Below are 72,089 nucleotides of genomic sequence, written 5' to 3'. Positions count from 1 at the left end.
AAATGTGTTTTGTATAGAAATTGACAAGCTAATTATAAAATATTATGGAAATGCTAATGACTGGGAAAAGTCAAAAGAACATTGAACAAGAGCAAAGTTGGAGAACTTACTCTACTGCACTTGAGATTTTCTAGAATTCCAGTAATAGAAACTGACAGGTACTTGGCCTCCACCTGCGGCCCCGCCACCCTGGGTTCTAGTCCCAGTTGGGGCGCCAGATTCTGTCCTGGTTGCTCCTCTTCCAGGCCAGCTCTCTGCTATGGCCCGAGAGGGCAGTGGAGGATGGCCCAAGTGCTTGGGCCCTGCACCCACATGGGAGACCAGGAGGAAGCACCTGGCTCCTGGCTTCGGATCGGCGCGGTGCGCAGCGGTGGCCACTGGGGGGTGAACCAACAGAAAAGGAAGACCTTTCTCTCTCTCTCTCTCTCTCTCTCTCACTGTCCACTCTGTCTGTCAAAAATAAAAAAAAAAAAATTAGAATATTTGCCGTGACATCCATTTGGGTGGTGAACCAACGGAAGGAACACTTTTCTCTCCTCTGTCTGTCTGTCTGTCTCTCTCTCACTGTCTAACTCAGCCTGTCCGAAAAAAAAAAAAAAAAAAAAAAAAAAAAGAAACTGACAGGTACTGGCAAAGAGAGATCAACAGAACAGAGTCTCAAGATATAGACATACATGTACATTAGCTATCCACCAAAAGCAAAAGTGCAAGAGCAGTTGTTTGGGAAAATAAAACTGCTTCAAACTACCCTTCAGCATTGTTGTGGATGTAATACTTATCATTGTTGTGTCACAATTTATTCAAAAATTCTCAATTCCTAAGATGCATACATACAGGACTTGCTTAGCTGGAAACTCTTAGCTCAGGATTGCTCACAAAGTTATAGTGAAATTGTCAGCACAGTGTACAATCCTCTCATGGCTCAAGCAGGGCTGGAGAAGCCACTTAAAATGCACGTAATTTTTGAGAGGTCTCAGTCTCTTCAGCTGTAGATTGGAGGCTTCAGTTCCTTCCCTTGTATGCCTCACGCTAGGTCTGCTCATACATTGCAGCTTGCTTATCCCTTTTTTAGTGATGAGAAAGAGGAAGAAAAGCAGATATTTAAATACATGATAGATAAAGATAAAGTAATGGATAGATGGCAGATTGATAGAAGATAGATAGATGTAGCAGGGAGAATGAGAGAGAGAGAGAGAGAGAGAGAGAGAGGCAGAGAGAGCAAAATGGAATCCTCAGTCCTTAAAATCCTAATCATGGAAGTGCCGTAGGTTCGCTTTCTTTATGCTGCTGGTCAACCACAACAAACAGGAGATGAGGATCATTGATAACCATCTTAAAGACTGACTACCACATGGAGATATCGTAAATTAAATAGGAAAGCTAGTTAGAGCAGTTCCTGGGAAAAAAGAGGCAGTATACACACACCAGATCCATATTACAACTATGTAACACATTCTAGATCTTTCATTGTGTTTATGCTGTATTTGTAATTACGATCTTTCTTATGCCCAGTGAAGCGTGATTACTAGTTAGATCACTGAAACTCTGTTTCAAACACAGAGAAATTTTAGTTATTATGCAAAGTTCTTAGAGCATGATTTTTGTGTAAATATTGTGATTGTCATTCCTGTGTCGATGCAAATTCAATTATGAGAATTGCCCTCCTAAATTCAGCCTGACCCTGGTTGCATCATGTTCTATATTGAAACCTTATCCTTCAAGATTTTGACAGATAATGCCATGTGGCAGTTTCTAGTTTTAGTGTCAGCAAATAGAGCCAGTGTTCCAGGTGCAAGCTGAGATGATGTTTCTATGCACACAACTTGGATGCCAATGTTAGCGCTTTGCTTCCTCTGGGTCAGCTCATCTTTCTGACATTGAGCTGCTACTGGCTCAGTGCTCTGGTGATATGAGGTCAAAATAAATGAGAGTCATTGTGGATGATTCTTGCAGGACCCATATCTTTGTTCAAAAAGTTGTTAATTTTATTGCTGCTTAATATCTTCCTTTCAAAGTCAGGATCATAACCCTTGGAATTTTCATAGGTTCAATGAGTAGATTTATAGTATCTCAAAATTTAATAGGTCTACTTATAAAGTAAGGAATCATAAAACTTTAGACTTTAAATAGACAATGGTTTCAACGGTAAGTGAAGTGTGTTCCTCAGAATGATAGTTCCATAATATATTAATAGCCATTTCATGGAGTCATTGGTACTTAAAATTTTTTTTTGACCATCCATAATCTATTTTACACAATAATTTTGTGCAATTCATTTTCACAATAAGTTCACAAGTTCTCTTCTATAAATCACATTTTTCCCAAGCTGCATTTGCCTAGGCTTCCTATAAAGCAGAGACTGAGGCAAATTTTTATGTTAATATTTTATTGATGAATATCATTCAAATAAAGAAAACATGGCAGGGGAAGGAAATGAGGCAGAGAGGGAAGAAATGCAAATATAAGATAGTGCATTCCTGATCCCCAAGAAAACTCAAATGTTGCTTCAGTCATGCAGGACATCTTCTGAGAGCCAATCTGGAAGCAGTGGTCATTGAACCAATCTTATTTTCTGTTTCTCATTAGTGAAAGTCCAGCCTAAATGGTGTTAAATCATCCATACTTCTGAGTTACATGGACTAGCTCTTGGCGTCATCTGAAGAAAGACAAAAACTTCCTTTATATGGTCTTTTTTGTCACCACGATTTCTATGTTTGCCTCAGCGCTTCTTTTAATGGAGAACTATGGAGTTCATTTACTCACTCCTAGCATAGGCTAAGACAACTGAGTTGTGAAAGTGGCTTTAAGACTGGGATGGTGAGATGGTCAGGACTGTGAGATTGTAATGAGATGCTGCTTCCTGGGAAACAGAGTAATCATTTTAGGATAAGCCTAAAATGTCAACGGTTCTGGACCAGACTGCAGAAGGCATAAACGAGGTTCACATACAGATTTGTATTTGATGTGGGAGGTAAGGGTAGAGACTGCTCCCAGATTCAGAGCTTCCAGACCATCCCATGCCATAATCGTTGCTCCACTCAGTAGTAGTAACATAAACGGGGTGCTTTTCCACCTCTCAGGACTTGCCCAGGAAGTTTCAAAAACGCATGCAGCAGAGCCACGCCGTGGCTCAATAGGCTAATCCTCCACCTTGCGGCGCCGGCACACCGGATTCTGTCCCGGTTGCCCCTCTTCCAGGCCAGCTCTCTGCTATGGCCAGGGAGTGCAGTGGAGGATGGCCCAGGTGCTTGGGCCCTGCACCCCATGGGAGATCAGGAAAAGCACCTGGATCCTGGCTCCTGCCATCGGATCAGCGCGGTGCGCCGGCTGCAGCGGCGGCCATTGGAGGGTGAACCAACGGCAAAAGGAAGACCTTTCTCTCTGTCTCTCTCTCTCACTGTCCACTCTGCCTGTCAAAAATTAAAAAAAAAAAAACAAAAACAAACAAACAAAAAAAACGCATGCAGCAGCCTTTGGCTTTTTGACCACTTAAGGATATAAACACTCACAAGCTAACTTATAAATTTGCCATGTGGGGATCATACTTTAGCCTTACCTCATGTATAGTGATGAGATTTTAAAAATACCATTGGGAATTTGATACATGTTGTTGAAGTTTGGAAAGCTGGAGAACAGATGAACAAGTATTTACTTGGGAAAAAATAAAAGGCAGTCTATGGCAGCCAAGTAGTGTATTGTGGTGGTTTGTAAAACTCCAAATGACTTGTCTGAAGTCTACATTTTCCATAGGGTGATAGCAGGAGAGGAAGAGAGAATGAGAAAGAACAATGTGAGGGGAGGATCTATTTGGACCAGAAATTGACAAGGGAGTCACAAATATCCAGGTAAATCTTGCGGCACTTTGCACTGGAACTGCAGCTAAGAGGTCTTCATTTAAGAATTCATTTTTGGGGTTGATGTGGTGCAGGGGTTGAGCTGTGTTTGCGGTGTGAGCATCCCATATGGGCACTAGTTGGAGTGCCAGCTGCTCCACTTCAAATCCAGCTCCCTGTTAATGCTCCTGGGAAAGCAATGCAAGATGCCCAAGTGCTGGGGCCCCACATGGGAGACCTGGAAGAACCTTCTGGCTTTAGCCTGACTCACCCTGGACATTGCAAATATTTGGGGAGTGAACTAGTGAATACAAGAGCGCTCTCTCTCTCTCTCTGTAATTCTTTCAAATAAATAAATAAAAAATAAAAATTAAAAATAATTCATTTTCATTTATTTCTCCCTCACATTTCCATAATCCTAGTGTTGTTAGACATTGTACGAGGGGAAACTAGTCTAGCTGGAATACAGAATAAATTTAACCTTGAATTGATTTGACAGTTCTGACTATTACAACTGTTTGGGTACATTCATTATAGAGTGGGCCTGTTTCAGCGCTAATGTGAGCGGAGGAGTGTTGTTAACTTAGAGCAAACAGCTGTGAGTCCTGCCTGAATTTTAACCTAGATAGAGAGGAACTGGTCTCAAGGAGTGAATTTCCTGGGGCACTTATAATGCAAAGTACCAAGGCTCTTTAATAGTTTTATGATTGTTCCCAGTGTCTCTGTTCTTCCAGTGTTCTGATAATGTAATGCTCATTTTCTTTTTTTCTATTTTCAGAAATGAGTTAAGGAGCTTTCTTCTTTGTTATCCTTTAATTATAAGCCATCATTCTCAACCTTTTCATGCCTTTTTTTTTCCTGCTCCACTGTTTTTCATTAAAATCTCCTTTGAAAACTTATTTCTGAAATTAGAATAGCTTATTATTTATCATAAGGGAAGTTTAAAAAGATATGAAATCACTGTAAAAAGTAAACAGAAAGTAGCTCCAAAGTACTCTACACAGGAAGACCTCTATTATCATCTTATCTTTCAATAGATATGCTTGTAATACATTTTATATTTACTGTATTATTAAACTGATTTTTAAACATCGATTGTGTTCATTTCTCCCATAATCAGTTTTAAAGATTTTCTTATATTTCATTATATGGAAACCTCCATTTACTTAACATTTTCATAGTTCGCTACTTTTTAATATCCTATTTTTTAAAAACGCTGACTTGAATTCTCTTCAAGATATATTTTACTTTGATTTCTGCAGGATTTCCGTTCTGAAATTTAAATTCCTTGTTGTACTTGATGTTCAGATTTTTGGTGTTTATGTTTTTATTCTTTGTTCATATCTTTGCGGTGTCTTCTCTGCTACACCATTATTTCTGTGTTTTTCTTCTTCTGTATTCTTGGATAAGGTGAATTCTATTTGGTGTGGGTAGAGCTCTGCTGGGCCTGCAAAAATTTTACTTGAACACTTTGGCATTATCCTAATATTAGTCCTAGCAGGATTTGGCTTCCAGGAGAAGTTGCAGCTGGAACATTCCTAAAAGGAAAACTTGATTAATGTTTCATTACTAACTTGGTCTCACTTCTCTTCAAGGTATAGGTTTATGAGCTCCCTGTGCTTTGTCATTAATCAGGGTAACCAAGAAGACTTGGAAAATCCCATGTCACAGGAGGTCATATTTCCCACAAGCTTTCTGTCTCTGGATATGATTGATCCTACACCTCTTTGTGCTGTTGTGTCTAAGTGGTGCTCTTACACTGAGATAAGTGGGCTCTTAGCTGCTTTTGGTTATCACAGTTGGGTTCTAAGAAGCATAGAGAGAGAAGGGGGAAGAAAAATTTAAGCCTTTTTCAATTAAATGTTCCCTGGTAGTCCCTACTAGTCTTTTACATACCCTACCCTCTTTTATCTCAAATAAGTTGATTTGAATAGAACAAAATTACAGAATACTGGTTTTATATTGTTCTTATGATCATCTTGTATTACCTGTGTATTTACTTACCAAAAATGAAAATGGCCAGATACCCAACACAAACACCTTATACTTTTTTATTTTGGTGAAATATTCTAAAATTATCTGACCTCTTTTTACATGAATGAACACTTTTTCTAAAGATTGTACACATCTGTCTGGAAATAATCTTCATATAAGGGTTAGCACAATAATTGCCTTATCAGGAGCCTATTGAACAAACAAGACCAACAATCCCCCCAAAAAGATAAAGGCTTTATCTTTGCAATTCAGAACCTGAACTCCAGGGTTTGAATGTCTATTTTATTCCTCTGGAGCCCGACTGCATCCTTCCAGATAAAACTAGCAAACCAAGAAGAACCACTCACACTTTGTGTATAAGCAGAATCCTGAGTGGCATTACATATCTCTCATCTTCCTACATACTCCAATAAAATGTTTGGGTGAGGAACAACTTTCTCTTCTTTTCTCTTCCTCCTTTTTCCCCTCTGATTTTTATTATTGACATGATTGATTGTAATTTGACATTACTCTTGATGTGGATTACTATATTAAACATAAGGAATTTTGATAAATGTGTATTAACAAAAATTATGATTGAAATTCAAAATCTTTTGCACAAAAATAATTTATCTTTTAATTCAATTTCCCATAGATTTTTTTTGAAGTATCTTCTTATGCTGTGACCAATGAAGCCAAGTTACTGACAAATTGAAGAATTTATCAGCAGTTTAATTCACCTGATAGTAAATTCTGGAGCTGCCAAATCAAAGTGAAAGTGTTCACTTTTACCGGAGGAAGATGAGTTACTTGATGCTCAGCTATTGAAAAAAACTTGAACGTCACATAGATTCTATCATTACATGTATGACCAAGAATAGGGCATTTCTTCTATTTCTGTGTATATGCTCTAGGTTCTGTGGTTTCTCCTTCACAGTTTCCTTTGGGTGTCATAATAACCTGATGCCGTTTAGATAAATGTTTTGTTGTGAATGAGAGGTATTGAATAAAGGTTTGGAAGAGATGATAAATTGACTTTTAGGCCAGCGCCGCGGCTCACTGGGCTAATCCTCCGCCTGCGGCGCCGGCACACGGGGTTCTAGTACCGGTCGGGGCGCCGGATTCTGTCCCGGTTGCCCCTCTTCCAGGCCAGCTCTCTGCTGTGGCCCAGGTGTGCAGTGGAGGATGGCCCAAGCCCTTGGGTCCTGCACCCGCATGTGAGACCGGGAGAGACACATGGCTCCTGGCTTTGGATCAGCGCGATGTGCTGGCCGCAGCGCGCCAGCCGCAGCGACCATTGGAGGGTGAACCAACGGCAAAGGAGGACCTTTCTCTCTGTCTCTCTCACTGCCCACACTGCCTGTCAAAAAAAAAATTGACTTTTAGTCTTATCTATCATGTGAGTGTATGTGGATTACTTTAAAGCAGTTTGATTTTACATAATTTTGGAAAATTCCACTTCTGGACTGAAAATGAAACACAACAGAAATGAAAACCAATTCATAGTATCAACAGGATGTTTCAAATGGAATTACACATCTACAATAGGTAGATTAAGTTCAAGAGCATTGGATAATGAAATGCAAAAATTCAAAGTAATTATGCTGAAAGGGGAAAATCAAAATTACAGACATTGGTTGTTAATTCATTATACATTTTACTTGCCTAAACTCAATGTTTTTCTCATCAAAACTGCTTCATTAGCATAATTTTTAGTTAGTATAATAAATAAAATTAGTTATGTAGCTCTCTGCAATGGACATTGGTATCCTCCACCATCAATTTCTATGTGTTATCTTGTCTGGCATTTAATTTTCCTGTATGGAAGATTTTTTGTGATGAATAAAAATTTCAGAATTATTTCTAGAGAAGTAGTGTAAGTGGTCACTAAAATCGGAAGTATATTGTCAGTGATTTGAAAAAAAAATTTTATATAACATTTTAAATCTATATAATAGTCAAAGGCTTAAGGATTTACTAAATAAAGAGTCCAACAGACAGAAAGAAAAATGCAGCAGGTTAAATGGGCAATTTTGAATATAAGTGGTTAGGTGAAATAATTTCTATAAATTGTCGCTCCCCGTCTTCGTGGAGGAACGACACAGGACCCTGCGCTGTTCTTTCGTCTGCTCGGCCTTCCCCGGGTTTGCTGCTGGTTCTTCCCGGGTTGGCTACCGACCCTTCCACCTCTGTGGAAGGGCGGTTCCCCCTGCCACTTTCCCCACTTCCGCGGGGGAGCGGCACACCGCTGGCCGGCTCTCTTGGGGGCTGCACAGGTGTTCCCCTTAGATGTTTCCCCTTAGATGTTCCTGGTGCATGCCTTCTCTCTCCTCCTTTATAGTCCTCCTCCGCCAATCCCAACTCGGCTGCCCACACGCCGAGTATGCTGCTCTCCTCCAATCAGGAGCGGCTCTTGCAGCTTATCAAGTTGGCAAGAGGCAGCTGGGTAGAAGCTGTACGCTCCTCTCCCAGCGCCATATTGTGGGAGAGCAGATGCATAGAATAAGTCTTAATTCCAGTAACTCAGTCCAGTCCGGGTTGCTCCCCACAATAAATAATAAGTTACATAAATATAACCATACAAATTTGTAATTTGTAAAAGTCAGATTTTTTTATAATGAACAGTATTCATCAACTATACCAACATGAAATTGAGAGGCAGTTATTGAAAATAACCCAGAAAATTCAGAACATCTTTCCCTTGATTTTGAAAAAAGCTGTAATTAAATAGCTTTTGAAATATAATTGTGAAACAAGGCATTTTTCTATATGCATGAGAAGTTGACTCATAGCCCAATCACTTATCCTTAGCCATATGGTTGTGAATAGCTTGCAGCTGACTATGGATTTAATGTTACAATCAGTAAGAACACATTTTCAAAACTCTCAAGAGGAAATTTTGCTCATGATACATGATATGTTTAATTATGATTTATGTAAATCCATATTTAAGAAAACATTAGCTTTCATTATATTTCCAAATTCATATTTAAAGAAAGATAAATTGCTCATCATGTAAGTAATGCATGTGGTAACCTTCAAAATATCTAATCACTCAAGGTATAATATATTACTTACATGTGGATGATTAGGAGGAGTATCAAAAGAAACAAAGGGCATTTTAATGTGACTTAAACAATGAAATCCACAGAGATAACAACAAAAAGTTCTATTTAAAATACATATATATGTATCTTTATAAACATTATTATTATATATGTGTTGGTTTTTATTTTCCTAAGGTAGCTTTGAACAAAGCACTTCAAGTACGGTTGGGAAAAAATTATAGGTGTTTTCCTATTGAAGGAACAGTGTTGATAAATATGGTGTAGTTATTTGTTTTCCTCACTGTTTTATGGATCAATTGTGATCTAAAGAAATGCTTTAAGTCAAGATTGGATTGAAGAGACAGGTACAGGAAGAAAAGATTTGAAATACATGCTAGAAATGGACCGAAGATTTTCTCTGAAACTCAGACAATAAAGTACTATGGTTCTTTCTAAATCATTTCATCAACTAGTTATGTGTTTCCTTATTTATTTTACTTACCTCAAATTTAAAACATAATAATTTCTAGAATTTTGGAAATCTACCAAATAACTCAATAAATGATTTACAAAAGTAGTTAATAAAATATGTTAAGTACTTATGTTAGAAATAAAGTTAAAGAAACATCTAAGTATACTGAAAACTCTATGCTTCAGTAATCGTAATGCTGATTATAGTGTGATTATATGGCACTACTGCTAGTATTATTCTGAGACTGCAGTAAGTCTGTAACATAGGATAAAGCAAATGAATATGTTTGTGTCACTTAGAACAAGAATTGTTGAGATATAGAAATAAGAACTATGAGATTAGGGATGACTGTCTCTAGGGACAGGTTTTTACATCAGATGCCCGCATCCCACATGGGAGGGTCGGTGCCTGAGTCCCTGCTCTGCTCTTGTTTCCAGTCCTGCTGATGCTTACCCTTGGAGGCAGCAGTGATGGCTCAAGTAATTACCTTCCCTCTACTCCGGTGGGAGAGAAACCTGGACTGAGTTCTGCGTTCCCTGCTTTGGTTCCAACCCAGGCCTGGCTATGGCAGACAGTGAGGAGTGAACCAGCAGACAGATCTCTGTTTCTGTCTGTCTGTCTCTCTGTGTTCCTCTTTCTGTCTCTCAAATCAATAAATAAGTAAATATTGAATTGGACATTGAACTGGAAACACTTCTTCACATGTCCTAAAACTAAAGTGTGTACTGTGGCTGTGTCTTCTGACTCGTGGAAAACACAATGACGGTGGGGTTCCAGTGTTGGTGTCCGTCCTTCTGGGCTGTGCAGGGGGAAACTCAAGGAGGTCTGTGCATATTTTTGGTTTTGAAAGGGTATGGTGGTACTTCTGGGATGTCCTAGAAACTTCCGGAAGGGTAAACGGAACATGGGAACACAGAAATGAGTGACCAAATGGCAATCTTTGTCCTTGCTTCGTATTCCTTAAAAAACACACATAGGGGCAGGCTGCGGCAACACAGATGAATCTGGGGGTGGCGTAAACGGCTTCCCGGGGCTGCACGTGTTCTGTACATGATCTAGATGTTTTCTCACCTCTCAGGTAGCAGGAGTGGAGTTCAGGGGGCTTTCTGATCACAACGGTGCTAATATATCTATGGACCTACAAACACTGGAAATGGAATTTAGGGTGCCACAGTGCTCAGGGCTTTCTAGCCAGAGTCCATCCAGTGAGTGGGTTACAGCACAGTATCTGCAACCACATCTCAGCAGATGCCAGGCCAGGAGCTCCCGCGAAAACACTGTGCCGCAGAGACAAGTAAAGCCTGAAAAGGCGACGTGAGCAGATGGATGCTGAAACCTTGCCAAGGGCATGAGAAAAGGGGAAAGAACAACCAAGAGGGACCATTTAACCAGAAACAAATATTGCTTTAAAATGAAAACAGTGAAAGGACATCGATTAGTTAATTGATGAATTAAAGTTCCTGCCTGCATATCTCTTATACATATAAAAATTGGTAGCACTATGTGCCTTTAACTATATTCATTCTGCTTCTTCCAGAAGTTATTTGATTTAGGGCAGGCAAAAAGCTTTTCAAAATGAAAATCTACACATGCCACATACCCACTTACACTGCTTACAATTTCCCATTACTCTTGTTATAGATTTGCAAAATTCTCCACAAGGCCACATTGTGCCATTCGTCTAGTCCCGCTTTATTTCTATTTTCATATCTCACTGTTCTCCATATGTTCATGTCAGTCACATGGGCCTTTGTTCTAATCAAGCACATGCCATTCTTATACCTGACATCAGGTCTTTGACTGTGGGGTATCCTTGAAAATTGCATGCTCTTCCTTCATTGGCTACTCTGCCATCAAATCTTGATCTTTATCAGTTTAATTCTTCTGATACTCAAATTGTATTCATTCTAGTGTCATCATCTTAGTGCTTGACATGGCCATGCACTTTTGTGTAACAATTTCATGGATTGTTTTCCAGTACGTTTTAATATCTTTTGTTTTATACTTAAGCTCTCCCTCTTTGGGGCCAGCGTGTAGCAAGTTAAGCTGCCACCTGCAGTTCTGACTTCCCATATGGGTGCCGGTTTAAGTTCTGGCTGCTCCACTGCTAATGCACCTGGGAAGGCAGTGCAAGACGACCCAAATGTCTGGCCTCCTGCACTGACATAGGAGACCAGGAAAAATTCCTGGCTGCTAGCTTTATCCTGGCACAGCCCTGACTGCTGCAGCCAGTTGGGGAGTGAACCAGCAGATGGAAGATCTCTCTCTTTCTCTCTCTCTCTCTGTCTCTCTCTGTCTCACCTTTTCTTGCTCTGAAACTCTACCTTTCAAAGAAATAAATAAATCTTAAAAAAACTCCCTTTTAAATTAAATTGATTTTCTGTTAAAACATTTATTTCTGAAGGAACTCTTCAGTTATTATGAAAAGGAATACTACTCAAATAAATTCACTTTCCATGAAGAGATAGTTTCAAAAATAATTACTTGGTTATAAACACTGCATGGAAGTTCATGGAATAAACTGAAAAGAAAGTGGCCTCAGTTCTCCTCCCACAAATTTATCAATGCAAAACCCAAATAAGTCACCCAAGTCACCTGGTCCAGAAACCTTTTCAAGGTTACCTACTTTTATGATCCTACTCTTCTCTGAAATTTACCAATTGGCTTGCCCTACTCTTAAGGAAATTGTGTTAATATTGCACATTTCCCCTATTTTATTATACTTTATGAGGTTAGTGTTATATATGCCCCAAATTTAATTATGATACAGTGGTAGAAGACTATATATAATCTTTATTATTTTATTAAAAATAGCTTCTGCTCTCTTGAATCAAGAGATATTTTATTTAGAAAAATAAGAAGTCACTAATATTTCTCCATGTTTTATATCACCCTAGACAATTCACATCACCATGGGTAGAAAATCAAACTTAATGAATCAATGGCAATTCGTCCCTCATTTAAATGGACAATTTACATAATACTTGTCCCAATAACCAAAACAATTTCATGATAATCATGTCATGTTATTCAGGCAAAGAATGTTAAAAGGAGAAATGATATTTTGTGGAAGTAATTATAACCATGACAGTACTGATCTTACTGGTCTTCAAGTTTAGCTGTCTAAGTTTCTTAATTTTAATATCTTATTATACTGGTGAATGGATAATTGCCCTTTCATATAATCTAGTCACAATTTTAGTGATCAAGTAAATGCATTATTTTTAATAATAAATACATGTATATAATACCATTTAGTGAAATATTCTCTGGAGATTGATTTGTGAAAATTTAATGGTCTGGAAAATTCTGATAAATATATCACAATTTTTTTTCTTCTATCAGACCAAAAAATAGCCCCTAAGTATTTTAGTAATACCTAATGTTTCCTCAATTTTAACAAAAAAAAAAAAGTAAAATTAAATCCACCCTAGATGTAAGCATGAGTTAATAGATCAAGTGCACCTCCTTAAATCAGTTACTAAAATTAAACAGACCTCGGTACGAGCAGCATATGTTTCATCATTTTAAAAAGTTTATTTCATTATTTTTATGTATTTGAAAGGCAGAGTGACAGAGATTTCCCATCTACTAGTTCACTTCTCAAATGGCCACAGCAGCCAAAGCTAGGAGACTGGATGCAGGAATTCCATCTGTATCTCCTTTGTGGATGTCAAGGACCAAACACTTGAGCCCTCATCTACTGCCTCCCACAGTGCACATTAACAGAAGGCTGGGTCAGATGCAGGGCAGAACTTGACCCCCGGTGCTGTGATATAGGATGGAGGCATCCTGAGTATTAACCCACTGAGCCACAACACACCCTGAAGCAGTGTTTATTAAAAACCAACAGCATCACTTCAAGGCGTTGTTTACATTTTTATATTACATAATATCTAGTTATATAGTCTATGAATACATATTTATGGACATATTTACTTCAGGTAATTTTTTAAACCATTAAACAAAAGACTAAAAGAGATTTGTTTAACAAAATCTCGCTTTGATGGAAGTAAGGCATACAATTAAAAACTAAACACCTGTTCTTTCACTTACACCTGAAAATGCTGATTCTGAAATACTGCCCAATTTGACACAGCTATGACATTGGAAATAATCATTTATATAAATTCTATTCCTTTAAAAAAACAAATTTTAAATTGTTACTTCAGTAACTAAGAAGGTAAAATCATCTCAATAATAAAATTTTTCCTTACAAATTCTAAGATTTTTTAAGAATTTCGAAACTTACAGACAAGTTGCACATGCAATACAAAGGAATGTTTCCAATTTGATATGAAATTGCAAAGATGAGGGGCCAGCATTGGGCTTAGCAGATTAAGCTGCTTCCTACCATATCAGTGTCCTATATGGGAGCCAGTTTGAGTCCCAGCTGCTCCACTTCTGATCCAGCTCCCTGCTAATGCACCCAGAAAAGCAGTAGAAGATGGCCCAAGTGCTTGGACCCCCTGCATCCACATGAGAGACCCGATGAAGCTCATGGCTCCTGGCTTCGGACCAGCCTAGGTCAGGCCACTGCAGCCATTTGGAGAGTGAACCAGTGGATTAAAGACCTCTCTTCCTGTCTCTTCCTCTCTCTTTCTGTGACTCTGTCTTTCAAAAAAATCTTTAAAGAATTGCAGAGATGAAGGATTCTTAGCTCAGAATATGTTCTTGCAAATAACACTTTCATAAATATTTCATAACAATTAGAAATTAATGTTGACATACCATGTAAAACCCACCCTTTGTTTTTACCAAATGTCTCTAATGACTTTTGTAGCAAAAGGTCCAGGTCAGAATCACAAATTGGTTTTAATTATAATCATCATCTTTCTTTTTTCTCAATTTTGATTGATTCTTTAGTTTCTTCCTTAACTATTTTGACCTTGACATGCTTGAGAGAGACAAATCTACCATCCACTGGTTCACTTCCCAAATGCCTGCTTAGGGGGGTTTGGGCCAGACAAACCCGGGAGCCTGCAACTAAATCTGGGCCTGTCAAGTGAGTGACTGGCACTCAACTATTCAAATCATCATCTGCTGCCTCCCAGGGTTCACATTAGCAGGAAGCTGGAATTGGGACTAGAGCTGACAGTTGAAACCAAAGATGCCAATACAGGATATATGAGCATCCCAAGCATTATCTTGACCACTGCATCAAATACCCACCTCAAAAAGAGAATTTCTTGAAAACCTAGTGAATTGTCTTCTCTTGGATTCCAAAAGATAGCAAAGCCTGAGACCAAGAGTTGGGTGAAGGTAATTTGACTAGTAAAGTATTCCATGATAAAGGAGTGATGGACTTTGGAACTAGAGAGAGGTAGAAGGAAGAAAGCTACAAAAATTTGCAAAATCTAGTACTTGATTCTCTGGACCCTGATTAATAGATATGCACAATACATGTGACAATTGCCTGTCTTAAACCTGGAAACAAGAAAGGTTAATTCACTAGCTCCTTTGTACCATTGGTCATAGAGGTCCTCATGAAGTGTTTGTATCCTCATACTTGCAGTTCTTAATTATATACACTTGAGATCTAAGCTGGTTTCATGTGTTACAAACAGTTTTTTAAGGGAAATACAAAGGTACAATGCAAGAGTTAGCAATGTAGTTGTGTCAAGCTGTTATTACCATACACATGGGCACAGATGGTTGTAATAGCAATGATTATTAAAAGGTCAACCAAGTAGAAGTGAGGCAGGACAGATGCATTTAAAATAAAAATTATTCAGATTTTCTATTTCATATTGTGTCAGTTTTGCTAAAATATCACTAAAAGTAATGAACTTTAGTCAGGATGAAGAAAATATAATCCCAGATTGTGTGTTATCCCTGTTATAATTACCAGTTCATTAATAATCTGCTCATTAAAATGCCTTAATATTATTATATCTTGTACTCCATTTTCATTCTTCAAATTTCCCCCAAATTTTCAAAGCCAAATAATGTCATGCAATCAAGAAAAATAAAGATTATTGGAATAAATGGCTTTTAGAAATGATTTTATATACATAATAGTTTAGACATACAAATTCTTAAAATACAGAACTTGAAACAACTCTCCAAATTAGATAAAAATTTTTCAATTTTACTTTGCAAGCATAATTGTAGGTACCTTTCAATGTTTTAATATGTAAGCCTTATCAACTTGATAAATATCTACATACTGACATTGGTTTCTTTCTAAGAACTAATAGATTCAGGAACATATATCAATGAGATAATAAAAATTCAAACAACTGCTATACGATGTCTGTTTTATATAGTGCAAAAGCAGTGTATTATCAGATAAGAAAAATAACATTATATAAACAATAAAACATGATTATGAAGAAGAAATATTTCTCCAATACTTTTTACAGTAAGACTTATTGCAAAACTTTAAATAACTAACCCACTAAAATTATGGGATGGGAATATATATTTGGGAAGATCTATGCTTTCAGTAGTAGTTGTCTTCCAATATCTGAACAAGTTTAACACTACTCACTATTGAATAACTGAGTGGTAAGGCAAATCCCTGACCTCTTCCTGTTCCTTAAGTTTCTATTGCTTAGTGGCAGTGAAGGAGAAACTCAAATCAAACTCATCAGAAGGCAGTTTGGGATGATGAATTTTGTTTACAGAAAAACCAGTGAAGCTGCACGGGTCAGAAAATAAATCATCATCTAGTAAAAAAGTTAGTTGAAAGTACAATTTCTCTGTGGATATCATGCAGAACATCTTTCAATAATTTTAGCAGATTTTACAATTTCTGCCATCTGTTTAATGCTGATGTCTAACAAGCAAATGCACAGACATTTTTCACATGTAGATTTTCCTGAGTCATAAAATGTCTTTATCCAACATCATAGTGGTTCATTGACGATGGTCAGACATTGGGCTTCAAGAACAGTTCTCAGAAGAGAATTTGCTTGCTTGTGGTTAACATAACTGTTGTTTGCATAATATTCCCAATACTCAACTCCAACCGACTCATCTTCCAGACCCACAGTAGAATTGCACTCCTATCATTGTGCATGGAAGTGACTTAGTGCCTAGTTTTGATTAATGAGTCAAACATTTAATTGCTGAAGTCAGAACTTAGCACTTTCTAGCCAGAACAGGAACTTAGAGACTTCTGTATTCCTCTGACAGGGAGCCAACATGATGTGCAACAGTGGTCCCTTCATCATCCTAAGTCTCTGAGTGACTGCAATAAGCAAAGGCCCCATGACAGACATAGAACATGTATAAGAAATAAATTTTTGTTGTTTTAAGTCTGTGAAACACTGAAGGGTATTTGTTATTGCAGTAATCCTCAGCTCGAATCCACATCACCTATGATTTTCAAAGCGGGTTTCTGTCCCTAAGAGTATAGAACTTTGTTCTGTAGAGATTCAGTTGTTATATTATTTTGATGCAGAGATATGTTGTGTCAAGAACTCCAATTTTAGATGAATTTACTATCTAAAAAAGGACCTATCTGTCTTTATTCACATACGCCAGCTTCTTGTTTCCTACCCTCAAGACAGGTTATATTATTGAATGATAGGATTAGAGAAGTCTTTCTTTATGTGTGGTCTGCCATGAATACCATAATTAAGGAACCTGCTTATGAAAAAATGCAATTTCTCCCATATCTCACCATAGACCCGTTGTATCTGAGTTATCAGAAGGCTACAGGGCCGGTGCTGTGGCACACTAGGTTAATCCTCTGCTTGTGGTGCCGGCATCACATATGGACGCAGGTTCTAGTCCCGGTTGCTCCTCTTCCAGTTCAGCTCACTGCTGTGGCCTGGGATAGCAGTAGAAGATGGCCCAACTGCTTGGGCCCCTACACCCGCATGGGAGAACGGGAGAAAGCACCTGGCTTCTGGCTTCGGATCAGTGTAGCTCCAGCTTCCTTCAACAGAAGGAAGACCTCTCTCTCTGTCTCTCACTGTCTGTAACTCTACCTGTCAAATAAATAAATAAAATCTTAAAAAAAAAAAAAAGGCTGCAACTGTACAGAAAATCTAAATCTCAAACAAGTTTCTCCAGTCATTTCTAGCCCACAGAAATATTTGAGAATTGCAGATTACAGAATATATTATCCAAAAAATCATCATATTTATTTAGAACATTGTAGTATCTGCCAACTTGTGTAATTTCCATTACAAAGAGAACTGGTGATTTACAAACCTATAAATATTTGACAGTAAACAGTATTTTAGATGCTAAATTTGCCATTAGCTTTTTTAACAGTCATGAAAGCTTAGAGCAATTTTTGTCTGATTAAACTTTATGCTTGTAAACTGAATTATTAAACTATACCTCTGTGTGTTTCTGCATCAAAGGCTTCAGAATAGTGACCAAGCAGAGTTTACCTAAAAATGCTATCAAATCTGTTGTAGAGTGACAGATTCAGGTTTTCTTTACTTCAGAGTTTCAGAAAACTCAACAACCCTATTATTTTCTTTGTATTATAATACGTTGTATTATAATACGTTGCACCTGGAACCTATTTTCAGAAATATTTTAAGGACTACAGTGTGATGGGATCATCCAAACTAGTACTGTGTTGCTATTGTAATGTCAGAAGAATCATTTTCTTTCCCAATATAAATCAGGATAGATTTTATCAGAATTCTGTTACACACGTGCAGGCTCCACATTGCTGCCATATTAATGGCATCTTTTTCAAATCATCATTAACAAGGGAATGAGTGGCCAGTGAAATTTCCTCAGTGAGAAAATAGTTGTTTGTGCTGACGTATTTTTCCAATTTTGTTAGAACGCCATAATAGACACAAAAATATAGTTTTTAAATGTATATTATATGTGGCCATGCTAAGAAATTTCAAAACACAGTAATCAGCATTTACCTATCTACTTGAATAGAACTTGCAAACCACTCTACGTCAATGACAGTGCTCCTATAAATATCCCAGAATAACCTCCCTGATCTTTATGTCACTTTCTAGTGTAAGCATTTGGTAGTTAACAATATATTTTTAGTAGCAAGTACCCTGCATAAATTGTGTTATTTATCCCTTATCAAGATTCTTTGGGTATGTACTACCACCAGTTCTACTTTATACATGGGAAGACCAAGGATTTGAGAAGTTAAGCAAAATTTCCAGTTAGTTTATTTGCTCACTAATTAGTATAATGGGAAACTTTCATATTTTCAGACTGGACACTGAAAGAGAATTATTCAAGATGATTATTGATGATTTATATTTGCAGTTCTAATGCCACATTTTATACATAAGTGTACAAGTACAAAGAAAAATGGTACAACTATAGATACATTATGGATAAATGTAATTTTGGCTGTAACTTGAAGGAACATTGACCATTCAATACTAACTCATCTTTTGATTATTTATTGATTTATTCTTCCTAACATTAATCTAATATGTATCAACTGTCTGGTATAGAGATCTTTCCTCAGGGGTTTTATAATCCCAAGGGTTAGTAATCAGTGAAAGTAAACATTACCGTCAAACATAATTAATATCTATTGAATGTTGCATAGTGGTAGGAACTACAGAAAATGAGGAGCAGCTGTGGATTAGGCATACTATAGGTGAGTGGAAATAATGAAATTTAAATTACAGTGCTATGGAAGGTGCTGTTGAGGGTAAATAATATTGAACAAAGACTTAAAACAGATGAGGAAGAATTAGTTCCATGAAATTTTAAAATATCTGACCATGGATTGGTATTTGGCCTAGCAGTTAAGACACTGCTTAAAATGCCCAAATCCTAGATTGGAGTACCTAGGCTCAAAACCTAGCTCTGACTCCTGAGTTTAGCTTCGTGTCAATAAAGACCCTGAGGGTCAGTAGTGATTGTGCAACTAGGTGAGTTCCCTGCCACTCATGTGGGAGATCTCTATTGAGTTCCTGGTTTCCTGTTTCTACTAGGTCCAGTCCCAGCTGTTGAAGGCATTTAGGTAATAAACCAGCAGGTGAGACCTCTCTCTTTCTCTGCCACCAATAAATAAATAGCCCTATATAAGTAAGGAAAAATTTAGGGATAATACTAATTTCCTATTTCAATAATACTCATATGATTTTTCCCACTAAATCTCCCCAAAATAATGATGCATCTTGCAAAAAATCATTATAAGGATTATACCCTGTATAAATGTAAAGCTTTCTAGATTCTCTAGCATATGGTCAGGGATTTAACAATTACTGGCTGTGCTTCATGTCTCCCACAAGTCTTAAAAACAAAGTCTTGAATCCAACAGATTAAAATTATGTTCTTCCCAAGAGTATATTCATTTATACTAAAACATCACTTTATATAATGATTTTTTGATGATTTTGGAGAATTCCACAGAGAACTTTTCTTTTCTCTAATTTCTGATTTGGAATTTTGCATGTTACAAATTTCCTTTGGTACATTTAAAATTTTATGTTCATGTACCTTGCCCAAAATTAATTTTTTTAGGAAATTACTATGTCTTAGACAACTTACTAAATATGTTAGCATTTGAACTTCTTCCATTAACTAAGTGAAAATATATTTCCTTTATTTTTAATTTTTTTTCAGACAACATATTTAAAGTATACATAATAGTCAAAAACTTAATGGTTGCCCTAAATAAAGGATCTAACAAATAAAAAGCAAAAATATGCTAGTCCAGTAGGAAAGTAGGCAAGAAAAATCAATCATTCCTATTAGGAAATTCATAGACTTTACATAATAATTCAATGACATATTAGAAGTATGCTTTACACTGACCAGAACTACAATAAACTATTTTAAATGAATGGAATACTTAATTTGTAATTTCTACTGGAGATTAGTTTCTGGAACAAAAAGAATATTTTTTTTTTGACAGGCAGAGTGGACAGTGAGAGAGAGAGACAGAGAGAAAGGTCTTCTTTTGCCGTTGGTTCACCCTCCAATGGCCGCCGTGGCCGGTGCGCTGCGGCTGGCGCACCGCGCTGATCCGATGGCAGGAGCCAGGAGCCAGGTGCTTTTCCTGGTCTCCCATGGGGTGCAGGGCTCAAGCACCTGGGCCATCCTCCACTGCACTCCCTGGCCACAGCAGAGAGCTGGCCTGGAAGAGGGGCAACCGGGACAGAATCCAGCGCCCCGACCGGGACTAGAACCCGGTGTGCCGGCGCCGCTAGGCGGAGGATTAGCCTAGTGAGCCGCGGCGCCAGCCCAAGAATATTTTTTAAATACATATTTATTTTCAAGAAAGAGATATACATGGAGAGAGAGGGTGGTGAGGTAAGAATCCCCCATCCATTAGTTCACTCCCCAAATGGCCACAAAGGCTCTGACCAGGCTGGAGAAATTAAATCCTGGTCTTCCGCATGAATGGTAGAAACCCAACTACTTGAACTATATCACTGCTTCCCAGAATCTGCAAGGGCCAGAAACTGGAGTCAAGAGCCAGAGGGACCCACTCTCACAACTGCTATTCAATATAGATCTCGAAGTTTTAGCCAGAGCTATTAGGCAAGAAAAGGAAATTAAAGGGATACAAATTGGGAAGGAAGAACTCAAACTATCCCTCTTTGCAGATGATATGATTCTTTATTTAGGGAACCCAAAGAACTCTACTAAGAGACTATTGGAACTCATAGAATAGTTTGGCAAAGTAGCAGGATATAAAATCAATGCACAAAAATCAACAGCCTTTGTATACACAGGCAATGCCATGGCTGAGGAAGAACTTTTAAGATCAATCCTGTCGCTCCCCCTCTTCGTGGAGGAACGACACTAAGCCCTGCCTAGGCTTCATATCCGAGTCACGGCACCATTATGTCGCTCCCCCTCTTCGTGGAGGAGCAACACAGGACCCTGCGCTGTTCTTTCGTCTGCTCGGCCCTCCCCGGGTTTGCTGCTGGTTCTTCCCGGGTTGGCTACTATCCCTTCCACCTCCGTGGAAGGGCAGTTCCCCCTGGCCACATTCCCCACTTCCGCAGGGGAGCGGCACACCGCCGGCCGGCTTTCTCGGGGGCTGCACAGGTGTTCCTTCAGCTAGATGTTCCCCTTAGATGTTCCTGGTGCATGCCGTCTCTCTCCTCCTTTATAGTCCTCCTCCGCCAATCCTAACTCGGCTGCCCACACGCCGAGTACGCTGCTCTCCTCCAATCAGGAGCAAGTCCTACAGCTTGTCAAGTTGAACTGGAGGCAGCTGTGCGGAAGCTGTTTACTTCTCTCCCAGCGCCATATTGTGGGAGAGCAGATGCATAGAATAAGTCTTAATTCCAGTAACTTAGTCTAGTCCGGTTTGCTCCCCACAAATCCCATTCACAATAGCTACAAATACAATCAAATACCTTGGAATAAACTTAACCAAGGACGTTAAAGATCTCTACGATGATAAAGAAAGAAAGAAGAGGATACCAAAAAATGGAAAAATCTTCCATGTTCATGGATTGGAAGAATCAATATCATCAAAATGTCCATTCTCCCAAAAGCAATTTATACATTCAATGCAATACCAATCAAAATACCAAAGACATTCTTATCAGATCTGGAAAAAATGATGCTGAAATTCATATGGAGACACATGAGACCTCGAATAGCTAAAGCAATCTTGTACAACAAAAACAAAGCTGGAGGCATCACAATACCAGATTTCAGGACATACTACAGGGCAGTTGTAATCAAAACAGCATGGTACTGGTACAGAAACAGATGGATAGACCAATGGAACAGAATAGAAACACCAGAAATCAATCCAAACATCTACAGCCAACTTATATTTGATCAAGGATCCAAAACCAATCCCTGGAGTAAGGACAGTCTTTTCAATAAATGGTGCAGAGTCATGAAGCAAGACCCCTACCTTTCACCTTACACAAAAATCCACTCAACATGGATTAAAGACCTAAATCTATGACCTGACACCATCAAATTATTAGAGAACATTGGAGAAACCCTGTAAGATATAGGTACCGGCAGTGACTTCTTGGAATATACCCCAGAAGCATAGGCAGTCAAAGCCAAAATCAACTATTGGGATTGCATCAAGTTGAGAAGTTTCTGTACTGCAAAAGAAACAGTCAGGAGAGTGAAGAGACAACCAACAGAATGGGAAAAATATTTGCAAACTATGCAACTGATAAAGGGTTGATAACCAGAATCTACAAAGAGATCAAGAAACTCCACAACATCAAAACAAACAACCCACTTAAGAGATGGGCCAAGGACCTCAACAGACATTTTTCAAAAGAGGAAATCCAAATGGCCAACAGACACATGAAAAAATGTTCAAGGTCATCAGCAATCAGGGAAATGCAAATCAAAACCACAATGAGGTTTCACCTCACCCCGGTTAGAATGGCTCACATTCAGAAATCTACCAACAATAGATGCTGGAGAGGATGTGGGGAAAAAAGGACACTAACCCACTGTTGGTGGGAATGCAAACTGGTGAAGCCACTATGGAAGTTAGTCTGGAGACTCCTCAGAAACCTGAATATAACCCTACCATACAACCCAGCCATCCCACTCCTTGGAATTTACCCAAAGGAAATTAAATTGGCAAACAAACAAGCTGTCTGCACCTTAATGTTTATTGCAGCTCAATTCACAATAGCTAAGACCTGGAACCAACCCAAATGCCCATCAACAGTAGACTGGATAAAGAAATTATGGGACATGTACTCTATAGAATACTATACAGCAGTCAAAGACAATGAAACCCGGTCATTTGCAACAAGTTGGAGGAATCTGGAAAACAATATACTGAATGAATTAAGCCAGTCCCAAAGGGACAAATATATGTTCTCCCTGATTGGTGACAACTAACTGAGCACCAAAGGGGAAACTTTATCCATTTTAGTATTTTTTTTGTTCTAGTACTATTGATTGCACTCTGTAATTAACACACAATTATTCTTAGGTGTTTAAATTTTATCTGAAAAGTGATCCTGTTAAATATAAGAGTGGGAATAAGAGAGGGAAGAGATGTACAATTTGGGACATGCTCAATCGGACTTGTCCCAAATGGTGGAGTTAGAAACATGCCAAGGGATTCCAATACAATCCCATCAAGGTGGCATGTACCAATGCCATCTCACTAGTCCCAGTGATCAATTTCTGTTCACAATTGATCACACTGATAGGTCTAAGAGTCAAAGGGATCACACAAATAAGTCTAGTGTCTGCTAATACTAGCTGATAGAATAAAAAAGGGAGAGTACGATCCATCATGGGAAACGAGATACACAGCAGACTCATAGAATGGCAGATGTCCTAAATAGCACTCTGGCCTCAGAATCATCCCTTAAGGCATTCAGATATGGCTGAAGAGCCCGTGAGAGTATTTTAGGCATGGAAAGCCAAGACACTCTGGGAAAAAAAAAAAAAAAAAAAAAAGACCTAAATGAAAGAACTCTGCGAGTGAGATCCCAGTAGAAAGAACAGGGCCATCAAAGAAAGAGGTACCTTTCTCTGAAGGGAGGAGAGAACTTCCACTTTGTCTATGACCCTCTTGGAATAAGATCGAAGTCGGTGAACTCAAAAGGCTTCCATAGCCTTGGAACTCATGACTAGAGTCTAAGGTGATTACTGATGCCATAAACAAGAGTGTCAATTTGTTAAGCCAACAACAGGAGTCACTGTGTACTTACTTCTCATGTGGGATCTGTCCTTAATGTGTTGTCCAATGTGAAGTAATGCTATAACTAGTACTGAAACAGTATTTTACACTTTGTGTTTCTGTGTGGGTGCAAACTGATGAAATCTTTACTTAATATATACTGAATTGATCTTCTGTATATAAAGATAATTGAAAATGAATCTTGATGTTAATGGAATGGGAGAGGGAGCGGGAGATGGGAGGGGTGTAAGTGGGAGGGAAATTATGGGGGGTGAAAGCAATGTAATCCATAAACTGTACTTTGGAAATTTATATTTACTAAATAAAAGAAAGAAAAAATGTATGCATCCATGCATGTATGTGTATACAAATGCATATATGTATTTGAGAGGCATAGACATACAAAGAAAGATATAGACCATCTAATTGCTTCGTAAAAAAAAAAAAAGCCAGAGGGAAGTATGGCACCTAGCCACTCTGATATGGGACATGAGGATCCTAACATCTTAACCACTAGACCAAATATCCACTCACAAAAATTTTTTTTTGACAGGCAGAGTTAAACAGTGGCAGCGAGAGACAGAAAGAAAGGTCTTCCTTTTGTTGGTTCACCACCCGAATTGCCACTGTGGCCAGCGCATTGCATGGATCCGAAACCAGGAGCTGGGTGCTTCCTCCTGTTCTCCATGCTGGTGCAGAGCCCAAGGACCTGGGCCATCCTCCACTGCCTTCCCGGGCCACAGCACAGAGCTGGACTGGAAGAGGAGCAACCGGGACATAATCTGGCTCCTCAACCAGGACTAGAACCTGGGGTGCTGGCGCCCCAGGAAGAGGATTAGCCTAGTGAGCCGCGGCGCCAGCCAAAAATGGTTGTTTTTAATCTTAAATTTTAGCATGATATATATTTGGCTATTGATGAAAATGTCGCTTTTGGTTTCCTAATGTTAAGGTAGGAATTTCTGAGTCAGTGAATAAAAATAAAAGGCCATGAGTCATAAAAATCAACATTGAGGCAAATGTTTATAATACTTATCATATTTCCATAAGCAAAGACCTCAACATGACAGATGTGAAAGGACAGCTGTACTAGCGAATATTTCTTATAATGTTTCTTAAATTAAATACAAAACAAATTTTTCTGATATCTTACAAAATAGAAGTTTGATAACAGAGCATCTTACTACTTATAATTGTGTTCCTTACAATATTTTTCAAGAAAACAGCAGAGTTTTGGTTGCCTATTAGAAGTGCCATAAGTTAAATTCATAAAATGATGCCAGTGATGTCTATAAATGCACTCTGCATTATCTTATGAAACTGATTTGCAAATTATTAACTTACAAATTGAGATATGTTTGACTCTTTAAAAGATCTATCACAGGTTTTCTTTAGGGAGACTTTTTTTTCTTTCAACATTCAAATTAAATTCATTTCCTCTTCACTAACCACTTCAGTTTTTCTTCCTGTAACTGTTCATGAGTACAATGGTTTTTTGTCAATCAGATGCTAATACTTGAAGATATAGAAATAGAAATGGAGGCAAATATTCAGCACAACAGTTAAGCTGTCATTTGTGTTGCTGTGTTTCGCATCACTGTGCCTGAGTTCAAATTCCAACTCCACTTCCAATTCCAGCTTCCTGCAAACATGCAACTTCGGATGTGGCAGGTGATGGCTCAAGCACTTGAATACCTACCACTCACGTGGAACATGGATTTGGTTCTAGGCTTCTGGCTTTGGCCTGGGCCCACTACAGTTGTGGACATTTGGCGAGTGAAGTGGATGGAAAATCTCTCTCTGTCTGCCTCTGTTTATCTACAAGAAAGGAAGGAAGGAAGGAAGGAAGGAAAGAAGGAAGGAAGGAAGGAAGAAAGAGGGAGGGAGGGAGGAAGAAATAAATAAAATACAGTTAAGTACTAAATTAGAATATTGCCCAGCGCCGCGGCTCACTAGGTTAATCCTCCACCTTGCGGCACCGGCACACCGGTTCTAGCCCTGGTTGGGGCGCCGGATTCTGTCCCGGTTGCCCCTCTTCCAGGCTAGCTCTCTGCTGTGGCCAGGGAGTGCAGTGGAGGATGGCCCAAGTGCTTGGGCCCTGCACCCGCATGGGAGACCAGGAGAAGCACCTGGCTCCTGCCTTCGGATCAGCACGATGCGCTGGCCACAGTGCACTGGCTGTGGCGGCCATTGGAGGGTGAACCAACTGCAAAAGGAAGACCTTTCTCTCTGTCTCTTTCTCTCACTGTCCACTCTGTCTGTCAAAAATAAAAAAAAAATTAGAATATTTGTTTTTGTGTAGTATGCTTTATAAATAACAGCAGTAAAGATACAAGAGCCAAATTGTAAATCAAGTTATACCTGACATTGGTTGTCCTCAGTAAAAATGGTGTTGCTTTCCATTAATTTTTTGGATTAAGAGTTAATATAATTTTTAAAATTACTCAAAATAGAAATGAGTCCCCAAATTTTAATGATAATAAAACAATAATAGTGAAATATTACAGTTACTTTAAAAAAACTTCAAAGGAGGAACAATTTTTAAAAGAAAATTATGCTGTAAAGAAGACATATTGAGCTTTCTAGACTTTACTGTATGTCAATAGTATCTTTAGGCACTAGACTAGAATTCTTTGGAGGAATTCAAGGAACTTCTGAAAGAAAAATTTAGTGAAAAACTATAGGGAATTGCCAATGGCCTTGAAATAAGAACACATGAAGATACATTACCCTATTGTGATTATTCCAGATAGAATATTTGAGAGATAAATTCTAAGTGATATTTCTTTTTTTTAAAGATTTATTTATTTATTTGAAAGTCAGAGTTACACAGAAAAAGAAGGAGAGGCAGAGAAAGGACTTCCATCTGCTGGTTCACTACACAATTGGCCGCAACGGCCAGAGCTGTGCTGATCTGAAGCCAGGAGCCGGGAGTTTCTTCCAGGTCTCCCACGTGGGTAAAGGGGCCCACAGACTTGGGCCATCTTCCACTGCTTTCCCAAGCCATAGCAGAGAGCTGGATTGGAAGTGCCCATATGGGATGCCAGCACTGCAGGTGGTGGCTTTACCAGCTGCACCACAGCACTGGCCCCATAAGTGATATTTCAATGTGTGATAGAAATATATAACAATAACAATCATTATCTCATAGTCTATTTGTCTTATAGGCCTGGAACAATACAAATCTGAGCAAAAGCAATCTTTTTTATTTTTTAATAGTTTTTTAAATTTTTTTATTTAATGAAGACATTTTTATATAGATAGAACTTTAGGGATACAGTGGTTCTTTCCCTCATGCTCCCCACCCCGCTCCCTTCCCACCTCCCATTCCCTTTCCCATCTCCTTCTTCATTATGGGTCACTTTTAGTATGTCTTTATATACAGAGGACCACCCCTATGCTAATCATAGAATTCAACAATTTGCCCCCACACCCACTCACAATCTATAGAGTACAGTTTGGGCAGAGAATTTGCAGTCGATTCTCATATTGCAATGCAATAGGGACAGAAGTCCTACCTGGGGAGCAAGTGCACATTGACTACTTTTGTTCCTTTAACAATTAACACTTTTTTATTATGTCAGTGATCAACCGAGGCTCTCCTTGTGAGCTGCCAGGGTTATGGAGGCCTTTTGTGACCATAGACTCCATCGTTATTTGGACACAGCCATAAGCAAAGAGGATGTTCTCCCCTCCCTTCTGAGAGGAGTGTCTCCTTTGCAAAAGCAATCTTAATACCAGATATGTTATGATGTAAGAGGTTGAAATTATATACTGGAAGAATCAACTAAGAGAAATGAAACAACATTTCTGGTAGAATAAATGTTATTCCATTTCATACAGTTCTGAACACAATCTTGGATTGAAGTGGATGCCAAACTCTATACACTTTTTTGACAGTCAGAGTGGACAGTGAGAGAGAGAGACAGAGAGAAAGGTCTTCCTTTGCCGTTGGTTCACCCTCCAATGGCCGCCACGGCCAGCGCACTGCAGCCGGCGCACCGTGCTGATCCGATGGCAGGAGCCAGGAGCCAGGTGCTTTTCCTGGTCTCCCATGGGGTGCAGGGCCCAAGCACTTGGGCCATCCTCCACTGCACTCCTGGGCCACAGCAGAGAGCTGGCCTGGAAGAGGGGCAACCGGGACAGAATCCGGAGCCCCGACCGGGACTAGAACCCAGTGTGCCGCACCGCAAGGCGGAGGATTAGCCTAGTGAGCCGCGGCGCCGGCCCAAACTCTATACACATTTAAATGTTCTATGTGATGGAGTTAGTTGCCTCATTTATGGCTGTGCGAATTGCAAATAAAGCACTTTATTTTACCAAAATAAAATATTTGTATGGGTGGTAGTTCTTCCAGATCTTTAAAAAAATCTCACGTCAGAACAACACTGAAAGATTTCAGTTCAAATCCATGAGTTACAACTTCTTTTCCAGTACTGCGAGGGGTAAATGTGAAAAACGCCTATGCCATCTTTGAAAAGCAGTATCTATGAAAACGCGTTCCCCAATACCTATTGGTACAATAATTTGTTGTGTACACACAGCCTCCCAGATAGTATTATCGGGAGATTAGCTACTTGTTTTTAGTTTTATCAGAATTAACTCCATACTCATTTATGAATTGTCTGCTTAATAGAGCATGTTGATGTCCGGTCCTAAACTACATAAAAGAAAAGCAGAAAGTGCTCTGGTGCAGTCGGTTAAACCCCTACCTGCAGGCCAGCCTTCCAAGTGGGTGCCCATTTGAGTCCCTGCTGCTCCACTCTCCATGAAGTTCCCTGCTAATGCTCCTGGGAAAGCAACAGAAGATGGTCCAAGTGTTTGGGCCCTTTCACCCATGTGTGGACTCGATGAACCTTCTGGCTCCTGGCTTCTTTCTGGCCCAGGCCTGGCCCAGGCAGCCCTGTGGGGCGTGAACCAGCAGCTGGAAGATCTCTATATCCTTCTCTGTCTGTTCCCCTTTCTTCCCTTCTGTTTGTAACTCGGCTTTTCAAATAAATAAACAATAAATAAATAAAAAGAAAATAGTTTTCTGATAAGAATATTTTATGCAATTAAGAACAAATAAAAATAGGCATAAAATGCACAGATTGAGAATTTCAGAATAAGATAAGTCTGTGTATCTGTGTACTATAAGTAAGAAGTCGTATTGAGGCACTGGCTATTTAAAGGAAGCACGAACAAGATTTGGAAGATATGAATTTCCAAACAGGAAAGGATATAATCAATGAAACATAGGTAGGAGCAATTATTAAACAAAGTTAAATAATTAAAACATCATATAAATTTAGATAAATGGTAAACAGAGATTAATTTCAATATATATTATATGTTACATTGGGAGAAGCAATTCTTCTCTTTTCCTTTATATCTTTTCAATAGCTAACCATGGGTGATATTTATTATGATGGTGGTGACAGTAGAATGATATACTGATAGAATTTGTAATAAATTTGGAATTGAGAATGTGTTTACTTGGAATTCAAGGCACTAATAATTTGACAAATCAGGAACATTAAGAGACTATCACAGTGTTGTGAAGTTTAGCAATAATAAATGACATATGATTGTCACTTTACATTGGTTTGAAAGTGCTAATGTAAGTCTTGATATTTTCAGTACTACTTAAATTGTGTTTTAAAAAATGTCATTTTCAATAGACTAATTTCACCTCCCTTAGATTTAAACACAGTAATATGTAAAACACTAGAAGATAGGACTGTGAATGTTTTTATCATAAAGAAAAGTTTATTGTTTGAGAAGGCAGATATATTTACCCTGGTGGAACATCTCAATGCTCCAATGCAGACATGTACTAAAACATCACATGGTGTAGCTGGTGGTGTGGTGTACTGTGTAAGGGTGCCGCCTGCAGTGCCAGCATCCCATATGGGTGCCCGTTTGAGTCTTGGCTGCTCTACTTCCAATCTAGCTCTCTACTATGGCCTGGGAAAACAGTGGAAGATGGCACAGATCCTTAGGCCCATGTATCCATGAGGGAGACCCAGAAAAAGCTCCTGGTTCTTGGCTTCAGACTGGCCCATCTCCCATTGTTGCAGCCATTTGGGGAGTGAACCAATAGTTGGAAGACCTTTTGCTCTGTCTCTCCCTATCTCTGTGGCTATGCCTTTCAAATAAATAAATAAAATCTTAAAAAAAATCACACAGTATCCCATAACATATACAAAGTTTATGTGTGTTGTCATTCTTTATATTTAAAAATATTTCTTAATTCTGTGTAAAACTACCACCATGTGACAAAATAAATAATTTTTTTCATAAATAAAGAATCAATGGGCCGGCGCCATGGCTCACTAGGCTAATCCTCCACCTGCGGCGCCAGCACCCCAGGTAATAGTCCAGGCTGGGGCGCCGGATTCTGTCCTGGTTGCTTCTCTTCCAGTCCAGCTCTGTGCTGTGGCCCGGGAGGGCAGTGGAGGATGGTCCAAGCGCTTGGGCCCTGCACCAGCATGGGAGACCAGGAGGAAGCACCTGGCTCCTGGCTTCAGATTGGTGCAACGCGCCAGCCGTGGCGGCCATTTGGGTGGTGAACCCAAATGAAAGGAAGACCTTTCTCTCTGTCTGTCTCTCTCTCTAACTCTGCATGTCAAAAAATAAATAAATAAAAATAAAAAAAAGAATCAGTGAAAAATTATATGTCCAACTACCATAAGGAAAATATCCAAGAATGGGGTCTTATTAGATTAAAATAATTATTATGTGTGAATTATTAATGAAGTACTCTATATTTTCCACTTAATTTCTACAAAAAAAATCTGACTTCAAAACTTGTTTTCTAGAATGTGCTTGTTTAGAAAAAACAAATTATCTTATGAGAATAAATCATATTTATCAGTATAAAAATAGAACAATGTTAATAAAGAGGAAATCATTTTGTTTCTATAAGAATAGTATGGCAAATAATATTGCTCAGGAAATTATTTATTCTGGATATTTGCAACCATAGGTAAAGAAAAAAATTAATATCTAGATAAAGAAATGCACTTTCTTGAAGGAAGAAAAAATATCTGAAATGCACTGACAATGTGACAAAGAGAGGATCTGAGTTCCACTGCACTGAAATTGTATTTCTGGGGCTGGGGCCATGGTGTAGTAGGTTAATTCTCCACCTGCGGCACCAGCATCCTATATGGGTACCAGTTCTAGTCCTGGCTTCCCCTCTTCCAATTCAGCTCTCTGCTACTCTGCTGTGGCCTGCGAAAGCAGTGGAGGATGGCCCAAGTCCTTGGCCCCTGCATCCGAATGGGAGACCTGGAGAAAGCACCTGCCTCCTGGCTTAGGATCGGCACAGCTCTGATTGTTGCGGCCATCTGGGGAGTGAACCAACGGAAGGAAGACCTTTCTCTCTGTCTCTACCTCTCACTGTCTGTAACTCTATCTCTCAAATAAATAAAAAAAAAAATCTTTAAAAAAATTTGTATTTCTTGCAAGGCAAGGGTTTTATATAATCATTACTGAGATCATATGGGATGCCAGTGTAACAGGTGATAGCTTAATCTGCAAGCCACAATGCCAACTCCTCACCCAATTCATTATGGATACTTCTGAGTTTTCTTCCAGGATTGTACAATGTGTGGTCACAGCGCATAGGCTGTGGCTACTTTCCAGGCAGTGTGACAGTGACCCCTCGACCTCTGCAAGTTCCCTCTTCCATGGTCATTTTGTTTATTCGGTGTACATTTGGTGACATGAACTCAGTGTAAGACATTCTTCTAAGGAGCAAGTATTTCACAGCAGACAATCCCTGACTGTTGAGTGCATGGAGAGAGATGATGAACAAGAAAACACCTGGATGAGATAAGATAACATCATATTGACTTCTATTAAGACATTTACCTCTGTCTTTAGCAAGATTATAGGATATTGATCAAAAGATCAATGTGGTGTTGAAAGATGAATTTGCTATGACTGTGCCTTTCTGGTAGCAAATATTTGTTCCAGTAATATCCACCAAAAAGCAACCAAGAAAATGAACAAGAGAATGGGCTCGTTTCAGAAGATGGATACCAAGACCCAAAGGAGGAATGAACATAGTATATACAATATTTTTTAATATTTTTTGAGGCTTATCCATGGGAAAATCTTTAGTTCTGGGTAAACATTGTATTGTAAGAGAATAATTTTCTAGGTGAAGAAGTTATTCAATAAACCTGCTGGGACAATGAGGAACAAGAAATTATGAAACAGGCCATTTGTGGATGTCTTTCTCCCCTGCAGTATTTTATTCACACATACACACCTTCTTTCTGCTACTCATTATCATTGTTGCTGACATCTCTATCTTCTAGATGGAGCATTTACACAGATGTAGCACAGCACTGTGGAGTCCTCTTGGTAGGCTTAAATGCCATACAGAATCTCCTCTGAGAAACAGAAAATATTCGATCAGCTAAATTGCACTCAGCTACAAATTCATCCAGAGGAGTTGCTACTTCTTCATCTCTCCTTTGTTCATCTCCATTAACTTTTTCCTGCTTGCCTGATTTCCCGTGTTCAGATAGATTATTTTAGACTTCCAACAAGATGTTGACAAGGGCAGAAAGATGAAGTGCATTTCAAATCGTCACCCATTAAAAAGTAAAACTTCTAGAATCTCGATTAAAAGGTTACATTGGAAAAGAGAGTTATTTGCATAATGATATATGAGAAGCTTATTTTTGGGGTTCAAATAGATTATGCTATTTTTGACCCCAATTAACATAACTAATCAAGAGTGGACTGCATCCTTTTACATATCACATTTTCCTGACAGTCATAGTAAGTAGCCAGTGGACATAGGTCATTGCCAGTCACGTTTCTTTGGCCTTTAACAAGGCAATGCTCTTTTTCTATGGATTGAGTGTCATAAATTTTTCCTACAAGATTCAGGTGAATTTGCAGCTGTAACAACATTAGAGAGTCAAAATATACTGTTACATCACCGAATGCCAATAGATTCAAAAACAAGAGTATGAGCATTACAAATGGTATTTTAGTATTTTAAAAATATCTTCCATATTTGTACACATTTAAGATATATTATTGCATGGGAAAATATAAGTTTTCAGCTCTTAAATAGTTTATGTGTTTGATGTTTTTGTGAATCTAGTTAATTCAAGACTTATCTTAAATGATAATTAAATAAGCAATTAAATGACTACCTAGCATAACCGAATGATAATTAAATAAGCAATTAAATGACTACCTAGCATAACCAAATGATAATTAAATAAGCAATTAAATGACTACCTACCATAAACTTTAAGATAGTTAAACAAAATCAGCTTTATAAAAGATCAACATGTGCAAGTCAAAAAACTTCCTGCAAACACAAAAATTTCAGACATTTGTTATAAAATTTATATTATTTAGAATTTAAAAGGACAAGACTTTATGAAGAAAATGATTAAACTTTACTGGGAATTCATAACACACCACACACAAATAAATAACCTCATAAATATTGAAAGTGGCATTTCAAATCAGTGATAAAGCATGGAAGTTGTAATAAATGATGTAGAGTGATGCTTGACCCCTGGTCAAACCCTTTTTACTTGGCTGAGATCCAATGATTGATCAATCGCGACACCAAGCACTGCTGGCAGGCCACTTCAGCTTCAGATCTCTCTTCCAGGGGTTCAGTGAGACTGAGGAGACTGCATTGCAGCTCAGCTTCTTCCTTTGGTCAACCCAGCTTCCTTCCTGTCTGGTTTACAGGTGTTAGTCCCTGAGAAACTGATGCCTCGGGATCTGTTTCCCAGAAAATCTCATTTGCAACATGCCATAAACCAGACTTACATGACGTTAGGAATGTTTTCTTATCTCGAGAACAAGAAAGATACAGTATAAAAGGCATGTACAGTTGGGAAAGACTTGAATGTTTAATTATCTGACATAGCCCCACTTGTCTTAAACGACATAATAAGACTGTGAAGTCTGATGGAAAAAATCCCAGTGGCCAGTTCTTTGTTATCCTAAAAGTTCACTCCCTTGTAAACTCCTTCAAGAAGATATCTTGAATGGGCAAAACCACTTACAAAAATGATATTTGGTATTTTACTTATATCAAAAATTTTGCTAATCATTTGCATCCAATACTAATTGAATATTTTTCTTGACAAAATTAATTAACAAAGAACATTGGAATCAGTTGAAACATCAATGAGCAACTATATTATAAATATGAATAATTATTTCTTGGTTCTTGTTTTGTAGAGAAGAATTCTATTCTTTAGTACAGAATTAAAATATACTTGTAATTATCTAATGCCTAATCTTCTCCCACATACTTCTTCATTTGACAACAAGAAAGGTCAAAAATCATTCAAGAGAGTGCTTTTTTTTTTTTCACTTATTCTTTCTCTGTGACTACTTCTTTCCCAATATGTGAGTCACCACTCTGAAAAATTTAAATAACATGTACTTTTTAAATGTATACTCAAGAAATCTTTATTTAACACAAACTGCTCAGATATTTAAATTTTGCCACAAAATAACTTTTTTTTAAGCAATAGTGTACTTAATTCCCAGTGTAAGATTCCTTTTCCTAATCATCTTTGAGGTGTAGAATTTCTTATAACATATTATGTGAAAAACAACAGGAGTCACTGTGTACTTACTCCTCATGTAGGATCTCTGTCCTTAGTGTGCTGTACATTGTGATTTAATGCTATAACTAGTACTCAAACAGTATTTTTTCACTTTATGTTTCTGTGTGGGAGCAAACTGTTGAAATCTTTACTTAATGTATGCTAAACTGATCTTCTGTGTATAAAGGGAATTGAAAATGAATCTTGATGTGAATGGAAGGGGAGAGGGAGTGGGAAAGGGGAGTGTTGCGGGTGGGAGGGACGTTTTTTGGGGGGGAGCCAATGTAATCCGTAAGCTGTACTTTGGAAATTTATATTCATTAAATAAAAGTTAAAAAAAAAAACACAAAACTTTAAAGAATTGCCACATTTTTAATCAAGCAACATCCAGTACTCCGGCAGCCACAAGTTGCCGTGGGAGCCAGGGTAACCCTCCGCACAGCCGGAGTAGTGTGATATTGGGTGTACTGACTACTTCCTCTCAGTACAGAAATCTTAACAAGCTTCTTCCGAACCTCAAACCCAGGAGTAACAATCAATATGACCTGGATCTTGCAGGAGAGTTTTCAGCCGTCACGAATACGTTCAATAATCTTACACACTCCATTCAAGCATCACTTCTTGCAGAAGTTTGTGACTACTAACATCACGACACTGCTGCTTTATATCATGCTTCCCTATGAAAGAGCTCTAGATTTGGCATTCAGCCATCGGAATGTGTGCCCTGGACCGCCTGCTTACTAGATTGTGTAATTTTGTGTGACTTGTGGATTTCATACTTTATGTACTTAATTTCTCCTGATTCTGAAGGCTAGTCTTGGCGGCTTATAAAAATATGTACAAGGAAAATACAATAAACAATATATTTGTTTTAATTCCCTTAGAAAAATTACCAAATATATAAAATATTGATTACATCAGTATCTATATCATAAAGTTGTAGCAGGAATTAAGTTAAAAAACATCAAATTTTCAAACTGTTAATTAGTAATTGTTAGCTATTATTATTATAGAACCATAAGGGGAAGAGTTTATCTCTTTTGAAAAACCTATCCATTTATAATATTAAACAATCCCACCAACTCCCTTTACATTAAGGTTAAGGCAAAATGAAAGTAGAGTATATTTTAATACATACAAAAATTTTATTCAATACTCTTGTTATTGAACATGTACAATTATATCAATGAATTCATGACTTCTAAAAATGATAAAGCTGGAAAGATTTATTTCTTAGGTTTCTGTCATATTTTTAGATTGAAACTCTTACACAATATCTAAATGTCTATCTATGTCTCTCTCTCTCTCTCTGTCTCTCAATTTCTTTCTCTCTCTCTGCCTCTCTCTTGTGGAGGATGTGATAGAAAATGTTAAATGAATGAACAGCTCACTGTTCTTAAGATTCAATACAAAAAAAATGGAACAGGAAAAGTATTCAATTGTTCCACTAGAAAAAAATCATATCTCTTCTCCATTTTTATTGTATTTATCTATCTCAAGTCCAAATGAGCATGTTATTGGAATAAGTATAAGTGATCCAGTTTCTTTGTAACTTCCAGAAACTGAATTCTACTGGGACCGGAATAGTGGCATAGAGGGTAAAGCCACCTCCTGCAACTCTGGCATCCAGTGTAGGTTCCAGTTAGTATTGTTGCTCCTCTGTTTCCTATCCATCTCTCTGCTAATGGCCTGAGCAAATCAGTGGGAGATGGCCCAACTGTGTGTGCCCCTGCCACCCATGTGAGAGTCCTGAAAAATGCTCCTGGCCTCAGCCTGACTCAGCCCTGTCCGTTGTAGCCATCTGGGGGGTTAACCAGTGCATAGGAGATTCTCTCTCTCTCTCTCTCCTTCCCATCTCTCTGTAACTCTAACTTTCAAATAAATAATTTTTTACAAAAGAAATTAAATTCTGTCGTTCAATAAAAATGAACTATAGTCGGTTCATAATTAGGGAAACATGAATAACAGTAGCAATGTAAGTTTTTATTCACTATTAGGACTCCCCTGACCTCTTGTCTTTGTCTCTCTGTACCCATTGGTTCCCTCATCAGAGGATTTTCACAAACGATTTTGTATTAACACCCTGTAAACTGCAGGACAGATAATAAACATTTAGCACCATCTGCAGCAGGAAAAAATTCCCAAGTTGAACTCCTGCATTCCAGCTAGAGTCTTTATGCTTAATCACCTGTTCCTTGAGGTCTTCCGACTGTTGCAATGGCCATTTAGAGAGTCACTGAGCAACGTCTCCTATCATTTGATGTGGTGGTTGAACTAAGTTCCTTTAGGAATCAGGAAGGAAATGAGTGGCACATGCATGTGCTTCATTATCTGAACAGAGACACTGTTAGTGAAAATGTTGCCATTGAGTATAAATAAAGTGTGGTGATGTGAAGTGAGAAACAGGACTATACCAGACCAGCAGGGCTACATGGTCAGCCTATACATGACTGATACAAATGAGAATGATGATGGAAAAGTAGAAAAAAACATCTTATGGGCGTTCACTCAAAAGCAATAGTAGGGGCTCCTGTTGCTAGAACATATTTACCAAGAAAATCCAGAAATGTGAATTTTTATGTAAATTTATAATCTTTCTATCATTGTTAATTGATTCCATTTATTTTGTCAACATGGTGCTATGCTGCCAAATCTTTATTCAGCCTGTGAGCAAGCAGTTTGCCATCCTAGACTAATGAATCAGACAAAATTAGAATGTTGCACTTCCTCACTCATGAAAATATTTAAAATCCTGAGTACTCCCATCTATTTCTACCCTACATAAAATTTTATGTAAATCATAAGGGGATTATACACTGAGTTTATAGTTAGATGAATGTTAGAGATGTATTTTGTTGGAATGTTTTTGGATTTAAAATTTTGAATGATGACATGCCTTGTATGAATCAAATTGTTCCCATCAGGAAATCAGCACTGTATATGTAAAACGGTGCTTCAAAAGTTTGTGTAATATAGAATTCAATGATAAGTTTATTTTGGTGCAACAACTTGAAATCCATGCATAGTTATTTCATATATAGCTATATACTATATAACTATATATATAACTATATTTCATATGTTTTTTCATATTTTGAATTTCTCTTGTATATCCTAATATATGGATCTAGGCACATAAATCCATAATACAGACCAAAAAATGAGTGGAGTCTAAAGAAAAAAGAAGTGTCCCTTTTAGCCCAAGGAACTTGAAATCATACTGTGATCTCATCCATCTCTGATGATACCACAGCAAGAAATATATGAACAGAGTATTTAATAAAAGAGAACTGGCTCAATACATGCAAAGTTTTCCACAAGAATTATTTTAACTTTGCAACATTTTAAATAACACAGCCATGGAAGAACACTCTTTTTGTTCTGTACACAATGTGGATCTCAGAACAGAGCTTTTCACACTTCAAGCAGCTCCTACAATTTATCACTCTTAAATAATATATCTAGCTGACATACTATAAACTATTGTGGAAGAAAAGAGCTAAGGCCTGTGGATGGGTGATGAAGGGAGTTGGAAGCCAGGTGAACCACACACACACACACACACACACACACAGGGGCCATTTCATGAGTATTGGAGATAATTGCTAGAGACCTTTCCAAAGATCAGTTCCATCTCACACCCTGTGTTGTTCCCAACCCCACTCCCTGCATTTTTTGCCAGGTTTGGAAGCCAGTGGGCCAAACCTGACGAACCACTATGGAGAAACATCTCCACCTACTGGCTGCCCCACCTCCACCCCTAGCCCAGCCAAGATATGAAAGGGCCCAGCCTGCTGGGGTCTAGGCCTCTGCCAGGTGTTTGGTCTGTGAGCATGATGGCAGTTGGTCAACCTCTGTGAGTTTATTTTCTCTGAATAAATTCAATGTGGCCGTGAGTTCGTTTTCTGTCTCCTCTCCGTCTGCGCCTCTTTTTCCTAACGTTGATAAGACTGAAAACATAGAATGTTGAATCACAAATTTGTTCAGCATACAGGGTATAATATCTGCATATTAGCTTTTAAATTATGTCCTTTCTATATTTTTACAATATATCCTTTATGTATTTTCCAAAGTCAAAATTGTTGCCAATTACAAAAGATGTTGGTAGTCATCTATATTTATTCATAGCTCACCTGCTGGAAGCCTAAGTCACAACTGCTTATATAATGTGAAAATGTTAAAACCATGACAACTATCATTACTGCGCTGTAAAAGAATTAAAATAATTATATATTTTTAGTACTAGTAGTTTTTTTTATAATTTATCATATTTGACCCTTGTGTTTTTAGTTTTATGCAATATTCATGTTAAATATAGGCATTTAAATTTAATTTATATTAATTTGTCAATAGACACATGTTCTATATTTTTGTCATGTTTCTAAACCTATGGCTAATATTTGAGTACCAAATAGTTTTACTTGTATTAAAAATATGCTAGGGATGGGTATCGTGGAACAGTGGGTTAAGTCACCAGTTGGGCCACCTGGAGTGCTTGGAATAAGTCCCACCTCCACTTCTGACCCAGCTTTCTGCTAACATGAATCCTGGGAGTCATCAGATGATGCCCCATGCATTTTGGTTCCCTGCCACCCACAGGAGAGACCTGCGTACAGTTCCTGGCTCCTGGCTTTGGCCTGGCCCAGCCCCAACTATTACAGGCATTTGGGTAGTGAACCAGTTGGCAGAATCTGGCTTCCTCTCTCTGTTTCTCTCTCTCACTCTCAAAGAAGGAAAAAATTAACTTGAAGATTAATTAATTATAAAAATTGAAATAAAAATGCTAGTGTTAGAATTCTACATCGAGTTTCATAGATTTTGTCTCTTAGTTTGTGAAATAATTTGAATAAGAGAAATTTGTACACAACTGAAGCTTTTTAATGCAACACAATTTACTCTGTTATTCAGCAAAAGAAGAGTGATGCCTGGTGTACTTGGAGTTGTTTAACACAAATCCCCTAAGCCTGGGCCTTAGAGAAATTTCCACTGTCCAAATAGGAAACAGAAACAACTGGACACCTACTCCTCAAAGGTGGTGAAGCCTTGGACAAAGGGCCTTTTAGAAGCTTCAGGTGATAATGATCAGGCTGAGGACCTTTCTGATGTTTCTATTGTGATGTAAACTACAAAGACCTTTAAGCCATTGTGGCGATGGGTGCTGAAGACCATACAAGGCATTTTCAAATATTCATGGAAATGTGCAATATGGAAAGTTATATAGATATTCATGGAAATGTGTAATAGAGAAGAACCAAATCGATTTAAAAATCAAATTTTTGCACAAAAATAACATTATCTTTTAATCTCATTTTTCAACAAACTTTTTTGAAAAGCCCTCAAAATTGGAATTGAACCTCCACCCTTAAGGGATGTAAAAGTAACATGACAGTAGTCATTCACCCACGCTTATGATGTAAACATCATGCCTGTTCCAGTTCCAGGAACATCAAGTAAGCCGCAATTACTGTATTCAACTTTATAAATGCTACGAGCAACATAAATAGTATGGAGGATTATTATGTTCTTTTTTCCAAGAAGAATCATAGGCTTTTTGAATTGCTCTAACTTTAGAAGTGCAAGAAAGAATTCATGGATCAAGAAGTGAAATGGACACTATGGGAAACAGTGACTTGATCAGCATAGCCCTGACTGTTAATGAACAACTTAATACATTATCCCTCTTAGTATTTTTTTTTGTCTGTTCTACTTAATATGACTGGTTTAATTCTGTAATTAATACACAGTTATTCTTAAGTGTTGAAAATTAACTGAAATGTGATCCCTGTTAAACATAAGAGTGGGAATAAGAGAGGGAAGAGATGTATAATTTCGGACATGCTCAAGCTGACTTGCCCCAAATGGTAGAGTTAGAAACATACCAGGGGATTCCAATTCAATCCCATCAAGGTGTCATGTACCAATGCCATCTCACTAGTCCAAGTGATCAATTTCAGTTCACAATTGATCATAATGAAAGGACTAAGAGTCAAAGGGAGCACATAAACAAGTCTAGTACCTGCTAACACTAACCGATAGAATAAAGGGGAGAGTGATCCAACATGGGAAGTGTGATACTCAGCAGACTCATAGAATGGCAGATGTCCTAAATAGCACTCTGGCCTCAGAATCAGCCCTAAAGGCATTTGGATCTGGCTGAAAAGCCCATGAGAGTATTTCAGGCATGGAAAGCCAAGACACTCTGGCAAAAGATCTCTGTGAGTGAGATCCCAGTGGAAAGAACAGGTCTTCAAAGAAGGAGGTACCTTTCTCTGAAGGGAGGAGAGAACCTCCACTTTGACTATGACCTTGTCTAAACAAGATGAGAATTGGAGAACTCAGAGGGCTTCCATAGCCTTGGAAACTCATGACTGGAGCATAGGGAGATTACTGATGCCATAGACAGGAGTGTCAATTGGTAAAGTCAACAACAGGAGTCACTGTGCACTTACTCCTCATGTAGGATCTCTGTCCTTAATGTGCTGTGCATTGAGATTTAATGCTATAACGAGTACTCAAACAGTATATTTCACTTTGTGTTTCTATGGGGGTGCAAACAGTTGAAATCTTTACTTAATGCATAGTAAACTGATCCTCTGTAAAAAAAAAAAAAAAAAAAAAAAAAAAAAAAAGAGAAATTATCAACTCCCAACTTGACTCTCGCTGGGATTAAACATGACAATAGGTCTGATCTGATTTCATCATCATTTAAAAAAATCATCTATTATTTTTCACTTTATGTTTCTGTGTGGGAGCAAACTGTTGAAATCCTTACTTAATGTATACTAAGCTGATCTTCTGTATATTAAGATAATCGAAAATGAATCTTGATGTGAATGGAAGGGGAGAGGGAGTGGGAAAGGGGAGGGTTGTGGGTGGGAGGGACGGTATGGGGGGGAAGCCATTGTAATCCATAAAATGTACTTTGGAAATTTATATTCATTAAATAAAAGTTAAAAAAAAGTCAAATTTTCTAAACAAATTTTTCAAGTGAATACTTCAGTTTTAATTACTATTTCTGTTAGTAGGCAAGGTCAGCTCGTCTATCAGAAGCAGATCTTTAGTAGAGGCCTCTGGAGCATGGATAATATCCAAGGTGTTACCATGAACACTTGCAAATTGTATCAGTAACCACCTAAAATACAGTCAGTTTCACGAATATTTGCAAATTGTATCACTAACCATCCAAAATACAGTCAATTTCACAAATCAATGTCGTGGCATCCCTTATACAATCTTTGGTTTTGCATTGCAAGTGTTGTTAAAAGCTTAGAGTGAGCCTTATTTCTAAATAGAGGAATGAATAAAGAACTCCATTACCATTAACTGAAGTCATCCCAGCAATATGTAAGCTGTGCTGTGGTTTTAAAAGAAATTACAAAAAGGCTAACTGGGGTCCTTGAAAAAAGTAATGAGGAAAGAAGGGATAGAAAATAAAGATTTAACAGTATGAAAAATGAGGAGAGGTATTACAAACGCTTATTATACCTTTCAGGAATCATTATCTGATATAGTTGAAGGATATTCACTGTTATTAAGTTTCTTTCTATTTTACAGGTGTTTTGATCAGTATGATAAGACAAAAATTAAATAAATGGCATTAAGCATAGGAGGGAGAAAGTGGAGAGTTTTATCATATTTATCCCCAGACAATATGATTGTGTATGGAAAATCAATGAAATCTAAAAACATAAATAACTAAAACTAATAATTGAAATAAGCAAGGTCTCAGTACAAAAATTTAATTTCAACTGCATTTCATATAGAAGTAATAATTCAAAACAAATTGAACGTCATATCTATAATAGCAAAATAAGGACAGATGTAACATATTTCCACAGTGAAACTAGAAAACATTTTTGAAATAACTTTTAAAAGATCTAAATAGGGGCTGACACCGTGGCTCACTTGGTTAATCCTCTGTCTTAAGTGCTGGCATCCCATATGGGTGCCAGGTTCTAGTCCCGGTTGCTCCTCTTCCAGTCTAGCTCTCTGCTGTGGCCCTGGAGTGCAGTGGAGGATGGCCCAAGTCCTTGGGCCCCTGCACCCGCATTGGTGACCAGGAGGAAGCACCTGGCTCCTGGCTTCGGATGGGTGCAGCGCCAGCCATAGTGGACATTTGGGGAGTAAACCAATGGAAGGAAGACCTTTCTCTCTGTCTCTCTCTCTCATTGTCTATAACTCTACCTGTCAAATAAAATAAATTATGTAAAAAAGATCTAAATAAAAAGAGGTGTACATTATATTCATGACTGGAAAATTCAATATTATTAATCTGTCCTTCTACCACAAATTTGTCCAATAGAATCAGTACAATGCCAACCAAAAGCACATCAAACTCTACTCTAGAAAAAGGTAGGATGAATCTAAATTTATATGGAAATTATGCAAGAGCTAAAAACACCATGATAAGGAAGACAGGCTGAAAAGATGAAACTATATAATTTTGGTACTTACTATAAATATACAGTAATACAGGCCATATGGTATTGAAATGAGGATAGTCCAGCTCAATACGCTAATCCTCCACCTGTGGCACCAGCACACTGGGTTCTAGTCCCGGTCGGGGCGCTGGATTCTGTCTTGGTTGCTCCTCTTCCAGGCCAGCTCTCTGCTATGGCCCAGGAAGGCAGTGGAGGATGGCACAAGTGCTTGGGCCCTGCACCCCATGGGAGACCAGGAGAAGCACCTGACTCCTGCCATCGGATCAGTGAGGTGCGCTGGCTGCAGCATGCCAGCCGCAGCAGCCATTGGAGGGTGAACCACGGAAAAAGGAAGACCTTTCTCTCATCTCTCTCTTTCTCACTGTCCACTCTGCCTGTCAAAAAGAAAAAAAAAAAAGAAAGAAAGAAAGAAAAAAGAAAAGAAATGAGGATAAACACAACAATGGGGTACAGTAGACAGTCCAGAAATAAAATCACCCATATATGGTCAATTCATATTAGACAAAGACAACTCAATAATAAATACTTTTGGATTAAGTATATATGAGAAAAAAACTTGAAAAGTTAACCTCACATCATACTGAAGCATTATTTTGGGATGCATTGTATAACTAAATGATGAAAGATGAATTTAAATTTTCAGAGATAAATAAAGACCACTTTTGTAACCCAGGGTAGACAAAATTATCTTCAAGAGGAAGGAAAATCTCTGAGCATATTAAAAATTGGTGTTGGACTCCATGAAAATAAAACTTTTACCCTTTGGCAGACAACCTTTAGAAAATGAAGGCATGGATATTGTGTGTGTGAACGGATTTGTATATAGAATATACAATGAACTCCTGAACTAAAAAATACAAAGACAAACCAACAATAAAATGCACAAAAGAATTGAACAAACAATTCACAAAGACTTAGAAATAGCCAATGTGTGCATGAAATGCTATTACCACTAATGCATGTAGATTATCCGTTTCTTATAAAGTTAAACTTATACTCATATTTATTTTGTGACCATGATGTTTCTCTGATATATATTTAACCAAGAGAAAGAAAAATATTTATACACAAAAGAAACTATTCAAAAAATTTTAACACAGTTTTACTATTTCATCTCAAATCTGTAAACATCCCAAATGCCCATCAAGCAGAGACTGGACAAATTGGGAAGTGTTCATATAATTAGATATGATTTGATAACAAAACTTTATATAATTCTATGACATATAACAACACAGAAAATTATCAAAATCATTATTTTGGTAAAATGAGAAAACCCTATGGAGCACTTGTTGTATAGGTAGAAATGGGGACCGAGAATGGAGGAGCCTGAGGGGAATTTCTGGAGAATTACAAGAGCTAATTTTGAAAGATGTATGGATTAGAAGACTACATGCATATGCCTGAAATCATAGTAAACACAAGGGATATGCATGTTTTATTATATATACACTTTAATTCCATAAAAATACTCAATAGTAGATAATACAGTGGGTGTCACTATTCAGTTTTTCTTTTTTTTTTTCTTTTTTTTTTTCTTTTTTTTTTTTTTTGACAGGCAGAGTGGACAGTGAGAGAGACAGAGAGAAAGGTCTTCCTTTTTGCCATTGGTTTACCCTCCAATGGCTGCCGCGGCCGGCGCGCTGTGGCAGGCGCATCATGTTGATCCGAAGCCAGGAGCCAGGTGCTTCTCCTGGTCTCCCATGAGGGTGCAGGGTCCAAGCACTTGGGCCATCCTCCATTGCACTCCTGGGCCACAGCAGAGAGCTGGCCTGGAAGAGGGGCAATCGGGACAGAATCCGGCGCTCCGACTGGGATTAGAACCCGGTGTGCTGGTGCCGCAAGGCGGAGGATTAGCCTAGTGAGCCATGGTTCTGGCCCACTTTTCAGTTTTAATAGGTAATGACAATCAGATATAATATACCACTTAGTAAAAAAATAAAAAAGCATGTTACTCTGTTGACTTCAATAGTATTTTTCAAAATAAGTTCTAATTTACTTTAATTAATTTGAGAGGGGGAGAAGAAGAGAGAGAGAGCAAGTACTACCTTTCACTGGTTCACTCCCCCTACGGTTCACAAGGTACCCAGTGCAGCCAATTCAAAGGCAGGAGGTCCTCAGTGTGTCAGAGACCCACTTACCTGAGCCATCACCTGCTGCCTCCCAGGGTGTGTGTTGACAACAAAGTGGAATATAGAACAGAGTGGGAACTCGAATCCAGGTGCTGACCCTAAAAATAATTTCTATGTAAACATCTTAGTTAAATTTTGTCTCATTAAAACAAAAGACAAAAAGTATAGACACTTTTGTTCATATATTCACTGTATTTTCTATTTGCTGCATCAAAGATCATCAGCTGAACTTTAAAATGTATCCTTCAAAGAAAAAGAAACAAAATTCTAAGCTATATCTACACAATAATTTTGGTCATTAAAATCAACAATATTCTCAAGTAAAGAATGTACCACAGATTAATTTCCTAAATTTTTTTCTTTATATATGAACCTAAAATATTAAATAGTTTAGCTATTCCTCTCAAACATGTGGATTGAAATAAGAATATACTAAGATAACATCTTTAAAACTATCTCAAAGATGCCCGAATAGGGAAGGAGCGTATTGCTCTAGTCTAGGAGAAGATAGTTTTTCAAGTGAATAGAGTACAGTCTCAGGGAAGAGTTAGGGAAAAAATGGCAGAAGAAACCCCACACAAATTAGAGAGACACTGTGGACATATGTGGAGGGTGTGGACATGCACAACTCAGGACCCAGCGGCGGAGAACTTCAGCAGCACCTCCAGAATGAGGTGAGACCAGTCTGCAGCAGCCCAAGCCACTGGCGATAAAGCTTTGGAAAGAACCCGGTAGAGGGCAGGCACCATTTCAGACATACTTAACAAATGCGCCAGCTGGTGTCCACGAGCAACCAGCAGAGCAGAGATGCCTGTGACTGCTGGGGAGAACTGACAGGGGGCTGGGTGATGGTGACGGGACTGTGAAAACACTGAGGCTGTGTGGGAGGGCTCAGGGTCCGGCTGGGACCTTAGGCAGTCACTGTGGGATGCTCCAAATTCTCAGGGCTCCCTGATTCCCTGGTGAGGGTCATTGCTGCAGAATCTGTGTTTACACAGAGGACTGCACAGATCCATTGTGTGCTTGTAGCAGCACAGATGAACATTATACCCACTGGGGCTGGAGTGCAGGCACTGGTCTCCTTTGAGGAGACAAATTGAGCTGAGACTATACCAACAGAACAGAACAAATCTCCTCTCTAATTAAAAAAAAAAAATAAGAGATTTACAATGCCCTACCTGAATATCACCTTGGACACTCCCTTCATCCTGGAGCATTGAATAGATCTCTCTGGCCACATCCACCACATACCTCTAGGTATTCACTGAAAAAGCAGACACCCCACTAATCCACATAGGCATAGTCCAAAGATAAATGGTGCCACAGGGAAAAAAAGGATAAACCAAGGAATATCTCCACAAATGTCAAATAATAAATGCAATGATTCACGAAACAAGAATAAAGAAGACAACATGATAATTTGGCTTAGAATCTGAGTATAAATTTACCGAGGCATAATTGGCATACAATAAGCTATGCACATTTGAAGTATACAGCTTGATGGATTTTGACACATATGTACGCTTGAGCCATCACCATAACCAAGATAATGAACATATCCACCACCCCCAAAGTTTTCTCCTGCCGCTCTGTAATTGCTACCTCCCACTCCTCCCCACTGTTGCTTCCACTCTTCCATCATCCCTAGGCAGCCACTGCTCTGCTTTCTGTCATGATAGATTAGTTTAAATGATTCTGTTTGTGTAGAGAAAGTCACTGGGTATTACATTTTGGGAGAGGCGAGGGGGGTCTGGCATCTTTCATTCAGTGCTGTTATTTGAAATTAATCTATATTATTGTTTGTTGTTAACTGCCCATTCCTTTGAATTGCTAAATAATATTCCATTTTATAATATGACTTGCTTATTCTCTCATCTATTCGTTTGAAGATTTATTCTGTTTATTTGAAAGGCAGAGTGATAAAGATAGGGAGAGAGGGAGAGGGAAAGAGAGAGAGGGAGAAGGAGGGGGGATGGAGAGGGAGAGAGAGAGCTTCCATCCATTGCATTGCTTCACTCCCCAAAGGGCCCGAAAGGCCAGGGCAGGGCCTGGCTGAAATCAGAAGCATGGGACTCCATTTGGGTCTCCCACATGGGAGCAGGGACTCAAGTATTTGGGCCATCTTCTTTTTTTTCCCATGAATATCAACTGGGAGCTGGATTGGAAGCAGAGCAGGTGGGATCTGAATGAGTATGTCTGCGGCCACTGGGGTCTTCTTGTCCCTTGAACAGCGGGTCTCACTGTCAGTGGCTTAACCTATTGTGTCTCTGCAATGGTCCAAGCCATTTTTCTATTTATGGAAGAATGAACTGTTTTCCAGTTTGGATTATTACAAATAAACATTTGGGTGAATAACTCTGTAAATTAAAATTAGACCTCATGGTGATAGTTCAGTCTTTTGAATTCACAAGTATGGAAAATGCATGACAATTTTCACGAAGAAGTTTCTCAATTGCAGAGATAAAAAACAGCCAAAAGAGTGTATCAAATTGCACAATTGAATTGTTTTTATTGTATAATGAGTAAAGGCTAAGAATATATTTAATTTCTAAAAAAAAAAAATCAAGGAATCCTTATTCCTCATAAAAGCAGAAGAATTTACCCTGTTAAACCACAGTAAGTAAAATGATGATACATCATTGTTTTCCTAGAATTTCACATTGATATTACGATTTGCAAATTAAATTCACTGAAAGTCTGACAATGAAGTTAAAATAGTTAATGGCAAGAGGAAAATCAAAGAATGCTTAGTGAAAAGCTGTGATTTTCACAGCTTATATGTTTATAGTGATATTTAACAAAACTTTAATGTTTGTGTTGTCATCAGAGCATACTGGTATTACAGAAAGCTTTAATATTCTTCTTTGTAGGAACTGACCTATATAAGATCACACCTTGTCTTAGTCTAAATCCTTCTGTTGTGCTTTGAGTGATTTAAATTGAAGTCTAGAATATCTGAGCCTAACATTCAAATAAAACCCTGCATTGTTAAATATTGGCACACCAAGGAAAGGCTGGCAGACAACAACATGTTATATCATATTTGAAACATCAGTTTGGACTTCTCGTTACAATTGTTTTCACTATTCCATATTTGCAGTTGCTGAATGTTATAAAAGCAGTTTGTCCTTAGCAGCACCTGGATGACAAACCTCAAGGAGAGAGATTCCTCAAGGAGATCCTTTCTGTATATGCTGTAGCATATTCCTTTTTTTTTTTTAAAGGGTGAGTTGACTCATTTAATCTCTTGAATGCAAGTTACTGATTATATAATATAGACATTGTTCAATTGTTTTATTCTCTTAAAAGGACTTTAAAATATTGTTTAATTAGGCATAGAAAAAAACTTAGAAATGACTATTTTAAATATCTATGTAGAATCCCATCTTCAACAGTAGATATGTTATCCAGATATAAAATCATTTAGAAAACAGTAAACTTGTACAATGTAGACAAAATGGAGCTAGCAGACAGGTGCAGAATATTCCTTCCCATAGTAACAGAACAAACAGTTTTCAAGTACTCTTGAAACTTTCAAACTTTCGCTAGGCTGTTTCAAATCAAATCATAACAAATTAAATAAGACAGAAATTGTGTCAATATCTTTTCCAACCCCAATGGTATAAAACTAGAGATTGACGATGGGAGGAAAATTCATAAATATATGGAAATTATGCAAGACACCTCTGAACATCCTGAACATCTACTAAGTCAAAATGAAAACCAAAAAACTGAAAAGTGATCTTTGTTAAATATAAGAATGGGAATAAGAGAGGGAGGAGATACACAGTTCGGCACATGCTCACTCGAATTTACCTCCAATGGTAGAGCTAGAAATGTGCCAGGGGATTCCAATTGAATCTCATCAAGGAGGCATGTACCAATGCCATCTCACTTGTTGAAGTGATCAGTTTAAGTACATAATTGATCAAAAAGATAGGTTAAATGTCAAAGAGATTTTACAAACAAGACCAGTGTCTGCAAATAATGAAGGATAGAATTAAAAGGGAGAGAATGATCCTGCAGGGGAAGCAGGACACACAGCAGACTCATAGAATAGCAAATGCCTTAAACAGCACTCAGGCCTCAGAAACAACCCTTGGGGCATTCGGATCTGGCTAAAAGGCCCATGAGAGTCTCACAGGCATGGAAAGCCAAGACACTGTGGCAAAAACGGCCTGAATGGAAGATCCCGGTGAATGAGATCCCAGCAGAAAGAACTGGCCATCAAGGAAGGAGACACCTTTCTCTGAAGGGCCAAGGAACCTCCACTGTGAAAAGGCCTTGACTGAATAAGATCAGAGTTGGTGAACTCAGGAGGCATCCATAGCCTTGATAGCTCATGGCAAGAGCCTCAGGTGATTACTGACCTCATAAATAAGAGTGTCAATTGTTAAATCAACAATGGGTGTCACTATGCACCTGTTCCCCACGTAGGATCTCTGTCCTTAATGTGTTGTACTATGAGAATTAATGGTAAAACTACTAGTCGAACAGTACTCTATATATCTTGTGTTTACACAGTCTGTTGAAATCTTTACTTAGTATATACTAAGTTGATCATCTGTATATAAAGATAATTGAAAATGAATCTTGATGAAGAGTGGGATGGGAGAGGGAGTGGGAGATGGGATGGCTGCGGGAGGGAGGGTGGTTATGGGGGGAAAAGCTACAACAATGCAAAAGTTGTACTTTGTAAATTTATATTCATTAAATAAAAAAAGGAAAATGGGGACAGAACAAAGCAAATCTTATAGGATTTAGCAAAGGCAGTATATTTCTATGCCCTTCACATGTACTCACTCTTATGGTTAAGGATTTCTAAGAAGAAAAAAAGTGTTCTTTTGTAGTGTATCTCCTTTGCTTATGTAAGGAATACTGTGCTGTATTGATTTGTAGGAAACATTTCTTCAAGCAGTTATACTATGAAATTAAATTTCAAAATTCCCTTAGGCATTGAGATGATACAAAATGGATTAATTAGTTCATTTCAGATTGACTGATGGGTTTGAAAATTTAAACCAATAGGTTTTGGTCTGTTATTTCAAGGAGGAAATATTCAGAGAGGTCTATAACAGATGAAATTTTTATTTTCATATGTGTATTCCTCTATGTATGTTATATTCACATTTATAATCATATAACATATGAACACACATATGAATGTGTATGTGTCAATGTGTGTTAATATTTTGGGCACACACAATGTTGTATAGCTACATATATTAATACATAAAGCCATGTTGCCGCTATATAGTTCAAAGTCACCCAGATGCTAGTGAAGGCTTACTATTGTTCTCCTAGGAAATACGAGGTGGAAAATATTCCTCAGGGATTCTGTGAGTTCCTTCACAAAGGAGTTGTATCTTAGGGATTTGCTTTGACATTTTGTCCTTCCTTTGCATATGTTCTCGTAGACACATCTATAGCTCATAAGCTGGTACTATTTTTAGTCAGCCTTAGAAAAAAAATTAAATAGGCCAGTCTTCCAGGAAGTATTACGTGTGAAAAAATATTTTTGGATTAGTGCTTCTGATAACATACTTTTTAAGATGAGCTTTATGCCTGTCAACTTTTCAAGTTTATATATGGTCCTATATAGCTCTTTCTGCATTGATCTATGTTAAATTAAATGGAAATAAGGAATAAGTTTGATCTTTATTGCAATAACTATTTACTATGGTACTTCATTTGTATTTGTAGTTGTCAGTGAATTATTCAAAACTTTTTTTCCATGTCTCCATTTGTTAAATGATAACAGAATCTACTTCATGGGATTATGGTGAAGGTCAATTTTAACACATGGCAGGAATTGCAACAGTTCCTAGGACATAGTAGTCACTAGGTAAATGCTAATTATTATTGTTTAGTGTTTGTTACAAAAGCTAATATCAAGTACTTTGTCACAAACTATAATCAACTTCACAGCATCTACAGTATTTACTGAGTTATATCCTGTCAATTCTTCTTCAAGATTTTAACAACTATCCTAGACATTTATGTTTCCAAAGCCATTTACAATCTACTCTCTTTTTGTATAGACTGTACTATGCCTCTTAAGTATTTCTTTGTGTTTAACCTTTCCTGGAGAATCAATTAATTGTATTACTCTCTAAATTATTTTATAACATTTATATTTTCATTTTAACATTCTTGAAGATTGATATAGATTTTAATAATGATGTAATGCAGCATCCAGAATAGAGCACACAAAGTTTTTATTTGCCTGGTTTTGGATAAGTAATCAAATCTAAAATTTTATGCATCCTAGAAATCCTCTACACTAATCTAAAAGATAAAGAAAATAGTTTTATGGTTGAATAAGCTTTAAGCCAGACTGCGAAGTGCAGCACAGGAAGTCTCTTACACAGATTTTGTAGAAGGAAATTTCACAATTCATATAGCCAGAAGGATACAATGCATGAAATACACATTAATTGCTTCATTCAAACAAAATTACAGTTTTGTGTCTTTACAAGCAGAAAGTGGTTATAAGCACCTTGGCTAAACTCTCACAAAAACCTAGAGATAGGATATAATCTTTGTAGTCCTTTCAAAGGGACTTCAAGTACTCTTGGCATACAGAACTTGAAAGCTTTTCTTTTTAAGCTGGCAAATCATGATCTAATGCACTCTTATATACTTATGAGGCATGGCATGTATACATTGTGGAATGACTATATAAAGTAATCAAAATCAATTACCTCACATACTTTTTTTTTTGAGGTGAGAATATCTAAAATCTCCTCATTACTAGTTTAAATTATAGGATATCATTGACACAGTAGAAAACATTTGTGAGGTATATATCTGGTAGGGGATTAATATCCAAAATGTGTGAATTATTCAAACAAGTAAGTGACAACAAAATGAATGAAAACATTTTTAAAATGAACAAAAGTCTTAAATAGACAGTTCTCAGAAGACAGCCTTCAAATGACTAGGTATTTAAAGAAATGCTGTACCATCAATCATCAGAGAAATACAATTCAGAACTATAAACTGACATCACATCACACTTGCTAGAATGTTCTCACCTTACCCTCCCTCCTATCCACTCTATTACACTTCCTTCCTCTCATTCCTTCTCTTATTTTTTTTTATAATGATCTACTTTTAGTTTACTTTAAACTCAAAAGATTAACCCTACACTAAGTAAAGAGTTCAACAAATAGTATGATTAAAAATGCATTATTCTGCAACAGTAAAGACAAGGGCTATAAACAGTCATTAAATCTCAAAATGTCAATTTCACTCGCATACATTACATCTTTGGTATTCTTCTAGAATACCATACATGAGGGAAAACAGGGTATTTGTATTTTTGTGATTGACTTGTTTTATTAAGATGGTTTCCCTTTCTCTCCATTTTGTTGTGAAAGACAGAATTTCATTCTCTTTTATGGCTGAGTGAAAAGTACAGATAACTTGTTCATGTGCTGATTTCATTTTCTTTGGGTTAATTTCCAGGAGTGGGATTGCAGGGGCATATGGTAGATCTATTTTCAGCTATCTGAGGTACCTCATACTGTCTTCCATAACGTCAGTTATAGTTTTCTTTCAAACCAATTGTGGATTAGAGTATTTTTTCCCTCACAGGGATTGATTTTAGCTCCTTTGTCAAACATTAGTTGGTTGTAGATGCATGGGTTGATTTCTGGAGTTTCTATTCTGTTCCATTTATTTACATGTCCATTTTTATGCCAATACCAGGCTGTTTTGATTATAACTGTCCTGTAGTATGTCTTCAATCCAGTATTGTGATGTCCCTGGCTTTGTTTTTATTGTTTGAGATTGCTTTAGCTATTTGGGGTCTCTTGTGTTTCCATATGAATTTTAGCATCATTTCTTAGATCTGAGAATATCCTTGGCATTTTAATTGAGATTGCATTGAACCTGTTAATTGCTTTTGGTAGTAAGGGTATTTTGATGATATTAATTCTGCCAATCCACAATCATGGAAGATTTTTCCATTTTTTTGTGTCTTCTTTTATTTTGTTCTTTAATGTTTTGTAATTTTCATCATAGAGATCTTTCATCTGCTTTGTTAAATTTATTACTGCAGCAATTGTGAATGGGATTGACCTTAGAAGTCATGACATTTTCTCTGTATACAAAGGCTATTAATTTTTAAATGTTAATTATGTATCCTGCAAACTCTTTTATGAGTTTTAGTAGTCTCTCAGTGGAGTCTTTTGGATTCCTTATATATAGAATCATGTCCTCTGCAAAAAGGGATAATTTGACTTCCTCCTTTCCAATTTATATCCCTTTGATTTCTTTTTCTTGCCAAATGGCTCTGGCTAAAACTTCTAGGACTATATTGAATAGCATGGTGAAAGTGGGAATCCTTGTCTGGTTCCAGATCTTAGTGGAAATTCTTCCAACTTTTCCCCATTCAATAAGATACTGGCTTTCGGTTTGTCATAATTGGCTTGATTGTGTTGAGGAATGTTCCTTCTATACCAATTTGCTTAAGGTTTTCAACATGAAAGGATGTCATATTTTGTCAGATGCTTTGTCCTCATCTATTGAGATCCTCACATGGATTTTACACTTCAGTTTGTTAATGCATCACATTTGTTGATTTGCCTAGGTTGAACCATCCCTGCATGACAGGGATAAATCCCATTTGGTCCAGGTGAATGATCTTTCTGAGGTGTTGTTGGATTTGATTAGCTAGTATTTTATTGAGGAATTTAAAAATATGTTCATCATGGATATTGATCTATTGTTTTCTTTCTCTGTTGTATCTTTTTCTGGTTTAGGAATTAAGGTAATGCTATCCTCATAGAAGGAGTTTGGGAAGATTCTCTCATTTTCGATTTTTTTGAATTGCTTGAGAAGAATTGGAATTAGTTTTGCTTTAAATGTCTAGTAGAATTCAGCAATGAAGCCATCCAGTTCTGGGCTTTTCTTTGTTTGGAGGGTCTTTATTTCTTATCCAAGCTCCATCTTGGTTATTGGTCTGTTTAGCTTTTTTATTTCTTTATGACTCAGTTTTGGTAGATTGTATGTGTCCATAAGTGTATCCATTTCTTCTAAACTTTTTAATTTGTTGGAATACAACTCTTTGTAATAATTCCTGATGATTTTTTTATTTCTATGGTATCGGTTGTTACATTTCAATTTTCAATTTGGTTTTATTTATTTGGGTCTTCTCCCTCTTTTGTATTTTATTTTTGTTTAGTTGGGCCATTGGTATATCAATGTTATTTATTTTTTCAAAAAACTAGCTGTTCTTTTCATTGATCTTTTGTATTTTTTGTTTCAATTTTGTTTATTTCTTTTTAAATTTTAGTTATTGCTTTTATCCTACTAGTTTTAGGTTTGGTTTGTTATTGTTTCTCAAGGACCTTGCATTAATAGATCATTTATTTGGTACCTTTCCAATTTCTTGATATAGACACCAATTGCCATAAACTTTCTTTTTAACACTTCTTTTTCTGTATCCCATAAGTTTTGATATGCTCTACTGTCATCTTCATTTGTTTTTAGAATTTTTTTGATTCCCTGTTGATTACTTCTATGATCCACTATTCATTCAGGAGTATGTCATTCAGTCTCCATGTATTTGTATATTTTTTAGGAATTTTTGAGTTGTTAATTTCCAGCTTCATTTAATTTCAGTCCAAAAAGATGCATGATATGATTTCAATTTTTTTTTTTAATTTTCTGGGGCTTGCTATATGGCTGAGAATTTGTTCTATCCTAGAGAAAGTATCATGCAGTGATGAAAAGAATCTGATTTTTGCAACTGTGTAATGAAATGTTCTGTAGATACCAGTTAGGTCCATTTGAATCAAAGCAACAGAGGATGGACCAAATGCTTGGCCCCTATCACCCACATGGGAGACCTGGATGAAGCTAGTGGTTTTGGCCTGGCTCTTTCCTGGCCATTATGGCCATTCAGGGAGTGAACCAGCAGATGGAAGGCCTCTCTCATTCTCTGTATGTCCCTCTCTCTAGCTCTTTCAAATAAATAAAAAGTCTTTTAAAAAAATCAAGTAAAATATATAATCTACTAGAAGGAAATAATTCTAACATATCTGCCCATTTCATGTTTATTTTAAAAATATATGTTTGATGGATTTTTTACCAAAGAATATTGGGTGCTCATGACTTCTTGAGCTTAATGTAAACAGGTACCTAAGAAACATAAATTTTAATACTCTTATTTTTCCTGTGGAGCTCACAATGCACAAGGTATGTAGCTTGGCATGGAAGAATAATATATACACAGTTTGCCTGACAACATTCTACTAAATCTCCATAATTTGGAGGAGGAGTGAGAGTTATGAATCTGTATCATCGGTTAGCATAAGATCAGAAACAGCTGCTTCTGATCCCTGTGGTGCCCTTCAACTTCCTTACTTCAGGAGCTTCATAAACATGGTAAGATGAATGAGGTAGGGACTTAGAGTCTCCCATCTTTAGTGAGGCATTATAAAAATTGTCTCATAGATTATGATAAATGTCCTAGCAATTCACTCTGCAGCATAATCAACTACATTCTAGCTGAGTGGTGCAGTTGAGTGTATCTCTCTTTGACTTTTCTGAGCCGATATTTGAAAGTGAATAGTCGTCTATCCCATCTTTCCCTTCAACTTTGCCTCATATCACATTGAATCAGCAAATTGAGAATAAACCCCATATTTAATTTCCTAATAATAAGATTATGTTACTTTGATAATGTACTTCAGTTTGCAGTGATCTATGAGAACCTTAAAAACTTTTTTTAAAATCTTTCTGGATATTTTTAGGCATTGGTTTTGAAATGTCTAATGGCATATGTATTGCTATGTATTTTTTTCTGATGAACAAAATGAAGACTTTATCTTAAAATGCTTTCATACAACATCAAAACAACTGAAAATACAGCGATAGCAATGGTGCCTAATATTTCAATTATGTGAACCAGAGAATACTTATACTAGAATGAATTACAGAAAGTCATGCACAATTTTCCCACCAATTAGCTACATAATGAAGAAATAGAAAAAGGAATCCACATAAAGCTGGGTAATTGGAAAAGTGTTGTGGGAAGGTAAGTAGGGTTCACAGAGTTCGGTGAAAGTGGTTCCAAGTACTGGGACTGCTTGCCCTTGAATATATTGAAGGTTATTCTTGGCGCATTCACACTTTCTCATCTGAGAAAACTTGTCTCCAAGATTGGTAGGGAGCTTGTAAGTAACATCTTTAGGAATTAAGGTGATGCTGGCTTCATAGAAAGAATTTGGGAGGATTCCCTCTCTTTCAATTGTTCTGAATAGCTTGAGAAGAATTGGAGTTAGTTCTTTTTTTTCCCAACATTTATTTAATAAATACAAATTTCCGAAATACAACTTTTGGATTATGGTGGGGGTTTTCCTACCATAACCTCCCTCCCACACACAACCATCCCATCTCCCACTCCCTCTCCAATCCATTTTTTCATCAAGATTCATTTTCAATCATCTTAATTTTTTTAACTTTTATTTAATGCACATAAATTTCCAAAGTACAGCTTTTGGAATACATTGGCTTCCCCCTACACACAACTTCCCTCCCACCCACAACCCTCCCCTCTCCCGCTCCCTTTCCCCTTGCATTCACATCAAGATTCATTTTCAATTCTCTTTATATACAGAAGATCAGTTTAGTATAAATTAAGTAAAGATTTCAACAGTTTGCACCCACACAGAAACACAAAGTGAAAAATACTGTTTGAGTACTAGTTATAGCATTAAATCACAAAGTACAGCACATTAAGGACAGAGATCCTACATGAGGAGTAAGTGCACAGTGACTCCTGTTGTTGACTTAACAAATTGACACTCTTGTTTATAGTGTCAGTAATCACCCTAGGCTCTACTCATGAGTTTCCAAGGCTATGGAAGCCTTTTGAGTTTGCGGACTCTGATCATATTTAGACAACGTCATTGTCAAAGTGGAAGACATGTACAGTTTGGGACATGCTCAAGCTGACTTGCCCCAAATGGTAGAGTTAGAAACATGCCAGGGGATTCCAACTCAATCCCATCAAGGTGGTATGTACCAATGATCAATTTCTGTTCACAATTGACCATAATGATAGGACTAAGAGTCAAAGGGATCACATAAACAAGACTAGTGTCTGCAAATACTAACTGATAGAATCAAAAAGGGAGAGAACGATCCAACATGGGAAGTGAGATACTCAGCAGACTCATAGAATGGCAGATGTCCTAAACAGCACTCTGGCCTCAGAATGAGCCCTTAAGGCATTTGGATCTGGTTGAAATCTCATGAGATTATTTCAGGCATGGAAAGCCAAGATACTCTGGCCAAAAAAAAAAAAAAAAATGACCTAAATGAAAGATCTCTGTGAGTGAGGTCCCAGTGGAAAGAACAGGTCATCAAAGAAGGAGGTACCTTTCTCTGAAGGGAGGAGAGAACTTGCATTTTCAATCATCTTTAAATACAGAAGATCAACTTAGTATATACTAAGTAAAGATTTCAACAGTTTGCACCCACACAGATACTCAAAATATAAAGTACTGTTTGAGCAGTAGTTGTACCGTTAATTCTCATAGTACAACACATTAAGGACAGAGGTCCTACATGTGGAGTAGGTGTACAGTGACTCCTGTTGTTGATTTAACAATTGACACTCTTATTTATGACAGCAATAATCATCTGAGGCTCTTGTCATGAGCTGTCAAGGCTATGGAAACCTCTTTCTTTTTTGCCAGGCAGAGTTAGACAGTGAGAGAGAGAGAGAGACAGAGACAGAGTTATAGACAGTTAGAGAGAGACAGCGAGAAAGGTCTTCCTTCCGTTGGTTCACTCCCCTAATGGCCGCCACGGCCGGTGCTACACCAATCCGAAGCCAGGAGCCGGGTACTTCCTCCTGGTCTTCCAAGTGGGTGCAGGGCCCAAGGACCTGGGCCATCCTCCACTGCACTCCCGGGCCACAGTTGAGAGCTGGACTGGAAGAGGAACAAACGGGACTAGTACCCCGGGGTGCCGGGTTCACAGGCGGAGGATTAGCCAAGTGAGCCACGGCGCAGTCCCTGGAAACCTCTTGAGTTCACAAGAAGTTAGTTCTTCATAAATGTCTGGTAGAATCCAGAGTTGAATCCATCTGGTCCTGGGTTTTTCTTTGATGGGAGGGCCTTTATTGTTGATTCAATTTCTGACTTGGTTATGGGTCTGTTTAGGTTTTCTATGTCTTTTTGGTTCAATTTAGGTTTGTTGTATGTGTCCAGGAATCTATCCATTTCTGATAGATTTCCCCGTTTGCTGGCATATAACTCTTTGTAGTAATTTCTGATGACTCTTTTTTATTTCTGTGGTGTCTGTTGTTACATTCCCAACACCCAGAATATTTTAAGATCCTAACCAACTTATTTCCATTTTCCTCTTGGTCTAAACTACCTGCTAGGAATGTATCTAATGAAAAGTAGATTTATTCATAGCAAATAAGTACCTGAGATACAAAGATTATTATATTGCTAATTAATTAAATGGTAACTTTTTATATACACATACAGTAAACCAATTTTTGAAATTCAATTCTGACATTGAAGCTATGTTTCATCTTTACAATAACAGTAAAACACGAAGAAGATAATCATATTCACTTTGTAGCATTATTGAGTGTATCAAATAAACTAATACAAGAATATTGTGAAAATTTCACAGAAAATTCAAATTAAAAGATAAATTCATTTTGTTGTAAGATATTTTGAAATGCAGGCACACAGGATCATCAGAAATTTCATGGAAAATCCATTTTGTGAAAAACTATATGCATTTAAAAATTGTTTGTACCAGAATAAATTTCTCTGTTTCCATTTGCTATGAACTTTCAAAATTACCTTATCTTTTTTTTTTTTTTTAAAAAAAAGCGCTGCATATAGAAATCACCCCATAAGGGATTCTTTTAAATAGATTGCTAGGGTTGTTGATAATGATGATAATGTTATATCTCTCACTACCTAATACTGAATAGAGCATATTATACCTTATTTTACACTGTTTACTCTTAGAAGGGAGAAAATATTTCTTTATGTAGGAACAACTTTATTTATTTATTAAAGCACATCAACAGTTTATTTCCAGATCCTGTCTTCTTTTTTGTTTTCATGTGAACATACACAATGACTCTCTTCCCAATAGATCAGAGTTAGTCTAATTACCAAATTTACAGGCAAACATTTCACTTGTAACTTTAAATTGAGGAAAAATCATGTGTGTGTGTTCAGTATCGGTTTCATGCTGCTGGCAAAGCTGCTAATGTTTAATTGAGTGTTGGGAGGGAATGCTATTTATACAATTGCACTAATAATGATTCCACTGAAACCAAATGAGTCCTCATGTCATATTAACCTCGCCAAATGAAACCTTCCATCGCTTAGCATCTCTCCTTCCTTCCTAGACCTTTAATCATATCATATAATATGTGTCTCCATGGAAACAAAAGCCATCTCCCTTGAAGACAAGAGGTGAGTGAGTCCTGCCTAATCCTATCATTATTCTTCAGAGACTGCTTCATTTTATTACAAGTGAAAAAGCTGCAACAGCAATCTGTACTTTGCAATTAAGAACAGGGCACTTTAATCCTTGCAATAAGGCTGAACCAACAGCAGCTAAGAACTATTTTATTAACTTCCTAGAAGATTTGTGGCTATACAACATGAAAAAGTGCCTCATAGTAAATGGAGCTCCTATGGGAAGAATAGTAAGCTCCAACGGTTCGAGAAAGGTCAGAAAAGACCCCTGAGGGATATTTGAGGTATTTGGCCTTCTTAAGTACTCATCAACAGAGTGACAGCATATCATACCTGTTTCTGCTACAGGCTGCCTGTACCAACTCTTATTTGTTTAAGATTGATTTTTTTTTAAATAATAATAAAGACTCCTGGTGATGACTTACAGCTTCTGGTTGATCTGTGCATGAAATTGGCTTATTGCGGGCCACTGTCTCTCCTAAAATGCAGCTGAGATACAGTCATAATAATTTCATTACTCTTTCTGTGTATTGCATAATAAGTGTATATAAATACATTTATAATGGTTTAAAATACAAAATCTTAAATTACTTCATCGGTATCCCTTCAAAACTATCACATAAAAGATCATCTCTCACCCGTGTGTTATTTCCTATTTTCTCCTTCAGATAAATATGTGAATAGGTACGTGGCATTTCTTTTGCAGTAAATGTGAGAAATTTAAAACATCCAATTAAAAGGAAACCCAGAATGACAATAAGAGCACTTCCTGTAGACAGCTGTCAAAAACATTGCAAATTGGAATGCTAGACAATTGGAGTTTTGAGAAGGTGCAAATGTCTTTTAAGAGAAGTAATATGTATGTTCTGTGTTTGCATGATGTATATGTATGTACATACATGCATATGGATGTCGCAATGTTGGTGTATAATTAATTAAGCCCTAGCTCCAGCCCTAACCCCTAACCCTTAAATGATAAATACATGCATTTTTATAACCTGATTAATATCAATCAAAATTAGTAGGAAAAATACAAGGAAAAAAATGTGATTTTTTTCCAATGTGGTCATTAACAATTTAACCCTTACATTTTCACATTGATAAAGTCAGTTAATTGTGTCACATTTCTTTTCTTTTATTATTATTATTATTATTTTGACAAGCAGAGTTATTCAGAGAGAGAGAGAAAGAGAGAAAGATCCTCCTTTTCCCTTGGTTCACCCCCCAAATGGCCACCACGGCCGGCACGCTGTGGCCAGTGCACTGCGCTGATCCGAAGCCAGGGCCAGGAGTCAGGCCCCCGTCCCCCTCCCCATCCCCCCTCCAGTCTCCCATGCAGGTGCAGGGGCCCAAGCACTTGGGCCATCCTCCACTATTTTTCCAGACCATAGCAGAGAGCCAGCTCGGAATAGGAGCAGCTGGGACTCGAAACGGCACCCACATGGGATGCTGGCTTTGCAGGCGTAGTGTTAGCCTAGCTATGCCACAGCTTCAGACCTTTCTTTTCTAAGAATGTCAATTTTCTGGTAACTACTACTAGTTTTTATTTTTTTCAAAAACAAAGCTAAAGTCAAAATATAATGTATAGGAGCAAAATTGATTTTTTGAGATTTGATGATTGTTTACAGTCCTTGTTTCTACTATTGAGGAACAGTGTTTTTTTCTTCATACTGTTTGTTGAACTCTTTACTTAGTGTAGGGGTAATCATACGAGTATAAAGCTGTGGGGAGCAACTCAGACTAGACTAAGTTACTGGACTTAAGACTTATTCTATGCATCTGCTCTCCCACAATATGGCGCTGGGAGAGGAGGAAACAGCTTCTACACAGCTGCCTCCAGTTCAACCAATAAACTGTAGGACCTGCTCCTGATTGGAGGAGAGCAGCGTACTCGGCGTGTGGGTAGCAGAGTTGGGATTGGTGGAAGAGGACTATAAAGGAGGAGAGAGACAACATGCACCAGGAACATCTATCCGAATAACACCTGAGCAGCCCCCAAGAGAGCCGGCCGGTGGTGTGCCGCTCCCCTGCGGAAGTGGGGAAAGTGGCAGGGGGCCCGCCCCTCCACGGAGGTGGAGGGACGGTAGCCAACCCGGGAAGAACCAGCAGCAAACCTGGGGAGGGACGAAAGAACAACGCAGGGTCCTGTGTTGTTCCTCCACGAAGAGTGGGAGTGACATAATGGTGCTGTGACTCGGATAGGAAACCTAGGAGGGAAGAAACGGGAAGAAGTGGGAAAATACCGGAGAGAGAGACTAGCAAAGAGCCTAGGGAAAAGCCGGACAGAAAAGGTGCTGGAAGAAGCTATTGAAAGCCTAGGCATAGACTCGGATACGGACTACGGGGGGGAAGCTGGGAGAAATCTCTAAGATTGAAAGCGAAAGTGAAAGCTAGAACAAACAGACTCGTACACGGACTGTGGGGAGAAGCCAGGAGAAATGAGAGGGGAATATTGTTGGAAAAAAACTTAGGGAAACATACCGGGTAGAGAAAAATGTTAGGGAAATTGAAGCCGCGGGGGCAGGCTGAGGCGGAGACGTAAGCTATGCTGGAATTCTTCAAGTCAGCCCGGGGAACAAAAGGCGAAAAGCTAAAACCAGAGGCGGAGACGCGTGAGCCAGGTTGGAATCCATCAGATTAGCCCGGGGAGCAAAAGACGGGAAGCCAAACTGAAAGGCGCAGTCGTGAGCTAGGTTGAATTCGCCAGGTTAGCCCGGGGAACTTAGACTGAATACCGGTGGCGGAAACATGAGCTAGGCTGTGTGATTCGCGGAAGCTGCCGCGCACAGAGAGAGCGCGCGGGGCACGAACGGGGAGAGCGCACGGGGCGCTAATAGAGAGAACGCGGGGCTGGCGCAAAGGCCGTGGTGCGGGCGCAAAGGGCGTGGAGACCGTGGAGCGCGCAGAGCTGGGAAGCCACCGCGGGATGAGGCTCCGAGAAGCAGCCTCGGGGCGGGCGCCGGGAAGCTGTGGGGATAAGAGAAACAAGTTTAGAAGTAAAATGAGAGAAATAGGAATGCTGGCAGATAGAAGTAAAATAGGAGAGATAGGAATGCCGGGAGATAGAGAAATAGAGAAAAATAAGGCCTCCCCACAACACGGCAATGAGAGAGCTTGGATTCTGTCTGCCTGATTAGTAAGACGATACGTACCTGTGGGCGGCTGCAGGTCACCGAAGACAGGCACGTTATCAACACCAATAAGTCTCCCCACAATACTGCAATGAGAGGGTTTGGATTCGGTTTGCCTGATTGGTAGGGCTTGTAAGCACCTGCAGGCAGTTCTAGCAGAGCAGAGCATGCGCTGCAGGGCACCGAACACAGGCACGCATCTTCGCCTAAAAACCTCCTCACAACACGCGAAGAGAGGACCCGGATTCGGTTTGCCTGATTGGTAGGGCTTTTAAGCACCTGTGGGCAACTCTAGCAAGCAGAGCAGAGTGTGTGCCGCGGGGCACCGAAGACAGGTACGTATCAATGCCAAAAAAATAAAAAGAAAGGGGGATCTGTGGGGAGCAACTTGGACTAGACTAAGTTACTGGAATTAAGACTTATTCTATGCATCTGCTCTCCCACAATATGGCGCTGGGAGAGGAGGAAACAGCTTCTACACAGCTGCCTCCAGTTCAACCAATAAACTGTAGGACCTGCTCCTGATTGGAGGAGAGCAGCGTACTCGGCATGTGGGTAGCAGAGTTGGGATTGGTGGAAGAGGACTATAAAGGAGGAGAGAGACAACATGCACCAGGAACATCTATCCGAATAACACCTGAGCAGCCCCCAAGAGAGCCGGCCGGTGGTGTGCCGCTCCCCTGCGGAAGTGGGGAAAGTGGCAGGGGGCCCGCCCCTCCATGGAGGTGGAGGGACGGTAGCCAACCCGGGAAGAACCAGCAGCAAACCCAGGGAGGGCCGAGCAGACGAAAGAACAACGCAGGGTCCTGTGTTGTTCCTCCACGAAGGGGGGGAGGGGCGACATAAAGCAAATAGAAAATAGTTCTTTGTAAAAATTAAGAGTGAATATAGGAGAGGGAGAAGGAAGAAGTGTGGGAGCATGGGCGAGAGGGAGGGTAGGGTGGGAATATCACTATGCTCCTACGTCTATATATATGAAATACATGAAATTTGTGTACATTAAATACAATTTTAAAAAAGATTGAAACTGGTTTCTTTTTCTTATAACCATTTTCAATCTTTTTTAAAATTGTAGAGCAAGTAGATTTGAGTAAACCCCTAAAAATTGCCAAGGAGTAAATTAAAAGTGGGCAGAATTTTTGACATACTGATAACCACTCTGTCTCAGTTCACTTATTCTTATTTTCTGCTACAGCAGCTGACCTTGTGTTCTCATTACTGCAGAACATAGCCTTATGTATGTGACTGTAAATATTCATTCACCCAACTAACACTTATTGAGTGCCAACTAAATGCCCACATTAGATACTTTCACAGTAATTGCTTTCTTGTATGATATGCAGTTACTTAACAAATACAATATAAATAAATATGAATTTAAAAATAGATTGTAATAAAATAGGGTTATTCATGCAAGTAGTTTCTCAATGTAACACCATAAAACTGAAGTTTAGGGAAGGTACAAATGCCTTGAATTACAGAAAATAGAAATGTAGATAGAAGTATATAAATTAGATAACAACATAGCATATGAAAGGGATAAAGTATTGAAGATACAACACATTCAGAAAAGATAATCAAGTGCAAAATAACTGAAGGTCACTCAAACATCTCAAATTAGTTTAATAACTTTCTTGTGGAACAGGAGACATTCTCATTAGGGAACATTTTTTAAATGCAAACAAATGAATATAAAAGATATATTTTCAGAAAAATGTATAATAATAGGCCAACTTAAATGTTAGATTACTTTTTTATTTTTAATAGAAAACTTTTATTTAATGAATATAAATTTTGAAAGTTCAGCTTCTGGATTATAGCGGTTCTTCCCCTTATAACCACCCTTCCACCCGCAAACCATCCCATCTCCTACTCCCTCTCCCATCCTATTCTTCATTAAGATTCATTTTTAATTATCTTTATATACAGAACATCAACTCTATACTAAGTAAAGATTTCAACGGATTGCACCCACACAGACACACAAAGTATAAAGTATTGTTTGAAGACTAGTTTTACCGTTAATTCTAATAGTACAACACATTAGTACTTAATGTGTTGCACTATGAGAACTGTTAGATTACTTTAAAACATAATACAGGAGCCAGCACTGTGGCGTAGTGGGTAAAGCCTCGGCTCAAGTCCCAGCTGTGCGACTTCCCATCCATATCTCTGCTAATGTGCCTGAAAAAGCAGCAGAGGATGGCCCAAGTCATTGGGACCCTGCATCTGCATCAGAGACCTGGAAGAAGCTCCTAGCTCCTGGCTGTGGCCTAGAGTCACAGCTTCTGGCAGTCCTAGCCGTTGTGGCCATTTGGGGAGTGAACAGAGTACAGAAGACCTTTCTCTTTCTGTCTCCCTCTCTCTCTCTCTGTAACTCTGCCTTTCAAATAACATAAATAAGTCTTTAAAAATGCAATACAATATTACTTTTATGAAAATTTTTCTTTAAAATACAGCTTAAGCCGGCGCCGTGGCTCAATAGGCTAATCCTCCACCTTGCGGCGCCGGCACACCGGGTTCTAGTCCCGGTTGGGGCGCCGGATTCTGTCCCGGTTGCCCCTCTTCCAGGCCAGCTCTCTGCTATGGCCAGGGAGTGCAGTGGAGGATGGCCCAGGTGCTTGGGCCCTGCACCCCATGGGAGACCAGGAAAAGCACCTGGCTCCTGGCTCCTGCCAGGATCAGCGCGGTGCGCCGGCTGCAGCGGCGGCCATTGGAGGGTGAACCAGCGGCAAAGGAAGACCTTTCTCTCTCTGTCTCTCTCTCTCACTGTCCACTCTGCCTGTCAAAAAAAAAAAAAAAAAAAAAAAATACAGCTTAAATTTTGTGTATTATTTGTCTCACATTTACATATTGTTTTAATTTGGAAAAACAACCATTTTGACTGTTATAGCACGGAGAAATGCCTATTTCAGGAATCAAATAGCATTTATAATGTGAAAATGAAGTACAGAGGTCTTTCCAAGAAACAAAAATTACCTTGAAGAAAATTCTGATTCATTAAGGCATTGACAAATCATATAATGATTTCCTCTAAAGTAAATGCCTTTAAAACCACCATTCACACTTTTTAATCTTTTCATTTAAAAATACCTTTTCGTAAATTCCTTTTATTCTTAATGCAATGGATTGACTCATTTCCTTGCCCTATCAATCAAAAACTTAAAGCAATTACGCAAGGACCTAAAATCCAATGACCTCTCATTAGCCTTATTGTACTCAATATCCTTAACAAGAAGTAATGCTAATTCAGGACAGAATTAAAGAATATATCAAATTCTCAGGGACTATTTGTTGAATGAGTCATTTGAACGTATCACAGGTAAAAATTGAATTTAGTTTCATTAAATAAATAGTTACTACATTGTTGAGATGGATCTTGTTATTTTAAGAGAGGATATGAGTAAAATATTTCATATATATTAATTTGAATTAATTTAGAAATATCTTTGAATATATAAAAGCCAATTTAAGAGTTCTGGGTGTGTAATTAATTATAGAACTATAAAACACATCATTCACATTGACTATCCCTTCAGTTAGTCACTAGGTCCCATCCTGTCTTATTCAAATATTTTGGTCCTGTGATTTTCAATTTTTCAAGCGCAAATTTCCTCTTCTCTAGTAGATCATTCTAATCAACATATAAATAAGGGATGATAGCTTTTCCATGTTTAAAAAAAGACACTTTTTTGTTTTTAATTGCCTCTCTTTGCCACAAAACTTCGAATTCTCTGTACTCGCAGTCTCTTAATTCCTCTCTTCAATCAAACACATTGCCTACATGTGGTTCACAGTATTCATTTAGTTTACTGCATGTTCTATCATACAATAGTTTCTTTTCTTGACTTCTAAGAAACCATACTTCATTACTTCATTTTCTGTTTCACTGTGGCATTGTGTGTGTGTGTGTTTTGCTGAGGTTTCCTCTTTTTCCAGAATTCAGCATTGCAGGCATCGAGGCCTCAATTGTTGGTCCTTTTCTGTGTTCCCTCATCTGCTGATTTCATTCAGTCTCTTGACATCGTCTGCCATCTCTAGGCCAACTGCTCTGTCTCTTCCTCTCCCTGTGTAACTCTTTCAAATAAGTAAATAAATGAATCTTTAAAAAAAGCAGTTAGTCATTCTGAGCTGAAATGCTGATTCTAAAGTAACTTGAGTATGTGTCTGTTTTGTTCATTGTTGAACTCAATACCCATAACACCATGAGCAGTCAATAAATATTTGTTGACTGAAAGAATGCTGCTATGTTCCAGTAACTTCAGTTTATGTACTACAGAAAAAAAATTGTCACATGCATTCAGTGATTATTTAATATCATTTTTACTAATAGTGTTTATTTAACAGAGCATAATAATAATATTTCATCTTATCTCTGTTAGTCTATCTTATTATTGTTGTCCTGGTAATAGAAAAATTGTCCTTGAAATACCTCAGTTTTTGTTTGATGGCACTTCTACAGAGATTACAGCAAGCCTGAGGAAACACCTTGCTTGCATGTGTAGGGACTTAGGTGATCCATATTCTAGCCATAGGTCATAAACAGGATAACTGTATAACCTCAGGCAAAGTATCATAGACTGCACATAGTTCACATTTGGAAACTGAGAAAATACTCGCTCTGTAAATTTAATAGTGTTACTGGAGTATTAAGAGGGATTTTAAAGGAAAATGAATTATAAACCTATATAAATATTTCATAATCATAATACATTATTCCAGCTACATAAATTATGTACATATTTCAGGTTTTTAATTTTTTTTCATTTATCTTTATTGAAAATCAAGAAAAGGTGGGGGAGGAGAAAAAGAGAATTTCCAATCCATTGGTTCACTCTCCAAATTTCTACAATGGCTGCAGTCAAGAACTGGGAACTCAGGGCACTGGGACCTCAACTGGGGCTCTGGGGACACAGTATGGGCCCTACAAGGTAGCATCACAAGCTACCTCCCAGCCTGCAGATTAGCAGGCAGCTAGAATCAGAAATGGAGCCAGGACTCACCTAGGCCCTCCAGTGAGGGATGCAAGTATACCAAGTGGCAGCTAAACTGCAGTGCTAAATACCCATTCAGTGTTTTGAACTTTAAAAAGTACATTCACATTTCTACTTTCATTTTATCCCTAGAGAATCTTAGTGAGCAACATAGTACAAGCTCCATTTTTTTTTAATTTATTTTATTTATTTGAAAGACAGAATTACAGAGAAAGGTAGAGACAGAGAGAGAGGTCCTCCATCCACTGGTTTACTCCCCAGATGGCCGCAACAGCCAGAGCTGCGCCTATCCGAAGCCAGGAGTCAGGAGCCTCCTCGTGGTCTCCCACGTGGGTGCAGGGACCCAAGGACTTGGGCCATCACTGCCTACCCAGGCCATAGCAGAGAGCTGGATTGGAAGAGGAGAAGCTGGGACTAGAACCGGCGCCCATATGGGATGCCTGCGCTTCAGGCCAGGGCTTTAACCCACTGTGCCACAGCGCCGGCCCCAAGCTTCATTTTTATATGATAAAAAATAGGTTTGAGATAGGGAACAGTTTGAAGCAGATTTTTTTATATTTTTTAAATATTTCTATCTTTCCTCTAAGAATAGAGATTTTTTTATTGAGTTAACTTATGTATGGGATTCCAGACCTTAACAGATGCGCAATCCAGATAGAAACTGCAGCAAGATATCCCTCCCAACAGGTGATTCAGACAGAGACTACAACAAATCCTCCCCAACAAGAGGACAGAGGATTGGGAAATGGGGTAGGAGCTGGTTTTGCAATAGTCATTACTTATGCTTTAGGAGTTAACACCTCGGGGGTCCTGCTGATCTTTCTGATCTTATCAGGAAGATTTGTGATAGCAGTTGAACCTCATAGTTGGACAGTGGATTCAGCTAGACAAGTAGGTGGTCAGCATCCTTTTTGACCAGGAGAGGTAAAAATGGAGGACTAATGTACATTACTGTGTCACAAACATAAGTGCTTGCGGTAGAGAGCTTTTGATACAAAGGAGAATGGTAAACACTAAGCACCAAGACATTTTGCTGTAGCCCATATTATTTTCTTTCATTACATTTTTTCTGTTTATTTATTTATTTATATAAAGGGAACAAATTTCATGTACTTCATATATACAGCTTTAAGAGCATGATGATACTTCCCACCCTACCTTCCTTCCTGCCCTCACTTCCACCTTTCCTCTTCCTTTCTTTCTTATTTTTCTTTTAATTTTTACATGGCATGCTTTCAACTTACTACTTGTTGAATTCCTTAGTTAGTGGAGGTCTAAGGTTGTGATTATGTAAGCATTTCTTTTAAATTAATAAATAAAAATAAATATAGATTGGGTCCACGATGATATTTTGTGTATGTTATGAAATGATTAAATCAAGGAAATTGATACTTCTGTTGCCTTATACTTCTCTTGTGCTGAGAACATTTGAACACTACTCTGTCAGCAATTTTCACATGTATAGTACATTATTATAAACTGTCTTTCATGTACATTATTATTAAATATCTTCCCAGGGCCATACCATATATCTCCAGAATTACTCCCTTGCATGACTGAACTTTGCACTCTGGCTAATAACTCTTCATTTTCCTACAGCTCCCTTGCCTCAGTCCCTGGTAAACAATATTGCTCTTCTCTTCTGTGAGCTTAACTTGTTTTAGATTCCATATATACTTGAGTTCATGAAATATTGTTTTTTGGTACTTGGGTAATTCACTCAATGTGATACCCTCCCATTTCATCCATATTGTCACAAATGGTAAGATTTTCTTCTTTTTTAAGGCTGAATATTGTTTCATTGTGTATATATACCATGTATTATTTATTTGCTTTCTGATTACTCTTAGGCTGATTCCATATCATGGATAATGTGCATAATACTGCAATTAATATGGGATTTCACATGTCTTCTTGATTTCACTTCTTTGGGATATTTTCTCTGAAGCAGAATTCCTAGATCATATTGGAATTCTCGCTTGCTTTTTTGAGAAACTGCCATACTTTTTCCTGTTATGACTATATTAGTTCCATTCTCACCAACATTGTGCAAAGGTTTTCTTTTCTGGTATCTCCTTACCAACACTTGTTGTCACTCCTCTTTTAGACTAAAAAAATTCTATGGGTGGGCATTGTGGTGTAGCAAATTAAGCTGCATTCCATATTGGAGTGCCTGGGATTGAGTCCTGCCTCCACTGCTGATCCTTATCATATTACTGCTAACGCAGCTGCCAGGCAATAGATGATGGTGCAAGTGCTTGGGGTTCTGCTGCCTATGTAGGAGACCAGATGGAGTTGCTGGATCTTGGCTTTGGCTTGGCCTAGTGTCTGCTATTGCAGGCATTTGGGGAGTAAACTATTAGAAGAAAGATGTTTTCTTACTATTGGTATTTGAATCCCTTATATATTTTGGATAGTATCCCCTTATCAGACTACAGTTTGCAAATATTTTTCCTATTCCATAGATTATCTCTTCATTCTTGTTTCCTTCACTGCCCAAAAAGTTTATTAGTTTGATACAATCTCACTTGTTTATTTTTCCTTTAGCTGCCTGTGATTTAGGGTTTTATCCAAAAATCTTTGAAAACACTAATGCCAAAAAGCCTTTCCCTCTGACAGATTATTTTTTACATAAACATTGTCCTTTATGCTACTTAGATTAAAAAGAAAGTTAAAAAGAAAGCAAAAAATGAATTTAGCTCAGTAATACAGCATAGATAATTTATCTTAATCATCTGATAAATTCAAAATTTTAATTCATCAGATTGGATTAAAAGTCACCAATTGAGATTTTAGTCCAAAAGTTTTATAGTTAAGTATTCACCTTCTCTTCATCCCAATTTATTCTGTTGTTCTCTTGTAGGTGGGGCTGACAAAGATGATGTGGGATTATTACAATATGTTCCATCATTGAGTAAACCTATGATCTCCAGTGCAATTTATACAATAAAACAGTCAAATAGAGGTATTTTAAAGTTTTCATTTTCTTCAATAAAATGAGTATTTTTTAGAATTAAAATATTTCAGTTATATCATTTGATACCCAATTAAAGGGCAAGTGGCTCATCACGCTCTTATCGTTAAAGGAAGATTCTGAAATAATATAGAGATTTCAATAGCAACATGTCATGTAAATAAATTCTAATGCGTGTAGCAAATGATTTTGAAATAAAAAATTTACATGGAGGATTTATCACATAACTTTAGAATGAGACTTGCTAGTAATGTTAGCCATTGATCTGTGCAAGTAAAAACTGATATATGTGGAATAAATACAAATACTGACTTAGAGCAATGTTCAGCATTATAAAAGTTTAAGAGGCTATAGCAATTGCTAATTCTTTGCAAAGAAGTTACTACAAATTACAATAAGAAAGACTGATGTATCCAAGTGGCATTATCAAGCAGCTGTCTCATCTTTGATGTTTCTGAACATCATTGTCACAATATTCCCCTGCTTGCATTTTTTATACCACTTTCACATCCAGAAAGAAATTGAGGCTGCTTGCAATTATAAATTTACCTCACATTAGTAGAGCCAAGAGCAAAAAATTTGGTGATTTGATTTTTTATGTTTTAGAAAGTAAAATACAAAATAGAACTTCTTTCAGTAATGATGATGGCTTAAATAATTTCTAAAATAAAAATATATGTGAAATTATATTTATAGTATTCCATTGTAATACAGAAAGTTTGCTTACTAAGAAAACTTAATGAATATGACACATTATTGAAAGCTTTAGAAAATCATACTTTCCATGTGTGCTTTCACTAATATGAAGTTATACATTTTAATCTTACCACAAAATCAGTGCAAGTTTCAGAAGACACAATCCAGATGATCTGGATGTATTATGTAAGTACTCTGAGCATGCTGAAGGTAGACTGAGCTAAACAATAATGTTTAGGTTAGATGTATAAAAAGCATTTTCAAGCTACAGAATGTTTAGCTTACGATGGTTTTATCAGGAGGTGAGCCCACTTGTAAGTCAAGAAGAAATGTAATTATGAAATTTATTTTGCTACTGGAAATTTTACATTTTATCAAACTAGAAGAATTTCTCACACTTGAAACAACAGTGAAACTCATATTCATTCAATAAACAAATAAGACATATTTTGCACATAAATAATAATTGAACAATTGTACTATGAAATGTGATTCCATCAATTGTTTAATCAATATGAACTACTAAGGAAAAAAGTATACAACAAATGAGTGATTTTAACAACTATCACAATTTTATTAGGGCCAGTACTGTTTCACTTGAGTTAAGCCACTGATTGCAATCCCGACATCCCATGTTGGACTTAGTTCCCCGTTTGTTTCCCAGCTACTCCACTTCCAATCTAGCCTCATGAAAATGCACCTGGGGCAGCAGCTGAAGAGAACCCAAGCACTTGGGCCCCTGCCACAATGTGGGACAGCATGAGAGTTTTTGGCTCCTGGATTTGGC

The sequence above is a fragment of the Oryctolagus cuniculus genome, chromosome 3 (genome assembly GCF_964237555.1).
Source record: "Oryctolagus cuniculus chromosome 3, mOryCun1.1, whole genome shotgun sequence".
Taxonomy (NCBI): Eukaryota; Metazoa; Chordata; class Mammalia; order Lagomorpha; family Leporidae; genus Oryctolagus; species Oryctolagus cuniculus.
This window is presented reverse-complemented; position numbering follows the sequence as displayed.